General features: G+C 39.4%; 1 protein-coding gene across 1 annotated transcript; it reads left to right on the top strand.

The window, feature by feature from the left end:
• Positions 1 to 36,715: 36,715 nt before the first annotated feature.
• EEF1E1 (eukaryotic translation elongation factor 1 epsilon 1) lies at positions 36,716 to 57,313 on the top strand. The gene is made up of 4 exons (XM_069493294.1): positions 36,716 to 36,825; positions 40,931 to 41,131; positions 47,089 to 47,184; positions 56,107 to 57,313. Exons 1-4 carry the CDS (start codon positions 36,739 to 36,741, stop codon positions 56,245 to 56,247), a joined length of 525 nt encoding a protein of 174 aa, XP_069349395.1. The 5' UTR covers positions 36,716 to 36,738; the 3' UTR covers positions 56,248 to 57,313.
• Positions 57,314 to 64,985: the final 7,672 nt, after the last annotated feature.

Genomic DNA, 64,985 nt, shown 5'->3' on the forward strand with positions numbered 1-64,985 from the left:
CTTTATCACAAGGGAATGTAGCAGTAAAATATGTCAGGTAGGACAAAAGAGAAATTGCAGAATAAAAATAAATTGTAACAAGCTTCTGATGACCTCCTCCAAGTTAGAGGACTATTAAAAGAGAACAGAAAAAATAAATGCAAGAAAGTTAAGTTTTGTCAATAGATGTTTGAAACTTGAGATTTCTAAGGAGATGCTGAAGGCAAAGATGCCATCCAGTGACAGTGCTCAGTCTGAAAAGGCAGGTTTAGGTCACCTGTTCCCATCAGATGGGTCAGAGCTGATTGAATATGACAGGTAGCTCTGAATAATTGCTCTAATCACTCCAGGGAGCCCTCTACCTTGTCCTAGCAAAGGAGTAATGCCCTAGCCAGCTTCAGAGACCAGACACTCTAAACCTGACATCTCTAACAAAGACGCATGTATTTTTTGGAGGCACTGTTTGATGTTCTTGTTCATTGGAGGAAAAGATGAGAGAGGGTCAATAGAGGCCTCAAAGTTGGCCGTAGATAAGGGTCTCATTAAATGGCTCAGGAGTTTGTATTTGCAGGTCGACTTGATGTGATGACTAGTTAGTGGAGACTGATAATATCAAGAAGGGCAAAAATATGTCACCCAGAATTGGGTTGTGGATTCAGCTCTTCCTGAGAGTAGGGGATAATTAGGGCGGTGTGTCATCAAAACTTTTCATGTCAGCTAAGGAACACTCTCTCCCTAAATAAGAAACTGTCAGATCGGCTTAAAATGAGAAGAGACAGGGACCTCTTTTCAACCTATACCTTCTCGTTGGAGATGCCAACTTATTTTAGAGGGCTAAGTGGTGAGATCCTTCATTTGTGTCTTAGTCTTTTATGCATTTGTGGGTTTTGGTGCAAAATAAAACACAAATGCTAAAACTTCTTAACCCTTGAGGAAGTGTCTGTGACTTTCCCTAATACTCAAGCATTTTGCCTCACTACTCAGATAATTTTTACAGAAGCCAAAATCAGTTAGTCTGAGTCTGAGCAAGAAATTGTCCAAACTGTCCATACAAGGCCAAGGAATTTTCATAGGGAAAAACATTGCGTAAAAAAATCTCTGTAATGTGCTAGAGACTATTGGAGCTCATGACACTAAATCTAAGTAATCCTTCTAGTACAACAACATGGCCCACATGCAGCCTTTTCTCTATTACAGGATTTAGCTTATTGCATTAGAGACACTGATTTCTGTGCCTGTTTCCCAACATGAACTTGAGTTCCTAGAGGGCTAGAACCCATCTGCTCACCTTTTAATCCTTAGTGCCTATACCTGGCTCTTGGTAGGTGCTGAATAAATGTTACACAACCAATTTTTCTTTAAAGCTTTAATTAATTACTTTAGTTAACACGATACCAAATGATCATTTTAACTAAGGTTCTGCTTCTGAACTAATTTTCATATTATGTTGATACCATTCCTTCATTCTTTTTTCTTCTCTTTTTTTCACTTTCTCCCTTCCATATTTCACCCTTCATTCATTCTATCTCATGGACAATTAGGCTAATGTAAGATTTTCCTTAAGGAAAGAGTATGTCATAGAAGAAATGAAAGGGAATGGATACTGAGTGACTACTATATGTTTGATGTGATGCTATATTTTTTTCATTTAACCCTCATTCAACCCTCATAAAAATACTGCAAGGGATCTCATATTATCTCAGTTGAGGAACTGGGCCTCAAAGAAATAGAGAATTTTCCCTATATTTATTCTAACACCAAATTGCATAAGCTTTTCCCCATATCAAACTGCAAGGAAAAAAAAACAGTGAACTTGCTAACTGGAGTAAGGTAGAACATGCTCTAAAAAAGGCTCAAAGGATTCCTTCATTATTCAAATAATAGAATCAGCCACATTTTTCTATACCTTTCTTCTAAGAAAAGAAACTAACTGTCTTCATACTTGTCTTCAGCCTCACTGACTGCATAAACATGGCAGTTCACACAGACTGCTATGAGAAAGAATATTTTGGAAAACACACACATACCCAGACAGAGTCTCTGCCCTCTTCTCCAGGAAACATATGAAGATTCTATTAATATTTGCTTTTATGGGGGTGGAGGGACAAATGCTAGAGGAAGGGTCCATCTACAAAATAGTTTACATAATACTTTTAATTGTAGAAATAACTTATGTTAGGACAACCCTAAATTTTTGTTAAAGCTGCTTTTACAACTAACACACAGTAGGAAAATCAATTTTATTTTAGTAATGAAAAAATATATATATTATTTTCCAAAGGAAACACAATTGTACACCAGAGCTTGAGCCTGTGATTTAAAAGGTCTTCCAATGCCACGTCTGCTTGGACAGGGACTGTGCACTCACTGAGGCCAACTTGACAGGATTGCTTCCTGGTTTAATAGGGCTGGGCTCCAAATCCTATCTGACAAAGTGACCTCAGGAAGGGGAGATTGAAAAACATTAACTTGAATGCAGTAACTGCATTTTCTCTTCAGCACAGAAATACTCCCCTGGGGCCACCCACAGCTGGCCACACACAACACAACTTTGTGCCTCTACATAAACCAAAATTCTTCATGGGCATTTTACCCCAATCGGTCCCCAGCCCCCCAACGCTGATGCTATAGCACAAAGAGAAGGTACAAAATCTTAAGCCACTCCAACTGGAACTGGAATGAATCCCTTGTAAGACATCCTGCCTTTTGAAGATAGCAGTTAGCTTTCTTCATTTGTGGATGATAACCCTAGACAAATTCTACTGATATTAATAAAAGATATTAATGTATCCCTGTACATACATCGAGTGGCAACAGCTCAGTGGGTTAGGCAAGAATCTGGAAAGTTAGAACCTTCGATAATAATTCTTATTACATGACCATGTAGGTTTGTTTTTTTTTTTTTAATCTTAAAAGCCAAATATTTATAAACTGCTTCAGATAGTTTGGGCACGATAAATAAATAAACAAATAAATAAAATATCTACAAATGTGGAAAATAGAAAGCAGATTTCTAGGAGGAAACATGCCTCCCTGTGTTTTAGGAGAGGTAATTCATGGAGGGCCATGTTTCCATTTCATAAACTTAACTGCAGACTTTTCTCCAAAGAATCTAAAGAAACCATCCAATCCCCCCCTTATAAGTCTGCGTAATCACAAGTAACATGTGGCAGCAAACTTCATTCCTTTCATTTACTATTTCAATAAATGTCACTGGTCGCCCACAATGTCAGTAACTAGTGATATTTGCAGAAAAGGCAACTAAAGCCTTCCTCCTTAGGTTAAAGACCCATGATCTCAAATCTTCTTTTCTTATCCTTTCAGCAACAAATGTTTTTGGCCTTTTTTGTGTCTGTCTTCTCTCTTTGCTCAAGGCGCCAGTTGTTCAGACCTTGCTTTATAAACTTACAATTGCTGCTGTCATAAGAACTAGAGCCACACAAAAAGATCAGAGCTTGTTTTTTAGCTCCCGCCTCCTCCAGTAACTATTTTATTGGCATTTTAGAGATAAAACCACGTAACACATGGATACAGGAAAAGGAATAAGAGAGCACAAAATAAGGATGAAACATTTTATAATCACTACCAAGAACTAAATCACACAAGATAGTAATGAATCCCATGCAGGGAATTCTAACAAACAGGCATCCAGAGTGTTCTGACATAGTGAGAAACCAGAATCTAAATGTTATAACTACTTAAATAGCACAAAAATACTGATGCGGTACTATCCCCCCCAAAAGATGCATATTGGTGGCATAGTTTTCCACGCTTTCACTGAAATTTCTGCTCACAGCTGTGTCATTTGAGCGCCTATAGATTGGTTCTCGCATATTCCTGTGCACGGTGCTCAGAACCGGGAGGCTCAAGCTGATAAGCGTCTTAGCACAAATGGCCCAGGTGCTAAATCCAGTTAGTCCATTCATTGGAAAGTAACAAGTTCATACTTCGTCAAGGGGAATTCTTCCAACATGCCTCCCGCTGAGCTTAGTAAGACTGGGATGGGGAGCCGGATTAGAGAGATGGGCAGGGTGATGGGGGTCAGACCCAAGACACGCTCCCTGAGGGACGTTCCTGGCCAGGTCTGAAGAAAGTCTTCTCTTTTTTCTCCTTAGCTTCCCCATCATCCTTAGCTTCCTTATCACCAGCACACCTAGCAGCCTGGGAAGCTTTAATTTTCACCAAGAAGCCATCTGGGTGTCAGCAAGATCAAATTAACCACTGTTTTCAGATTTTTCCACTTTCATAAGAGATTGAGATACTTTAAAATCCCATGTTTGGGCTATTATTTTATAGAGTTTATTATCCAAAATAGACCCAGTTATGCTAGGGTAGCAACCATCCCCCAAATTTCAGTGTCTTACAGTATCACATGTCTCTTCCAATCGTTTTTATTGTCCATGAACATGGGGGCATCATGATTCCAGTCCGGGAAGGGCAGTGCACATGTGTGAACCATACTACGAGCTTCTACAGCAATGGACCAGTTGTCAAGATTTCAAATGTATGTATTTTAATCTTTAAGTTACTGTTTATTGAGGTTTTTGTATCATAATTTAGTTTTCAATAATTTCATAATTTATTTTCAATGGAGTATAGCAGGGAAAGAAACCATGGAATACAGAATATGTTATATTCTGTAGAATATGGAATTTTCCATACATCAAAATAGAATAATTTTCTGATAAAATTTTGGTGTATGTTGGTTACTTCTATTTCTCCAGGAAAAATGAAAGGAATTCTCTCTAATGATCTTGAATGCCAACCCATGCCATAAAAATGGGATTTTGTTGAACTAATCATATCTTTCTTCTAACAAATCCCTAGACTCGTGCAACAGACCCGCTGATCCATCCTCTATAATACAGCCCCGTCATCTTCTCACAAAGAAAATCTGCTCATGTCATCCTCTGCTCTCAAGCCTTTCTTGGCTCCCCATCGCTCTTAGCAGTGACTGCCTATGGGGACCGCAGTTGCTATGGATACCACAGCCCTTCTTGACTTGGTCCCAGCTTCCTCCTCCAGCCTCATCTCTTGATGCTTCCAGCTCCACCCATACACGCCATACCCCACCTTTCCACTTCTCAAAACCAAGCCTGCCTTTGGGCCCTCTCGCATGCTAAAGTCTGCCTGGCACATGTGCTCCCCTTTCCTTCCCTGGCTCTCAGAAACCTGGCCGCCGCCCTTGGCCTGGCCAGCTGCCTCCGTACATCCTTCAGGAACCCTTTCTCAGGAACCAAACTCTGGGTTCAGCACCCTTGATTTATACATGGTTGACTGGAAGCATCAGTTTTCACCTAGAAGTCACCTAGTGCCAGCAAAAGCACATTAATTACAGTTTTCAGATTTTCCATTTTCATAGCAATGGTGCATTGCCTCCGCCATAGCACTTCTCACGCGCTATGCTCGCTGCTTAACCATCTGCTCCCGCAACAGACTCTGAGATGAAAGTACTGAGGGAACCAATGGCCTGAGGAAGTCTGGGGTCAGTCCAAAGAGACCTTAGAGCCCAGGGGCGATGGAATTCCCCAGCAGGCACTGGGAGGATCCCCAAGGCCCATGCAGGACCCCCATACTTCAGCAGGTCCCCATGCAGGGTGCAAAGTGACCAGGAAAGAGAAGACATCTCAGCTCCCAAAAGATTCATGAGTTTCTCCTTTCACTTAGATGACATTATGGAAAGGATGAGTGGGAGGAGAGAAAGACTCTGATAGGGAATTTAAAGTTTTTTAATTGACCCAGTGTATCTGGAAGCACCTATTTTAAGAAGAAAGAGACCATTATCTTTCCTTGTCAAATTTAAGTCTTTTTCAAGCATCAGTGAGAGTGGAGGCCCAAGAGTAATGCATGTTTGAGTTATTAATAACAATATGGAACACTGTAATTTTCACACCTTTACCTTACAGTGCATTAAATTTGACCCTGCTTTATTAATGGGGTGAACTATTAACTCAACACCTCTGCACAAATTATTATGCATGAATATCATAGAGGTGTGGAGATAATTAAATAATACTCAAAGAAAATATTCAACATCCTTAACAGAAAATTCCTTCATGTGATCAATTCATGTGATGTATTTAGAATTATCCAAAGGATAACATCTGTTGAGTGCCTACAATTTCTCAGCAGAAGCATTCTCATGTTATAAATGAAGAGTTTGATGTGGAGGGGGCATATGTACATCACACAAAGTCACAGCACTGGCAGCGGGCCTCAAGCCCAGCTGTGCTCAACGGCGAAGCCTATTCATGTTCCACTTTTCCCGATGTTTGTAACAGGAGCTTCTGCCATTACGGTGAGTAGCTAAAGAAAAAAATCTATAATACAAGATCTAAAGTTCTATAAACATGGAGTGTGATCTATACAAATAAGCAGCATGGTTTTCTAAAACAAAATAAAAACAAAAGTCATAATTTTAAAAAGCAAAAGCTTAGCTCTTCTGTTCATATCTATGTGACCTTGAACAAGCGATTTAACCACTTTGAGCCCAGTGTTTCCTTGGTTGTAAAGCGAGAAGAATGATACTGACATCAAAGGAAGCACTTGAGGCACAGTAAACATTGAATGAATCTGAAGTCCCTTCACTCTCTGTTTCCCCATGGAAGTCAAGAAGAAAAAGAAATTACTTTGAAGAGAAAGGAGGTGGATTGTAATCTGTTCATGCAATGGCTCCTGCCACCTGGATTGCATTGCTCGGGTGGTTAAAAATGGTTGGTGTTTCTCTGGATTCTCTTCTCCCTTCTCTCATCCCTCCTCAACTGCAGGATCAGCAAAGATGGACAATAATAAAGACCAACCACAGGTTTTTATTAAAGCCCATAAAGCAAGGGCAGAACCTGGCTACATAGAATCAGAACTAAAAAGGAAACCCTTATACATGTGCCTGTAAGTCATCCAATAGGAAAAATTTCCACACACGGCTTCTATCCCATAAGTAACAGAATGCAGGACCAGAAAGAGGACAACGAACCGCACTGCAACACAGGGAAATGCAGCAAACTTAATGCTGATGTTTTATTGATTAAACCTTGGTTAGCAGTAAAGTGATTTTATTTGGTCGTTGTTCTGTTCTTTCCCAAAACTTCACATCACATTAGGCTGACTTGATGATAAAAACCTAGTTGCACAGATAGCATTAAGCAAGGCTGGGCTATAACAAATACCCATCACTGTTCAGGACGGCAGGCACTGCTTGTTGACTAGAAGCCTGTCAGATGGTGTTAACAGCAAAGAGAGAGAAAAAAAGTCTTTTAAACTTAAAAAAAGAAAAGTCATTCTTACAGTTACATCAAGAAATCACAAGTTTTTTCTTTAAATAAAATGAATCATCAGACATGAATTAGGAGTGTGTATGAAATGTGTTATTTTATATTTATATTACTTTTAGGGTTTTTTAAATGCAAGTCATATTCTGACACGTAGATAACACCTTGCCATCTAACACATGTTTTCACATTAAAATTAGAGGCATTCAAAGAAATTAAATATAACACTCTGGGGTTAGAGTTAGGGCCTTTTCCATTAAGAATTAAGGAGCAAGTTTTCCCTGAAAATGTATTTGGGTTTCAGAGACATTTGATAAATAATTACAATAAGAAATAAACAGAACAATACCAGCAACAAAATTTCCTCATAAGGAGAAACAGCCTTACTGGAAAGCAAAGTAAGTGACCATAACTGTGATGGTTGAAGTTTTTCTTCATGGCCCTTTAGTGGGGAGGGGGGAGGAGAGTGGGGAAACAGCATATAAAAGCTAAGGAAATTGGGGGACACGTTTCAGTCAGATAATCAGCATCTGGACTGGTCAACTGGAGTCCAGACCAGTGAAGGGTCTAGAATGGGGGTTACAGGCTTAACTGGGTTCCCCCAAAATTCATATGTTAAAGCCCTAACCCCAGGTACCTCAGAACGAGACTGTATTTGAAGAGAGGGCCTTTAAAGAGATTATTAAGTTAAAACGAATCTATTAGGATGGCCCCAATCCAATCTAGCTGGTGTCTTTGTAAGAGGAGATTTTTGTTTTTTCTTCCAAAATCTCTTCTGGAAGTAAGAGGAGATTTCGACATGAAAGGGACAGGAGGGATGGGAGTGCGGAGGAAGACCCTGAGAGAACAGAGCCCAGGAGAGAGGCCTCAGGAGGAACCAACCTGCCTGCACCTTGATCTTGGGCTTGCAGCCTCTAGAACTGTGAGGAAATACGCAGGACTCTTAACAGAACTTCAGACTTGGAAAGGTGTTGTATCTGATCCCCTGTAGCCCATGAAAGACTGTGCACGACTTGCAGTTGACAGGAAATGGAGGCAGAAATGCCTTCTACCCACAGTTAATTCCAGAACACCTCTCAGCTCTCACTCTCAAGCTTCTCCCACACCAAACCTCCAAAAGGTGCTAAAACTTTGTGACCAGGAGACTGATTTGAAATCAGGGACTCCCTGATGGCCCAAATAGATGAAGAGCAGGCAGCAGAAAGGACAGAAGAAACGAGAAGCCTGGAAAAATACAGCACTTGATTAATCAGCCCCTTTAGAGATCGTCGCGTTGGTCGTACCTAACAAGATGGAAATGAAAGCTTACTGCGCAGGAAAAAGAAACTGACGGATGAGTAGCCTGACACTCTCCGTTTGCTAAACCTGGAGAATAGATTCATTACCTCACCGCCCCCCCCCCCCTTAACAGTATGGGTTTGATTGCCCTCTTGCCTACAGGTAATTCTCCATCAAAATTAAATCCGTCAGCTAGTTCTCAATTTTACAAACTATGCAGGCAGGGGGAGAGAGGAGGTCGGGCGGGGGCTGGCGCTGGGTGGGAGGGAGGTTATCTTTCCCAGGGCTACGACGCCGAAGGAAAATTTTCCTGGTCCAAGGGCCCCGAGTATGCCTGCATTCGCGGTCCCATAGTGACACCAGCTGGTCAGATCCCAAACCACAGCCTCGGTGGGGCGGAGGCGGCTCCGTGCGTGCACGGGGAGCGCAGTGGCCCGCCCTGCTGACTCCGCCTGTGCTCACCGAGGCAATGTGCGCTGCCTGAGGCGTACGAACGCAGGTGGTTACATAATAGATACAGAAATGCACAGATACTTGGGCTTTTACAGGCTCCTCTTCTGCAAAAGATCAATAACGTTGTAATGCTTCATTGTCAACCTCCGTTTTCCTCCCTCGCAGTTATGCACCCAGATCTGTCAGCTGGCGCGATGGAATCAGAGGTCTTGGCCAGTTAAGCAACGCAGGGAAGGTACGGCGGTGGGAGAGAGAGTGAGGCCTGGAACTTTGGTCTGTAGGTGACAGATGAAGAAGATGGGCTGAGAAGACCAAAACACCTATAGATTTGTCAATGAATTTCAGGGCTGCTAGAGCTCTGGAGTCCCTCACTTTCTCAGGCTTCTTCCCCAAAAGGGGGCCCTTAGGGAGGCATTGGCATAAACATTCACTTTGGCTTCCAATTCTGTATCCATAATCTTGTAGTCTTTTCCTTAATGAGGGTCCCTCAAATTGTGTAAGCTTCAGACCTTGAACAGCTGGGACCCACACCTGCAGCATGGCATGTACTGGTCCAGCCACTGGACGCCGGCTCTCCGCTCAGCACCGCACTAGGTGCCATGGCATGCCAAGGACGGGACAGGACGCCTTCCAGGAACTTCCTGTGTAATTAAGGAACCACATCAGAGCACGAAACAACTATCCAGCACCACAGTACAGTGTTTAATTAAAGATTAAATTGTATAATCCAAGATTAGGTGCACAGTAGCCTGGAAATTCAGGAGGAAAAAAAATAGTATTAGGGAATATGGAGCAATCCTGGAATGCCTCGTTAGAGAAGTGAGTTTTAAGTAGACCAAGAAAATCATGGGCAGAAGGTAAAAAGAAGTATCTAACAAAGGGGGAGAATATGAGAGCATCAAGGTGAGAGTTTTACCAGAATTTTACACCTACACGTAAGCTACATTCTCAAAGTGTCTTTTATAATGACCACTCCAAATATGTAATATTAGTAGCTGATGGTCAATGCAAATAGAAGAAAGCTTTCGGAAATGGGAATTTAAAACTTTTCAGTGAAGGCCAGGCACGGTGGCTCACACCAGTAATCCAAGCACTATAGGAGGCTGAGGCAAGAGAATCTTTTGAGCTCAGGAGTTCGAGACCAACCTGAGCAAAAGCGAGACCCCCATCTCTACTAAAAATAGAAAAAATTAGCTGGGTGTGGTGACACGTTCCTGTAGCCCAAGCTACTCAGGAGGCTGAGGCAGGAGGATAGGTTGAGCCCAGGACTTTGAGGTTGCTGTGAGCTATGTCATGATGCCACTGCACTTTACCCAGGGCAACAGAGCAAAACCCTGTCTCAAGAAAAAAAAAAACTTTGCAGTGACAAGTATGATCATAAGCCCAAATAAAGTGCATGACGTTTATAGCTCATGAGTGAATTTTAATTGTAAAATACAGGCTAGAAACTACAGCACAATGTGAGATGAATTCTCACACAATATTAACACACAAAGGAACTCTTTCAGAGAGGCACACAACTATGCCAATTAGCCCAGGCGCAGTGTCAAATACAAGAAAATTAACAATTCAGTGGTGTGGTCATAAGAAAATATAACTGAGTCTTAGTCCAGACCTCCTTTATTGGGTTAAGAGATGAGGGCCTTTTGGTGGGAATTTTGGCCAGGTGCTGATAGTTTCTTAGGCCTGTGGTTTGCATTTTCTTTACAGGAGATTCTGTGGTCGAAGCAGGAGAATGCAGGAGCAGAGGGTCGAGAGGTGGGGAAAGAAGAATGAAGAAGATCAGTCTCATTCCCTGTGGTGGTCGGGGGAGGCAGGGGGGTGGAGGGGGGAATTCAGATAAATTCTCGGGATCCAAGGAGCACAGTTTGAAAACCACTGTCAAAAACCTACTAATATTCTGAGGGGAAGAAATCAGCTGACCAAGTATTAGATAAGTTAACCTGGGCACTCAGGAAGTGTTGTATTTCTAAATCAAAGGAAAACTCATTTTTAAAGGTAAAGGAAATATATTGGTAAAGAAAGAAATGGGGGAGGTGATTGATTAAAACTGAAAAAGCCATAAAAATTTAGGGTGCATTAGAAATGTCATATTAGTATAAAAGCACAACTAATTATCAATAACTTAGGAATTAATTTTCTCACATGTGAAGTAGCCAAGCTCTCATTTGTAACTACGGCCTACAACCAAAACGTCTTGTTCACGCTCCACATCAGCCGTGGGTGAGCAGCGGTTTTGTTTCATGCGCTTTCGTTGAGATTCAGCCTGAAGAGCCCCAACCCTCTCTGGGACGTATGATCTTGTGGTAGAGGAAAAAGAGCTAAGGCCAAACCACTCCATGGCTCTTCAAACATCTTCTCACATTCCGTTGGCCAAAGTCAGTCAAATGCACACCCCTGACATAGGTAGGGCGGGAAAGCATAATCCTCACATGAGGAGCTCTGCGAGCCACGTGGCTACAGACAGGGATGTAAAATCCTCTTACAGGGAGGGCAGAAAACAAGTAGAAAAAATAATGCAGTCTGTCATTTCATTATGCTCAATGTCTAGCACAATATCTCATACAAAATAGATGCTCAATAAATGCTGTGAATTTATGTTGACCATGACATCACACTAAATGGAGATAGAGTCATCTTTTCTGGTGCAGAGTTTTATCCCCTGCAGTGTTACATAGTAACTTTTCCCTTTCCTATCGTAAATGTCCTACTAAGACTGAAACTCACAAGCAAAAGAAATCATATGCCAAAAAGTACTTAATACAGGTGAGTGGGTAAAGAAATTGTGTTATGTCCAAACAATGGACTAGTACTCAGCAATAAAAGGAATGAACACACAACATGGGTGCATCTCAAAATAATTATTGGGAGTGAAAGACCAAACATAGTACATTTTATATGATTCCAGTTATATCAAATTCTAGGAAATGCAAAGTAATGTAGAGTGGCAGAAAGCAGATCAGTGGTGGCCTGGGGAGAGGAGAGTTGGTAGTGTGGGGGGGAGGGTAGATAAGGAAACTCGAGGGTAATGGATATGTTCATTATCTTGATTGTAGTAGTGGTTTCATGGGTGTATTCATATGTCAAAATTCATCAAATTGTGTCCTCTAAATATGTGCAATTTATTGTATGTCACTGACTGAATAAAGCTTTAAAAATAAATGCTTTTAAAGGGTACATACCATATGATTGTGCTTATATAAAGCTTCAGCAACAGGCAAAAGTGGTGTTTGAAGTCAAGGCGGTGGTTACTTTCAGAAGCAGTAACTGGGAGGATTAAAAAGGAGTGCAGGGGATGTTGCCTCTTGATCTAGGTGCTGGTGACGCAGGTGTGTTCTGTTTGTGAAATTTCATCGAGCTATATGTTACAATTGGCACATTTTTCTGCATGCTAGTTTTGCAGCAATAAAAAGTTTTTAAATATGCTATTCTTTCTTAAAAATATCAACTGTAGTAAAAACATCAAAAACCATCCTCATGAATGATTTACTTATGATAGAAAAATAATAGTTTTGTGATTTGCGTTCATTTATTGTCTACTTTAAAAAATCGAGGGCTGTGAGCAGATTTTTTTCCTGCAAGTGTCTGTGACGGAGGACAGACCACAGGGCTTGTCGGTTGTCAACACTGGATATGAGCAGTCGCAGGGACCGGTGCCAGCGCCTGCCTCCAGGTGTGTGCAAATTCTGCTGCTGTTCTCTCTTCTGCTCTTCATCTGAGTTAATTACTGTTATCTGCACTCTTCTTCACAGGGGCATAGAGGAAATCACATATATGCAAAATGACACATGCCCACATAGAAAAAACTGAACAAGCAGACACGGTATAGGATTACACTGTTGTAGACAGCTGACTTAAGATAATTAAAAATTCCTAGGAACTTTCATAAACCCATCATTTTTACCATTTAATATATTAAAAAAAGAAAAGCCTATTCCCACTGATTGATTATTTTAATGAATAAATGTTCAGTCGATGATTTGGTGATTGGATTGGATTAAATTTTCCTCGCTGGCAAGAATGGTCCTAAATCAAAATGAATGAAAAGTTTATCTTTCCCAAAAATGCCCCCCTACCCCCACCAAAAAAGATAGAGAATCAGTCTGAATTTCAAATGACTTTGCTCTCTGTGTTTATTTTATAGACTATTACCAGATCCCATGAATGCCCCTGTGGAGTAAAAACAAATTAGAGTGTCTCAAATTGTGTCCTCAAGTAATTTTAAAAGAAAATTTTTCAAAATGTTGTTGATCTGTTGTAAAAATGCTACTCTCTTCTCATGCATAAAGCTTTAAAATTCCCCGCTAGACTCCATCTGATAAGAAAAAAAAATGAAAATAACCATAACTACATAGGCCTATCATTTAAAATGTGAAAAAGACAAAAATAAAGAACTGAAAATCCAATTACACATCATCTGTCCACTATCTGCCAGGCACCGTGCTATGGACTAGATAAAGAAAATCTTACTGGATCTGGGTACCCGGAAGAAGGGTGCTGCTCTACTGAAATCCTAGAACGTATACAGTAGCTTCAGGATCGGGTGGTTGGTAGAATCCCAAGGACCTTGAAGAGACTGTTAGCAGAATCCTGATAACAACCTCTGGAAGGCTGTTGGTGATGGCTCAGAGGAAAGTGAAGAAATGTTACCAGAAGGTGGAGGAGAGGGGATCTTTGTTATGTAGTAGCAAAAAAAACTTAGTAACATTGCTGCCTGTGTGTCTTAGTCTGGTTCTGTGTTGCTATAAAGGAATCCCTCAGGCTGGTTAATTGATAAAGAAAAGAGGTTTATTTGGCTCACAGTTTTATAGGCTGTACGAAAAAGCATGGCACTTGCATCTGGTGAGGGTCTCAGGCTACTTCCACTCATGGCAGAAGGTGACGGGGAGCTGGCGTGTGCTGATATCAGAGAGAGAGAGGGAGAGAAAGAGAGAAAAAAAGTGTGCGGGAGGGGAGAAATGGAGGGAGAAAGAGGGGTGGAGAGAAAGGAAGGGAGGGAGAGGGAGGGAGGGAAGGTTAGACAGTACAAATGAAATGAAGATGTTGAACCCTCAAATTTCTATAGGTAGGAAGCAGCTGAGAAAATTACTTAGGTGTAAACAGGGACCATGTTTTACAAAAGGAAGTATTTCAGAGGATGGAACCAAGTGAGTGCCACAGTGAGTCATTCCTAGGCATTAGGAATAAGCCCTAATCACGGAACAGACAACCCATGCTGGATTTCAGAACCGTTGTGCACCTGAAACTGCTGTGTGCCTTGACCCTTGTTTTTAGATTTTAAAAAACAGTTCTACTGGTACAACTGACATACAAAAACTACAGTACTTACATTGTACAATCAGATACATGGCAACTGTGAAATCTTCACCACAATCAAGATAATGAACATATCCGCACACAGTGTGTTTTTGATGAGTCTCTGCCACAAAGATGCTCGTTCCCATGACAGCCATCGTGCTTGTCTTTGGCACAAGCCCAAGGAAACCTCACAATCCTTCCTGTGGGAGCCTCACGGTGGTTTCCATCTATCTAACTAGATGAAGTCTCCTCACCATCCCGACTACAAAAGCTCACACCTGCCACTCACCTGTCAGAGAAGTGCTTTCAGGTGAATGAAAGAGGCATTGAAGTGAAGGGTTAAGAGTAAGATGAGGTAATACCTCATACCTTTGCATCCAGGTGGAAGGTGAGCTTCAGCCCAAAGGTTTTATAGCATCATCAATGCAAACAGCTCCATTTTCCAAAAATGGCTGCAACAATCATTTTAGTCCCATGTGCCCTTCCAGAACCTTGCCACTACTCCTTCGAGAGGTAGAGTCTATTTCCCCTACCTTTGAATCTGAACAGCCTCAATGAATAGAATGTTCTAGAAATGATACCATGAGAAATGATTCTTCTCATGTATAAAGCTTTAAAGAAGCCCCCAGAAATCCCACCAGAAGAGAGAAAAAATTAAAACTATAAAACTATGACCATCACTTGAAATGTGAAAAGGAGAAAAATAAAAAACTAAAAGTTCCAGTCAGCATTGGATACCTACCATTTATCTGGCACTGTGATAAAACTGAATATATACAGATAAATAACAATCTCTATCCTCACATAGTTCACTGACAGGCAAAAGAGACACAATGTAAGCCATTAATAAAACACCATATAGGAACTGCTAGAAAAGATGGCCGCATACAATGATTTAGATAAGAAATAGGAGAGCAAATAATTCTATTGTGGAAAATAAAAAATATATATAATTACAGAGAGGTTATATTATATTTGAGTTCAGCATTGACAGATAAATAAAAATTTGCCAGATAGGCAAAAGACATTCAAATAAAAGCCCTGAAATAATCAGGACTAGGATTGGCTGTATCTATGACAGGAAAACATACAATCAAACACAGAAAAATTAATGGCTTAAACAACAAAATTTTGTTTCCCTATTACTTACAGGCATCTGGAGCTGATGTGGCAACCCTATTGATCATCAGTGAGTCAGGCTTCTTCTCTCTCGTTTTTCTGTCACACTCATGCGCGGCTCCCTCCTCATGGTCCAAGATGGCTCAAGCCATCATATCTGCATTCCAGTCAGCAGAAGGAAGAAGGCCTGAGAAGAAGGCGCCTCTTCACTTTAGCCTAATGCTACTAACAGAATCTAGCCACCCAGCCTCACCTAGATGCATGGGAGACTGGGAAATGCAGTCTTTGTTCTGGACAGTCATGAGTCTGTGCAAGAATCATAAGTTCTGTTGCTAAAGAAGAAGAAGAGAACAGGAAGAGGCAGCTGTGTCGAGAACCCAGTCTGATCTGGATCTCCACGGAGCCGAGGTGACGGAGCTTTAGCATCTGGTCTCGATCCTCACAGGGGCCGAGTGGCATGGTGGGAGGAAATTCTGTTTTCTACAAATAACCCTAGTTAATACAATATTCTCCTGATGAAAGGGGCAAACTCAGCTGGCATGTGCCTTTTTCCTTTTGCCATTATTCAAACTTGGAATGCAGACGCAGTGAAGAGGCAGCAGCCATCTTTCAACCATGCAGTCAAGAGCGACATGTTGGAATGACAGAGTGGGAAAGCAGAAAGAGTCTGGGTCCTTGAAGGCACAGTGGAGTGGCTGTGGACCGCCATGGACTGCCCATTAACAGACTGGTTATTATGTGAGAGACCCTTTTTGGGAAGCCAGTGTCTTTGGGTTTCTGACATAATCAGTCAAACACAATCCTACGTGATAGACCAAGCTGCCATCATCCCACACCTGAACCACATGGATAGCTGAGTAGCTTCCAAACTCATTTCCCTGCAGTGGTTCATTCCGCCCTACTAGCCTGTCTTCGTATGGCTGCCAGAATGATCTTTAAAAGTGTACAGCAAATCACATCACACCCCTGCGTGAAGCCTCTGAAGGCTCCCCGGTGTATTTGAAATAAAACCCACAAGCCCTGTCGTGGTCTCTGACATCCTGGTCCTTACACACCTCTCCAACTTCATCTCCTGTCTCTCTTCTCTATTCACTAAGTTCTCTTCAAGCTCTATTCAATCAAGATCTGTTGTACTTCAGTATGTTGTTCTTTTTGTGCCATAGAAACTTTCTCAGAGCTGGCTCTATCATTTAGGTCTCATTTCCAATGCCACCCTCTTACAGAGGCCTTTCCTGAAACCACTTCCTAACATAAATCTCTGTTTTATTTTCCTAACAGCACTCATAGCTATTGAAATCATTTAAATTATTTGCTGTTCGTTTGTTTATTGCCTCTGTCCAGAACACAAAGCCATGTTCCACGTGGACAAACTCATCCTTTCAAGAATGAAATTAAATGAAAATCATAGTTTGCTCTATTTCAGAGACCCTGGCAGCAACCCATTCATGGGTAGAGGTGTTCTAATGGATAATCAAGGTTTTGAATCACATATTACTGAAAAACAAAATCACTCCTTTCTACCTACTCTCTTTCCCCCAAATGGTGGGGCTGAGAATGTACCTTACCTAAGAAACTCATGAAGTCATTTCAAAGCTTGTCATTCATTCAAGGATTTACAGAGATAGGTCATAAAGAGATGTTTGCTCCGTAACGAGCCTTTTGAAAAAATTCCTGCAGAATTGGGGAAGACAAATGTGAATGCATGGGGAGTGGTGTAAATAAAAACCAATACTTCTCTGTGAAATAAACAAACAGCCACACTGGGGTGTTAACAGGACAGTCAGGAGAATATTGCTCTTTGTTATGGGTTTAAAACGGGTCACAAATTCAAATGCCTACGGGGACCAGGTAAGAAAGAGAAATGGGCTGGTTCACAATACCAAATTATAACTTGTTCAATGCCTTAATCTGAGGGGATGTTAGGGAGAAGATGAAGTCTAGGTGGAACCAAAGAAAGAACTGCCTTCAAAGGATGCAGGAGCTACTCCACTCCAGACACTTGTTCCTAAACAGGAATGAATGCTCAGCATTTTTGGATTTTCCTATTCCTTAAGAAAAGCCAGAAATCTGGATTTTTATGTAAAAATCCCACGATTTTAAGGGTTGCCAACTAATTCCAGTTTGTAAACCTGTGTATCCCAGCATCATGCTGGATAAACAAAATACATTTGCAGACTGAGTCAGACTTACTGGCTACAAAGGTTGTGACCTTCAGTTTCAACTATACAGCTTAAACTAAAAACTGAAGTTTATCCTTATAAAATGGGTAAGTGTATTTGCTTTAACAGTTACTTACCGAATGAAATAGAGAGTAAAGGAAGATAGTGGCCGCATGGGTAAGGATTAGACTTGGAACGTTCATATCTTCCTTGAACTACTCCATGGCATTAGCAATCCAAGGCCACAATGGGCTGTCACCCTGGAACCCCTCTCCTGGAGTGGTATTCTAAAGAGAGTAACACCCAGGAGTGGAAAAACAAACCCCACATATTCTCACTAATAAGTGGGAACTAAATGATGGGTACACATGGGCGCAAAGAACATTGGAAACTAAGAAGGGCGGAGCCTGGGAGGGGGTGAGGGATAAAAACTTACCTGTCAGGTACAGTGGACACCATCCAGGTGACAGGCACACTGAAAGCCCTGACTTCAGCATTATACAGTGTATCCATGTAGCAAAAATATTTGTACCTCCTTATTTTAAATTTAAAAAAAGAACATGAAAAAAAAATTTTTTAATAAACTGAGTAACTCAGACTTGGGGAAACGTAACTGATTGAAAGAGAGGGCTCAATCCTAGTGAGTATAGTATGAGGCTTTCTGAAAGGTTAATAGACAGCCACATAGTGGAAGTCAGCAAAGAGTAGCACCTTTGTGAAATTGTGTCAATCTGTGGACAGTAGAAATGAGATTAGGGTCTGTGAATGTCCACGGGGGGGGGGGGGGGGGGGCCGTTCAGGACAGGTATAACTTCTGGATAGGGACCAGTTCTTGATCTAAAGGGACAATCAAGTTTGGAACGAAATTTTAGGTGTCATCCTTTTGCTGTCATTCCCTGTTGTTGCTTTGACCCTTCAGTAAGGGCTGGTGATATGGAAGAAAACAAAGGAAGAAAGGAGAAAAGGGGTGTGAGCCTGCCTCTTCTTCACCCTCCATGGGCACCGTAGGGCAGGAGCTGTATTTACCCAGGATTGTATCTCAGACTTACAGATGCTAACCAGAGGAAAACGAGGAGTTGTCCATGGCAAAGCTAGGACTGGACATGAAAACCAGTGACCAAGAGGACAGCTCCGGGCTGGGGGAAAGTCAAAATCTCTTTCAATTTATGCTAAGAAAATGGCCCTCAAGACAGGAAAGCTGACCCTTATGTTGCCTGTAAAATAGAATTGCAAGGACTTCAGGCATCATCCAATCCAGCAGTTTCTAAATTTATTTTTAGCAGTAGTACCACTTTTCAAAAGAAATTTGTTAATTGTTGAAATTGGGTGCTCACTGTCATCTGGAGAGGGGTCCATAAGCTGGCATCACCGAGCATCTCCTCTTCATCCTCATCGTCCTCTTCTTCCTCACCCTCTTCCTCTCATGGGGGTGGGAAGGTCTCTGGTGTTCTCTCTACTTGTGTGGATGTTTGAAATTTTCCATAAGTATTTTTAAAGAAAAATTACATTGAAATTTAATATATAAAACAGGTTGAATGTATATAGTTTAAAAACTGCCAAGTATTCTTCCAATATTCTGCAAACTTGCTAAGAATCATTTCCAAGGAATCTTGGCAGATGATCTGCAATTACTTAAATATGTACAGTGACAAGGAGCACACTAATTTTGAGGCAGTCATAGTTGGATGGCTCTGCTGATGAGGAAATAATGTTTGTATTGATCCAAAATATGCCCCCTTATAACATCAAGTTCGAATCATACTATTTCTCCACCATGAAAGTATTTTTATCCTTTTTATTTTATCCCGTGCCTTTTTAAGTAATGCCAAATTACTGGCAACGTTTGGCATTCTGTATCACACTAACATATGCTACAAAGTCTGCTAGAGAGATGCTAAGGGCTGTGTTTCCATCCTCTGGGTTAAAAAGATGTGAGCAAAATATTTAAGTAAAATTAAGATACCTACAGGCAAAACCTGACAAAGTGTTGCACATTGTGCTACATAATAGATTGAGATTTTTTTTTTTAATATCATGGTACTCTCCATTTTCACCTACCTGTCAACTCCACATCATTTGTTATTAATTTAATACCAGAGAGCCTGGCAAGAGCTGCAAGCTAGTGAGCACACACAAATCAAGCACAGAGATGGCAAAAGCTCCTTGGAGATTCTTGTTCACAAACTTTAAGGGAATTTGAAAAATGCCCCTCAATTTGGAGGATGTGATATGAAATCAAACAAAGTATAGAATTACAAGTTTCAGCTGCCTAATTTAAATGCAGACGCTGACAGTAAGACAGGGTAACCAGGCCATCTGTGGAATTCCGAGCAGCACTGCAGGAACACTTACCTCTCTTTCTGACTTTCTTTAGCATTTCCCTCCTTAATTATAATACAGGGGACCCATCCCCAGCAGCAGCTGATTCTAAGACACATGTATCTATGTGCATCACGGCACGACGAATTGGAGGGGCAAATGTGTCTAGTTTGCAGACTGATTTTTACAGCAGGATTTCTTCACTAAGAATCCCTTTGGGCCCTACAGTGAAGAATTACATTAAGCATATTTGTCCCCAATTAGCCAAAGCCCAGTCTCAGATAAGTAATCTTCATCCCAATACATATTCAATTGCCATTCTAATCTCAAAGCGTTTTTTTTTCTTTTTTTTTCTTTTTTCTTTTTCTTTTTTCTTTTGAGATAGAGTCTTGCTCTGTTGCCTGGGCTAGAGTGCCGTGGCGTCAGCCTAGCTCACAGCAACCTCAAACTCCTGGATTGCTTAAGCAATCCTCCTGCCTCAGCCTCCCAAGTAGCTAGGACTGCCATGCCCGGCTAATTTTTTCTATGCATATTTTTAGTTGTCCAGATAATTTCTTTCTATTTTTAGTAGAGACGGGGTCTCGCTCTTGCTCAGGCTGGTCTCGAACTCCTGACCCCGAGTGATCCTCCCGCTTCGGCCTCCCAGAGTGCTAGGATTACAGGTGTGAGCCACTGTGGCTGGCCTCAGAGTGTTTTAAAAAAATTTTTTTCAATAATATGATAAAGACCCTCCCTCCTCTACTAAATTTTCTCATAAAATTCCATCTACTGGCTGGGCACGGTGGCTCACGCCTGTAATCCTAGCACTCTGGGAGGCTGAAGCGGGAGGATCACTCGAGGTCAGGAGTTGGAGACCAGCCTGAGCAAGAGCAAGACCCCGTCTCTACTAAAAATAGAAAGAAATTATCTGGACAACTAAAAATATATATAGAAAACATTAGCTGGGCATGGTGGCACATGCCTATAGTCCCAGCTACTCGGGAGGCTGAGGCAGTAGGATTGCTTGAGCCCAGGAGTTTGAGGTTGCTGTGAGCTAGGCTGATGCCATGGCACTCACTCTAGCCCAGGCAACAAAGCGAGACTCTGTCTCAAAAAAAAAAAAAAAAAAAATTCCATCTACTTTAATCAGTATAACATATTATATATATTTTAGTATGCGTGTGCATGTGTATATATATATATAAATGGTGTTGAACAAATATATCCTTATCTGCTGAAAGCCAACAATAAACTTTAAAAGTTAGCACTGACCGTAACGCGACAGCAACTGACTAAATGCTCACCAAATCGGTTTCCTCTTTTTCCTGTATCCATCAGAATTACTGCAGGAAACAGAATCTGCCTCTGATGACTCAAGAGACTTCAGTCTTTTGACTAAATACAGAGGTCTATATACAGAGGCATGGAAAGGATGAAGAAAACCAATAAGGGAAATTGAGGCACCCAGGGACTAGCAGGAACAGAAAGCCATCACCAGCCCTGGGTTGCCAACTGCTCTCAGAGAACACAGCCTGTTTTGTGGTCATTCCACAGATGGGAGATGTAAACTCCCTCCCAATCAATGGGTTGAATGTCAAGGCTGATGACACTCCTTCATGCACCAAGAAAGTATGAAAGAAAGTTTATTACTCGTACACAAGGGACTTCTGGGGGGAGAAGTGCAGAGGCAAGTCAATTTGAAGCCATGAGGTTCAAACTTTGTGCCGTGTCAAGAGCTCAGAAGCTGGGCGTGTGCTTCCTTTACATGAAGTGCCAGATGTGTGGTGCTGGGCAGGGCAAGGATGCATGGAGGCCTAAGTGCCAGGAACTGTCAAACATCTCAAATGGAGCCAGACTCTATTAAACAGTCAAATGCAGGAAGGGAGCAAGGTATAAACACCCTAAACTCCAGCTCTCCAGTCTCCTGCCTTTGCCTCCCGCACTGAACCAATCTGGAAGCCAGAAGGTCAGAGATCTTGAGTAATGTTGTCCACAGGATCAGTCTTCTGTGGCACAGCGGGGCAGAACCAAAGAGAAAGGAGAATGGAACCAGGGGGCAGACGTAGAATAACCAGCAGACAGGTGGATCACATTGCTCAGGTTCCCTTTAGGCAGGTGTGGTTCCTGGCTAAATTCTGGCCAATAGGATAAGGACAGAGTGATGTGCAACATTTTCAGACCTAGCCCATAACATTTGGTGTGGCCCTCAATGCTCTCCCTCTTTTCTCATCTAAAGTTTAGAGGACAAGTGTCTAGAGGGGGACTTTGAGGCTTTAGAGGATGATGAAGCCACTGGACTAGAAGAGCCTGGGTTCCTAAATGACTGTCAATCAGAGACCCACATTGAATGGCACCATGAGTGAGAAGTTAACCCTTATGGGCTCCTTCTGAGATCTACTTGCTATAGAGACAACTGCAACTGATATACACATGAGTATTATGGAGAAAGAAAAAGTATGAAATGAGCTGAAGTTTGCGGGAGATTCTAAGAGTAATTTTTTAAATGTAGAGAAGGACCATGAAATAATATGTTACCTACTTGGGACCAAAGTTATTAAACCTTTGTTTCACACGCATTGCCCTGTGAAATAATTCCTGGCATTGTTATGGAAGCTGTGCTCTATTGTATGGTAAAAAGGAGAAGAAAATAGCTTTTGGGTAGGAAACCCACGGTACCTGCCACAGATGGGACAGGTGGGTCCCTTCAACACTAGCATGTGGATTGCTGGTCCTCGTGCCTGTGTATAACTTTGGGCCACTATAAAGCCCATCCTCTTTCAACATAATGGTCTCTCCCTAATAGTTCACCCCTATGGTTATTCATGTAATCTTCATTCACTCATTCTAGAAACATTATTGAATGCCTACCGTGGGTCAGTGGTGTCTCAAGTGACTTAGAGTCTAGTTGGAAGAGTCCAAAATGTGAATAAATAAGCACAATGAAGTGCGACAAGTGCTTTGTTGGAAATACATATGGGGTTCAGCGGGACCCAAAAAGAGGAGTGCCCAGCTCTGGCTGGGTTGGGAGCAAGGGTGGGAATGGATTAGAAATGTCTTCAGAGAGAAGATGACCCCGAGCAGAGTCTGAAAGGAGGTAGCTATACTGTCTCTCCAGTAGCTTGTGCTGTTCTCGAGTAGAATAAGCCTGTCGCCAGTGCTGGATCTGTAAGTGTATTCTGGCCACAGGCTGGCTCTTCCCCAGAAGAGGGGGCACCAAGGACATACTTTGCCCTTAAGCCTTCCTCCTGAGAGCATGGGGAGATGTTCTGCTGCTAAAACTCCTGTGATTATCTGCCACTGTCCCCAGGGCTGTGGTAGAAACTGTGCCAACAACTCCTTCCTAACACATCCTTTGCTCGGCAGCTATCTCGGCGCCAGCAGCAGCTGTTGGCGGGTGAGCCACCACTGCACAGCAGTGACCCCTGGATGGCTCTCAGGCCAATCTCTACCCAAGCCCCGATGAACGGATGTCCCCCAGGAAGAGCCGAGAGCTCCCAATCCAGTCACCACTGAGTCAGAGAATTATGCGGCTGCAGAGATCATGTCAGGGCAGGCCTCAAAAGCTGGGGGATATTTCATTCTTTCAAGGTACTTTTCTGTCTGCAATGCTCTGAAAATTCATTTTCTTATCCTCCTTTAAGCCTCAATTTCCTCATCGATAAAATAGGGGCGGCCGGGCGCGGTGGCTCACGCCTGTAATCCTAGCACTCTGGGAGGCCGAGGCGGGTGGATCACTCAAGGTAAGGAGTTCAAGATAAAATAGGGGTAATAGTAGTATTTGCTTCAAAGGCATGTGTAAGGGTGTGAGAATTCGTGAGTTAATACAGTCTGTTTATTTATTTATTTATTTATTTTTAAGGAGACAGAATCTCACTCAGTTGCCCAGGGTGGAATGCAGGGATGGGATCAGAGCTCACTGCAGCTTCAAACTCTTGGGCTCAAGCGATCCTCCTGCCTCAGCCTCCCAAGTAGCTGGGACTACAGGTATGCGCCACCATCCTGGCTAATTTTCTTTTTTGTAGAGTCGGAGTCTCACTATGTTGCCCAGGCTGGTCTTGAACTTCTGGCTTCAAGGGGTCCTCCTGCCTCGGCCTCCCAAAGTGCTGGGATTACAGGCATGAGCCACTGCACTGGCCAAGTTAATGCAGAGGAAGGGGAGGGTGATGATGAAGATGGTGATAAGATGATAAGTGGCTACCACTTCCTGAGCCCAAAAACGTGGTTCAGGACATCAATGAATGGGTGACTGGGAGATTGGTGAGAGGAAATGATTTTTCTTTCAATAAATTGGTTGCCAACTCCTGATTAGTAGTTTTTGAGTTATTTTCATTTGTACTGGTCAATCCACCAGATAAGCGTTTTATTTTATTTTTGGTTTTTCATGTTTACTTAAAGTCAGGGCTCTGCAATATCCTCACAGTTTGCATGTTAGTTGTTTTGACCCATTGACCTAGGTTTCAACATCATTTGTACTTTTGCGTGATCATTTATTCATTCAGCAAATGGATTGATCCAGTGCCCACCCTGTTCCAAGCCTATGCCAGGTGCACTAGACTCAGTAATGAACAGGATGCAGTCTGTGTGCTCAGCGGGCTTGCCAGCCAGAGACAGAGAGACATTAGGGCCAGCCAGAGACAGAGAGACATTAGGAAGGCAGCTTCGATGGCATGTGTCCTGTGTGAGGAGCATTCCCAAGGCTGTCATGAGAGCTCAGAGACTGAGCCCTAAGAAAGGAAGGGGGTAGCATTCTTGGTGGCATTCCATAGATGCAGAGGCCCAAAAGTAAGCGAGCACATGGGGCTTCTGGGAGCTGCGAGGAGACAGCAGGGCTGGGGTGGAGAATGCCAGGCAGGAATTGTCAAGAGGTGAGTGTGAAGAAGTTGACAGAGGTCAGGTTATAAAGGACCTTAGTCACTAGGCGAAGGAGTCTGGACTAAACTCTAAGTGCTATGAGGAGGCACAGCATGTTTTTGGCAGGGGAGTGACAAAATCAACTGGCAGCCAAGAAAGATCTTTCGAGCCGCAGGGTGGAGGACAGATGGGAGATGTGCAAGATAGGTATTGAGACCCCGATGGGAGACCACTGAAGAATTTCAGATGGCCCATGATAGGACATGTGCTAAGGCGTGAGCATGGGGATGGGAGACGTGGCCGTAAAGGGAAGCTCTCAAGGGGTCAGCAGTGACCAGAAGGCAGTGTGACCCAAACACACACCCAGTGTAAAGACTTTGAGCCAGTCCTCCTGCACTGGGACAGCAGGAGAGGGAAGATTTCTTCATCGTGAAGCTTGAATCTACTTGCTGGTACCTGCGTAGGGGACATGAAGGAGAGGACAGAGTCAAGGATGGCACCTAGACTTCTGATGCGGCAACTGGTGGAATGTCAGGCAGTGAGATGGGGCTTTGTGCAGAAGGAGCAGATTGGGGGAAAGGACAAAGGAGAGAATGCAATAGTGCAGGTCAGACATGAGTCTGAGAGGCCCCAGAGACTTAAGGGTAACACATGAGTTAGGGTCCTCCAAAGAAACAGAACCAATAGAAGATTCAGATATCTATCTATCTGTCTATTTTTATATATATGTATAAAATGAGATTTTTTATAAGAATTGGCTCACACGACTATGGAGTCTGAGAAGTCCCACGATCTGACATGTGTAAGCTGGAGACCCAGGAAAGCTGGTGGTACCTACCGTTCAAAAGCCTGAGAGCCAAAGAGCTAGTGGTTTAGATCCCAATCTGACTCTGAAGACCAGGAGCACCAAGGGCAGACGAAGATCAATGTTTCAGCTCAGCAGTCAGGCAGAGGGCAAATTCAACTTCCGTAATATTTTTGTTCTGGTCATGTGCTTACAGATCAGATGAGGCTCATCCATATTGGTGACCGTGATCTTTATTCAATCTACCACTTCAAATGCTGATCTCGTCCAGAAACGCTCTCATAGACACACCCAGAAAGGATGTTTAACCAGGTACCTGGGCATCCTTCAGCCCAGTCAAGTTGACACATAAAATTAACCATCACAAGTAAAGATTTTTAAATACAGCTTTCAAGGACCCTACGATCCACCATCTGCTCACCTGGCCAGTCCAAACTTTCCTGCAGAAAATCATGTTCTCTCCCACTTTACAGTCTCTGCACATACAATTCCCATCATATGGAACTTTCCCCCAACTCTCCATCCCACTTCTAACCTGACCATCTCTTTTTTATCCTTCATGTCTCAAGTTGGACACCACGACCCCCTGGAAACCTTCTCTGATGTCCCCCTGTCCCAGATTAGGTGCCCTCTCTGCATCTTTATCATCCCCTCTAATTCTTGATCATTGCTTTGTATACTATCTAATTGTGTTGTCTGGTGTCTTCACTCAAGATACTCTAAGTTTGATGGAGGACTGTTCATTAGTGTGTCCCCAGCGCTTAGTACAGTGCCTGGTGCATAGTAATGACTCAATAAGCAAGTGGATAAATGCAAGACATGCATGGATATGAGAGGTGTCTATGACAGAGAAATAAAAGCACGCATAGCACCTGCATCACCTTATTTACTACACATTTACCTACCATCCACACCTGAGTTTAAAACCCTTCTATATTCTGAAGTAGAAAGTTATACTCTCCTAAAACTGAAAATTTCCAGATGATGGCATTGCTAAGAGCAATCTGATACAGTAACAGTTTCTGGCATATGCAGCTCATTTTAACAGATGCCAGTATGACATACAGAAAGCTGTCAGGCGTGCTCCGAAAAGAAAAGCCATCCAGTTCTTGTTCCACTTTCCAAATTAATTTCATTTGACGTTTAATTTATATCCTAAGGTACTGTGGATTTAAAACTTGACTATGATAACAGCAGATCAGAGAAGTTTTCCAATGACAAAATCAATTCATCAAGTTATTTTTATTATGAGTAAGGCTGTCTTGATACAGATATCTCCAAATCAAATATGCAGATCATCTAAAAATATATTTATTGATTCTTTTAAAGAAAATATAAGCTTTCTTCTCTTTCTTATGTCTACTATTGAGTGAAGCAGAGCATGTATCAGCTCACCATGATAACAGAGAAAGGAGACAGTAGGAAGTCAGAACTCTCTGGGTTTGAGAAACAGAAAGCTGACTTGAAATTCTGGATGCTCCATCTATCAGACAGTCTCAGTCCTGGCTACACATTAGATTCAGCCGGGGATTTTTTGTTTTTAAATACCAATGGCTGGTCCCACCCCAGACAAAATAAAGCACAATCTCCAGTGTGGCATGGCATCTGCATTTTTAAAAACCCCAGGTGATTAATGCACAGATCTATTAGCTATGTGAATTTGGGCCTGTAATTTAATATCCTTGGTATATAAAACAGTGTAGTAAACATTAGTTGGAATCAGGCTTGAAAAGAGAGCCATACATTGCAACTGGTTGATACTTCCCTTATGGTTAATAATTCTTTAAACTTGTAATTCCACCTCCCTCTGCCTTTTCTTTTTTCTTTGCAATTTATTATACTTGTTGAAACAACTAGGTCATCTGTACTATAGTTTTTCATGGTCTAGAATTTGTTCACTGCATCTCCACGGTATCATTTAACCAGTTCCTCTTTTCCACTATTATTTCCTATAAATTGATTGTTAGATCAAAAGGCTTGATCAAGAAAAAAGTAAAATAAAAAAAAGATTTGTTACCCAGGCATGGTGGCATGCCTGCTGTCCCAGCTACTCGGGAGGCTGGGGTAGGAGGATCACTTGAGCCCAAAAGTTTGAGGTTGCTGTGAGCTACGACGATGCCACTGCTCTCATGCTCAGGCAATAAAGCAAGACCCTGTCGCTAAAAAAAAAAAAAAAAACAGGTTTGATCAAATTCCCATTTAATTGGTAAGACTATTTCACGGGTGACATTGTGCACCTTTCTGAGAAGCACTTTATGTCTGTCTGTCTTTATTTTTATGGTGTGAATAGCTATTGGTAATCTTTGCCTGGGTTCATTATTTCATTGGAGGATGAAAAATTATGATATTCTATTGTTCTGTCTTTATTTTTTTAGCTGGAATACTTCTGTCAATGGAAAAAAAGCCAAACTCTGTAAAATAATTTTAAAGAGATTTATTCTGAGCCAAATTTGAGGACCATGACCCAGAGCCATGCCCAAGAAGCCTTGAGCAAGTGGACTTGCTGTGGTTGGATTAGAGTTTGGTTTTATACATTTCAGGGAGACAGAGGTTACAGGTAAAGTCAAAAATCAAAACGTGGGAGACATACATTGGTTTGGCCAGAAAAGGTGGGCCATCTTGAAGGGGAGGCGGGGCTTACAGGTTATAGGTGGGTTTAAAGCTTCTTTGACTTGTAATTGGTTAAAGACATGAAGCTTTGTCTAAAGGCTTGGAATGTTTTAACATAAGGCGCTGTTTATCAGAGACAAGCCACAGGGACCTACATTTGTTGTGTAAACTGAGAACCTGCAGGTTTATCTTGCATACCCTTAGGCCTGTTAATGGGTTATAAAGGATGTCTCCAAGAAGAGAAGGGGCATGATGAGACATCTCTGACCTCCCTCCTCCTGGCAGGCAATTTATTTTTAGGATATTTCTTTGGCCAAGAGGGGGTCCATTCGGTCAGCCTGTGGGGGGGGTGAGCCTTAAGATTCTACTTTAGTTCACACTTCTATAAAGAGAAATCTTTCCTCATCAGTATTTAGTTTCTCTGAGATACAGTTTGTATAGGATAATCAAGGAAAATTACGTTGGTTTCTTTATTTGGTCTAAATGAATTTGATCTCTAGTATCCTCCAAAGGTGACCAATGAGGGTTGTTTTGATTTTGTTCTTGTTTTTGTTTTTCAGTATCATTATGAACTCATATATTTAAAATGAACTCATGAATTTAAAATGTTTTAATCCATTGCAATTATTATTAACAACCATCAGATAATCTTATCCGATCGTTTGACACCGCTCATTACTCTTAGGTAACTTCTGTGCTTTCTGCTGTGACAAGATAGCCCAGGCTCACCTCCTGCCTGGGACATTCCTGCCTGGGTCTCCAAAGTGCCCTCATTCCTGTTTGTGAGAGTTAATATTTGACACCAAAATCTGGGTGCTAGAAGTGCTCATTGCTACCGATTGTCCTTGTTTCTAGGCCTTTTAAGTAAACAGAACTAGGCAGAAAATACTTTTTATTTTCCTAAAGATAAAATCACCATGAGTTCATACAGATATTAAATCTCAAATTCAGGACTAAAGAGTCTTGACTTAACTGTCTAGAGACACCTATCTTACATCTGCTTCTCTTCCTGCAATATCAAAACCCCGAGTTTCCAGCAATAGGACAGGATTTCTCCTTCGCTTTGTCCCACAGCACACGTGCATCCACATTAGGATAACAGTGCCAACAGAAACACTGCCCACACGCTAACCAACCAACCCAACCAAAACACCCAGAAACATTTTTTCATAAATTTTTGTCTTTAGGGTCTATCTCACTAAGAATATACAATTAAATGATTGTGTTATGAAGTCACTTAAGAGTTCCACACTGTGTGATCATGTCACCAATTTGACGTATCTTATGTTCTGTTTTGCTTTCCGTTTTTTAGGGATTTCTTAATTTAATATTTTTATAATTCTGTAAAAATACATACCAGGTTCTAATGTCAAATCTATGACCAAAGGTATAGTTAACAAAGTCTAGTTTCTATTCCTGTTCCCTATATACTGTCCCCTCCCTCATAGGTAACTTTTGTTTTAAGTTTTTGACCCAAGCAAAGTGGCGCATTCCTATAGTCCCAGCTACTTGGACGCTGAGGTGGGAGGAGGCCTTGTGCCTAGGAGTTCATGTCCAGCCTGAGCAACAGAGTGAGTGCCATTCTCTAAAAAAAAAGAAAAAAAAGAAAAGAAAAGTTTTTGGTAGATAACTTATTTTTAAAATAAAAGCAAAAATGTATATGTATTTGTACCACCTCCAACTTTATTAGATGAATGGTACCATGCCATAAACGCTTTCTCTGCCTTGCTTTTTCCCCTTAACAACATATCCTGGAGATCATTCTATAGCATTATACAGAGATGTTCCTCATTCCTTTTTAGAACTGCAGAGTATTTCATGATGTGGATTCACCAAGGTTTTTTCAGCCAGTGCCATGCTTAGGAACATTTGAGTGTTTACGCTTTGCTATCATAAATAGGATGGCATTCAATAGCCTTGTCATATATCTTTTTTTTATTTTTGCCAACATTCCATGGAATAGATTCCCAGAAGTGGGATTTCTGGGCCAAAGGGTAAACATGTATGTAATATTGCTAGACAAAACCCAATTCCTTTCATAGCAATTGTATTATTTTGCTCTCAGCTGAATTGTGTGATAGGATTTGTTTTTTCACAGCAGCCAACCTGAATGTGTTGTCACACCTTTGAATTTTTGCCAATCTGATAGATGAGAATGTGTACAGATGTGGTTACAATTTGCAATCTTATTATTATGAGTAAATTTGAGGCATCTTTTTATACCTTCAAGAGACATTTGTAGAGCTTCTTTGTATTAATAACATTTATATTTCTGCCTATTTTTCTATAAGGTTGGTTTGGTCATGTTTTTTTTTTTTTAGGAGTTCTTTTGTACACTAAGGATATTAAACGTTTATAGTGTTTATAAGTTGCAAATGTTTCTCAGTTTTTCATCTGTCCTTTTTACTTTGTGGCTGACTTTTTCTTTACTGTTGTATAGTAAAGTGTGTCAACCATCTCCCTTATTGTATTGGGATTTGGAGTAATGATTAGCAAAGTTTTCCCCACTCCCAGGTTATAGAGTATTGTCTTCTTCTGGTACTTGTAGGCTTTTATTTTTTACATGTAAATCTCTAATATATTTGGAATTTATTGGTGTATATGGTAGAAGCTATTGGACCATTTATTAAAAAGTCCATTCTTTCCCAATGATTTAAGATGCTGCCTTGATTGCATCCTGTCAAATGCAACTGGGTACACATCTGGATTTTCTATTCTGTGCCATTGATCTGCCTATCCATGTGTTAATATCAGTCTGTTCTGATTATAGAGGATTTGTAATAATGTTTAAATATCTGAAAGGGCTTTACCAGCCATACCCTCCTTTGCTCTTTTTATCCATAGGATTTCTCTGGTTTTTCTTGCCTGTCTGTTCTTCCAAATGAACTTTTTACTGGAACTTTCAAGCTCCAGATTGTAAAAAAGAATGCTGCTATTTTTTTATCAGAATTTCCTAATTTATAAGTTAACTTAAGGAAGATTGACATTTATATGATATGTCTGCCCATTTGTTCAAATTTACTTTTGCAACCATATGTTAAATCCTGTTATTCACATAAATATTTAACACTTCTTACTAAGTTTGCATCTAGATTTTTAAATCTTTAATATAAATGAGGTCTTCTCTTTCATCATAACTTCTATTGACTTTTAAATGTTGAGATTATAACCTACTACTTTGCTAAATTCTCTTGTATTTTATAATTTTTCCATTGATTCTCTTGAGTTTTCAAGATGTAAATCATATTATCTACCAACAGATAATTTGACTCTTTGTTTCAGTTCATATGCTTCTAATTACTTTCTCTTACCTAACTAAGTGTGTTGGCTAAAACCTCTAACTTAAACTTTACAAAGTAGGGGAGATGATGAGCATTCTTGCCATGTTCTTGACTTTAACAGAAAAGCCTCTAATATTTTCTCATTAAATAAAAAATAAGCTACTACCTTTGGGGCTTTGAGACACACACAAGCATGCATGCACGCATATATATGTATATATGAATTGCTATTTCATTGAATGTTGCTAACACGAATGAGTATTACATAATGTCAAATGACTTTACTGAGCTTATAGAAATGATTACAATGTTTTCTCCTTAGCTCCATCAATATGATGAATTATATGAGTAGATTTCCTAATATTGGACCCCCTTGCATTCTTGGAATAAATTACAAGCACTGGGATAATTTGATCTTTGATGTTTTGACAGATTGCCCCATGACAACATCTGTATTTGGTACTTTGCTGTGGGGAAGCTCTTTTGCTACTTCCTATATTTCCTCCATAGTAATTAGTCTGTTTTGAATTTCCGTCCCCCTGGTGTCCATTTTAGTATATTGCATTTTTCTAGAAAATTATTCTGAAATTTTTTTCTAGAAAACTTCATCAGAGTTTACACATTTATTTGCATAGACTTGTACAACATTAGTCTTTTGTGATTTTTAAAATTTTCTCTGTTATGATGATATTTTCCCCTTGTCACTTCTAATTTTGTATATTTATGATTTCTCCCTTTTAAATTTCTTCACTATGTTACCAAGTGGTTTGTTAATTTTGCTAATTTTTTGACTTTTATACTTTGAATTTATTTATAACTTCTCTTTTGTTGTTTTCTTACACATTTCTTGTCTCTTTATTACTTCTTTCCTTCTGTTCTTTTTTGGCTTATTTTTAAATTCTTTAGATTTTTATTTTATTTTCATTTATTTTTTATTTTTATTAATATAAATATTTTATAATTTCCTCTTTGACCCAAGAGTTGCTTCATAGAATGTTTTAACATTTCCAGGTAAAAAAACCTTTTTAAATTTTTATTTTGTTAGTTTCTGATTTTATTGCATTGTGGTCAAAGAATTATATTTTTATTCTTAGAATTTATTTATGCCTTCATTTCCAGTGCCCATGTAACATTCGTGAAAATTAATTATTAATATATCCTAGGCCACAACTGTATCTAATCCCTATAACCTGTAAATGTTACCTTATAAGAAAAAAAGATCTTTGCAGATGTGATTAAGGATTTGTAGATGGGGAGAGTCGTGGATTATCCTAAATGCAATCACAAGTTTCTTTATAAGAGAGAGGCAGAAAGAGATTTGATGCACACAGAGGAGAAGGCTATGTGACGATGAAACAGAAAGGTTTGAAGATGTTGGCTCTGAGTACGGTGGGATGCAGCCTGGCCAACACCTTGATTTTGGCGCACTGAAACCGATTTCAGACTTCTAGCCTCCAGAAAGTGGAAGAATAGATTCCTGTTGCTTTAAACCACTGAGACTGTGGGAATTTGTCATAGCTGCCCTAAGATATTTTCTCTATATATCAGGTTTTGAAGATTTATATATATGTATATGATCTACCTTACGAATTATCCTTTCTAGACATTCTATGTTCTTCCAGTGAAGAAGTCAAAATTCAATTTCCTGGCTTACCTTACAATCAGGACACAAGCAAGTGGCCAGGTTCTGTCAATCAGACGCATATCACAAGGGATTTTGTGATTCAGAAGTGAGCGATGTTAGGGAGCAGGCTGTGCATGCAACTGCCATTTTTGCTGGAATACGTGATAGTCAGGGCATCCAGATTCCAGATGCAAGGGTGGCAGGGGGAGCAGTTTTCCGGTGATTGGAAGGCCATGCCCCTGATGAAGAAGTGGCATGGGTGTTTGTAGCAGCAGTGGTTGCAGAAAATTCCAAGAACTTCTAGTGTTTATGTGTTGCAGCAGTGACATCAGCGGTAGAGGTGTTCTAATCGTGCCAATCCACAGCTTGGTTTTAGATAATTTTATGGAATCAGCTTTGAGACTGTTCTCCAGACTTCTTAACTTTATTGTGAACTTTGTAATATCTTGTAATATATTCTTCCTCTACTTAAATTAATCAAAGTAGATATTGTCATTGGCATCCAAAAGCCCTGATGGATACCTGGAGCCACACATTTCCCGTTATTGGTGTGAAGACTGAATGATGTAGTTTATACATAAGGACCTAACACATAATAGTGTTCAAAAAGTATTAATTTCCTTTTGAGTTCTTTGGGGAGGTGGATAATGGGTACAGAGGCAGTCAAGCTAGATCTTATTGAAGCTTCTAAAATAAATCTGCATTCATTAAAGATATATTCAATTCCCTTTGTTGGGACACTGTCAAAGCCTCAAATGCTTTTTGGTGTTTTTTTTTTTTGAGACAGAGTCCCACTCTATCACCCTGGCTACAGTGCCTTGGCATAAGCCTAGCTCACAGCAACCTCAAACTCCTGGGCTCAAGCAATCCTTCTGCCTCAGCCTCCCAAGTAGCTGGGACTACAGGCATGTGCCACCATGCCTGGCTAATTTTTTTTATATATATATTTTTATTTGTCCAGCTAATTTCTTTCTATTTTTTCGTAGAGCCGGGGTCTCGCTCTTGCTCAGGCCAGTCTCGAACTCCTGAGCTCAAACGATCCATCCGCCTTAGCCTCCTAGAGTGTTAGGATTACAGGTGAGTCACCACGCCTGGCCTCAAATGCTTTTATAGAATCTTTTTATTCTATAAGACTAGCAAAGGTAATAAACTTTCTGTGGTGGGACTGGCTATGTAATCTGTGGGGCCCAGTGCAAAATGAAGACACAGGATCTCTTTTTTAAAAAACTATTAAGAATGTCAAGATGGAGTGGGCACAGTGGCTCACACCTGCAATCACAACACTTTGGGAGGCTGTGGTGGGAGGATCACTTGAGCCCAGGAGTTGAAGACCAGCCTGGGCAATATAGCAAGACCCTGTCACTTCAAAAAAAATTTTTTAAAATATCAGCAGAGCATGGTGGCATGTATCTGTGGTCCCAGCTACTCATGAGGCTAAGGAGGGATGATCACTTGAGTCCAAGAATTGGAGGTTTGCAATGAGCTATGATGGTGCCACTGCACTCCAGCCTGGGCAACAGAATGAGACCCTGTCTCAAAAACAAAAACAACAATAACAAAAAAGAATTTCAAGATGGTGACATCAGAGCCTCAAACCAAGCACAGGGCTCTTCTAAGTGTGGGCCCTGGGTGGCTGTGGAGGTCACATATCCATGAAGCCAGCCCTATCTACAGGAAGCACTTCTAATCCTCTTTCTCATCTCCTGAAATTAAGACTAGATTAAGAGTATGACAGGAATATCTAGGCTCCTCTCTATGGTCCCACCTAAATTCTGTTCAAAACAAGCAAGCCATTACATTTATACGATGTGGCTGGCCACATCAAAAGGTCCTTTTAGCCAATGATACAGTTATATTAGTAGTACAAAAATGCATGTTTACTTTAAGGCAAAATCATCAAAATAGAAAAAGATAGAATATCAAAGCCAACAGGGACCAGAGAGGATATCTAATCCAAGCCCATTGTGTTAAACTTGAGGAAACTGAGACCAAGTGGGGTTAACTGTCTGGCTGGAGTGATACACTAGTTAGGGCTGAATAGAGACTAGAACTTCTGGCTCCTGAAATCCAGTTTAAATTTGTCTCATTTTATGTGGCACCAGCACCCTTGCTTTCCATGTCAGAAGTAGTAAGGCAGTGGTCAACCAGTTTCTTCTTCAGTCATGCACATCCACAATAAAAGGGAGAATACCAAGGAAAAAAACGAAATTTAGGGTTAAAAACCTTCAGGATTCAAAGGAAAGAAAGAAGCTTATAACTACATTAAAATAACTCTATTTTATTACAAAATCTATCACCAACAATTCAAATCAAAATGCATAAATTAAACAGTGATTTTCCACCCATTCATCCAATATTACTCCCTGAAAGTTATCACTTTTATCATTTGGTGACTGTCCTTTCAGATATTTTATATTGGAATTCAAATCTCAGTTCTATCATTTAGGTCAAGCCTTACTTTATATATACACCCAATGGAATTAGGTGTGTGAATTTTTAAAAAAATGCTTTATTGAAGCAAAAAGTATACCTAAACACTGAAAATCGATATGTGAATTTTCTCAGAGGACTGGCCTTTTTAGAAGTAGTAAAATGATCATTCAATTATCAGTATATGTAAAGTAAAACAGATAATGCACCACAATCTACTTATACTGGAATTTCTTTTGTTCTTTGTTATGTTGATTTGGCAAAAAATTTTTTCCTTATATTTACTTCTACTGCCAGAGTTAATTCATTAAATATTCTGGGGTAGGAAAGGTGTAATATAGTAGCAACATTCCCTACTAAATTTCTATATTTCTGATTCCTTGATGAATTACCTTGTAGTGTTTCTTTTCTATTTCTCTCAAATACATACTTTGTTTATTTATTCTTCAATGTCAAAAATATTTATTTTCAGAAATCTTTTGGAAATATTCAAGGGCTCAACATACAGTACTAATTTTCTATTTTGAAGATACAAGAATATAGCAACTTCGTGGGGGAGGGGAGTCACGTGCATTGTTTATTTACATACCAGAATCTACATAAATTATATCACTATCTTTCTAGTATTGCAAATAAAGATCGTCAATACCATTACTGGCTGATTTTCTTGTGCTATCATTATTTAACCACTACCTAACATATCCAGTGTTGTATGAATAATCTTTAAATTTATAATTCTGCTAGTATTGAGCTGTGGATTGACAGTGGAAAAATTGGTTTTTTCAATTCACCATGACAAAACAATTAAAACCTTCATGAATTACGCTGCATGTTAGAAACTATTCATGGATTGTGAACTCTTTGCTATTCAATTTGATTGTTCAAATTAACAAATTCCTGAGCCAAACTAACGTAAATTTCAGCTCCACTTATGTATAAATTCTCTTTGCCTGCCAATTGACTAAACGAGTTAACTCTGGCAGCCAGGTAACAGCTTGCGGTTTAGAGACCTAGTCTACTGCACCGCCTAAGTCTGGCTCACTCTACCACTAAGTACCCCAGGGCTCAAGTGTGGCAATTTGCGTCACCTCTCGACCTGTCCCACACCCCGCCCTCGGCCCCGCCCCTTCCTTTGGCCCCGCCTCCTGCTCGCAGGCCCGCCTTCCACGCCCCCTCCGTTCAGCCAATCGCCGGTGACGCTTGCGGGGGTGGGACTTCCCTGCCCGCCAACGCAGGAGGTCTTTGCTGCCCCGGTCCTGCCCCTGCCAGGAGCTACAGCCGGAAGATGGCGGCGGCTGCGGAGTTAACCCTGCTGGAAAAATCGCTGGGGCTGAGTAAAGGGAATAAATATAGTGCTCACGGCGACCGCCAGGTGAGAAGTTGGGGCGGCATGGAGGGGAAAAGACGGACGGGAGCGGGGCCTGCTGAGCCCAAGCAGGACCGGGCCTGCAGGATGCAGTGAGGATGCGGCTTTTCCCAGCTCTCCACGTGTCTGCGCCGCGGAGCCAGATGGCGCCTCTGGGCCTCCGCCCCTGTAGCCCTAGCTCCTGGGGGGAGGAGGGGGCATCTGCTCAGGTCGGGCTCGGCCTGAACTTTACCTGCTGGGAAATTGTCATCATCCTATTGTGGGAAAACGAGTTGCGGTAGAGCCCTCAAAGACCTCCTAAATAGACTGACCTGGAGGCCCTGCATTTGCGTTCAGTGACTGTATTTACAATAATTGCACCTTTCATTCAGTTATTACGAAGCGACTCTGAGAGTTAATAGGGTGCCAGGTAGCACTGTACTAGGCCTAGGTAATACAGTGGTGGTTAAGGTGAGCACCCTGCCTCCCCTCAGGAAGCTTGCTTTTTGGCCGGGTGGACAGACGTTGCAGCTATTTAAATTATAGTAGTGAAGAATGCCACGTCAGAGAGTAGATGGCCGAGAGAACACATAAGTGGCCTTAACGCAATCTGTTGGACTCAGGGAAGGTTTTTCTGAGGCCTTGGGATATCAAATTAAGTGTGCGACGCTCAGAGAATGAGGGAAAGTTACACGGTATGAGATTGACTTGGTGAGGTATAAGAACTCAGATTTCCCAGGGCATTGAAAAATGTTTGTTTTATAAGGATCGTTGTTTGCAATGGAGAGAATGTATTAGAGGAAGAAAATAGTTGTAGGAAGACTACTTTGGACATACACTTTTTTGCCCCTTTGAGATTTTTTCCAGACGACTTTTTTTGTTTGTTTTGGTTTTTTTGAGACGGAGCCTCCCTCTGTCACCTGGGCTAGAGTGCCGTGGCATCAGCCTAAGCTCACAGCAACCTCAAACTCCTGAGCTCAAGCGATTCTCCTGCTTCAGCCTCCCTAGTAGCCGGGACTAGAGGTGTGCGCCACCAAGCCCGGCTAATTTTTCTATTTTTAGTAGAGGCGGGGTCTCCAACTCCTGACCCCAAGCGATCCTCCATTCTCGGCCTCCCACTGTGCTAGGATTACAGGCGTGAGCCACCACGCCCAGCCAAAGTTTGGTTTTTGTCTTTAATTTTTTCTGTTCTTCATTTGGTCCATGTTAAAATCTTGTCTTGAAAGTAGTAGTATTGTAGTTTTTAACATAAGTTATTCTGAAGCCTAGAAGGGAAAAGCGACTTGCCTAAGATCAGCCATGTGATTAGTGGCAGAATAGGCATTGTAGCCAAAGTGGCCTGCTTTTGGTTTTTCCTCTGCCCCCACATGCTGATTTTGTCCCTCCAGCTGGTACTCTTTAGTTTGGTTTCTATTTTTTAGGAAACACTGCCAAGATACAAGTATTATCTAGTGTAAGAAACAGCCATCAACAATTTAAAGCCCAACAGAATATGTACTAATGGAGGAAAATAATTGTTGAGGAGTGTGGAAGAGGAATTTAATTCTGACTTTTGAAATGGACTTATAAGCTTCACAGAAAAGCTGGTATTTAAGGGATTAGGCTTTCAAAGATGTATAAAACCAATAAAATTATGAAAGACTGGGAAGTCTGGGGCAATAAGGAAACCAGTATGTGGAGTGATGCAACGCAAGGTCAACCCGGAATTATAGTTTGAGGCCCAACTGTGAGGCCTTTGGAGTTCAGAGGATAGTTTTAAATTTTTTTTCATTAAAACATTTTAGTAATGGGCAGCTATTTTTCAAAAGTTTCTGTTTATGTGTATGGGGAAAGGGATGAAGTTATGTGATAGGATCAGCCATTTGGGAGGAAGACAACTGACAGCAGGGAGCCAGCAATAAGGCATCATGTGCAACATTACCAATAATAATAATTTTTTTTTTTTTTTTTTTTTTTTTGAGACAGAGTCTTGCTTTGTTGCCCAGGCTAGAGTGAGTGCCGTGGCATCAGCCTAGCTCACAGCAACCTCAAACTCCTGAGCTCAAGGGATCCTCCTGTCTCAGCCTCCCTAGTAGCTGGGACTACAGGCATGCGCCACCATGCCCGGCTAATTTTTTTCTATATATATTTTAGTTGGCCAAATAATTTCTTTCTATTTTTTTTTTTAGTGGAGACGGGGTCTCGCTCTTGCTCAGGCTGGTCTCGAACTCCTGACCTTGAGCGATCCACCCGCCTCGGCCTCCCAGAGTGCTAGGATTACAGGCGTGAGCCACCGCGCCCGGCCAACATTACCAATAATAATTAAAAATTGAAAGTAGCTCGGAAATCCATCTCTAGGAGAAAGGTTCATTAAATTATAGTACATTGGCACACTGAAACACAATCATGTGTCACTTAATGACAGGGATATGTTCTGAGAAATGCATTGTCAGCAATTTTGTCCTTATGCAAACATTATAGAATGTACTTAACACAGGCCTCAGTGATGCAGCCTGCTAGGTCTGTAGTAGGCTATATGATAGTCTTGTTCCTAGCCTATAAACTTGTACAGCATATTGCTATACTGAATACTTTAGGCAATTGTAACACAATAGTATTTGTGTATGTAAACATAGAAAAGGTAAGGTAAAAATACAATATTATAATCTTATGGGACCACTGCCTTATATGCAGTCAGTCAGTCATTGACGGCACATGACTGTATTACTTATGCAGCCAGTAAAGGTGATTACTTTGAAGACTATGGAACCCTAAGATGAATGCAAAAATAGTGTGTCCCATGTTTGCAACTACATAAGATTTATATATAATACTTTAGGGTGTGTAGAGGAAAGGGAATGGACTTTCAAGCCAATGGTACTTTATTCAAACTCTGACTCTATTACTAACCAAGTGACTTGGTTTCTTTGTCTGTCAAATGAGGATGATATTGCTTACCATTTCTTAGAAGATGTAATGATTAGATGAGAAGGTAACTGGGAATTTTTTTAGTTAGTATGGTGGGGTTGTGGATAATTTATTTTTACAGATAATTCTCTTTAGAGTTAATTGTCTCACGCACACACACATACACAGTAATCGTGAGACATTTTTATTTCTTTTTTTTTCTTTACAAATATAACATCCATTCAGAAAAGTACACAAATCTTGATGTTACCACAAAGTGAACACACCCAGGTAACTACCCAGTCAAGGAATAGGAACATTATCAGCACTCCCAGAGAGTTTCATATTATTTTCTTTTGATACGTTTTTTTAAAAGGAAGTTATTGGTGACCTTAGAGGTTGGTGGTTTCATTTGAGTGTGAAGACAAAAATGAGAATTCAGGGAGCTAAATGGTGAATGGGAAGTGGAAAGTGCCTTTAGTTACCTTCTTTACCTTTTAGAAAGTAACCTTTGAATCTGTCTGTAGAAAGTTAATCTCCCTATATACTTGACTGAGTCCTGTTGATATAGAAGTGAGTATGAAAGTGCCCTGCAAAGTATAAATCAGTGTAAGAGTACAAGATACTATTTCATGGCTGAAAAGAGCAGCAGTCTTTTGAAGAAAATGATTTTTTTGTTTCCTTAGGTCATTTAGATTGTGTACTTGTTATTTATATTTGGACAGTCTTCCCATTGAACAACACGTTCGATTTTCTTTTAAATTTCTTATGCTTTCTGCTTAATTTTGTATCAAGAAAGTTTAAATTAATTGGCAATTTCTTATAAGCAAGTAAATCTGACCTGTATTGCTGTAGTAATAGGGGAAACATAAAAAGTCATGTTTATTCAAGTATGTTCACTTTACTAAAATAAAGTATAGGTGATCTTGATTGATTGAAATTAATACAGTATAATTAGGGTTTCCATTTTCTCATATTGTACATACACAATTATAAATTATTATAGTAACATCATACTCATTTTTACAATGTTATTACCAGTTTCATCAAGTATCTGTTAATCAAATTGTACATTATATAACTCCTATTTTCTTGACTTTCATTTGTATGTGATTTCGTATCTTTGTGTAAAATCCTAGAGTATTTGAAAAAATAGTTGAGGGATTTAGCGATTACTTAGAAATTACAGTCATGATATGGTCTTTGTTTTTTAAATTTATCTGAAGAACTTTTTTTTCTTTTTAAGATTCCAGTTCTCCAAACAAACAATGGTCCAAGTCTAACAGGATTGATTACTATAGCAGCCCATCTAGTCAAGCAAGCCAACAAAGAATATTTGCTGGGGAGTACTGCAGAAGAAAAAGCAATAGTTCAGCAATGGTTAGAATACAGGGTCACCCAAGTAGACAGACACTCCAATAAAGATGATCTCCGCACTCTGTTGAAGGTATTGTGACTTCTCTTTGTATTAATATATATAGGCTGAAATGCTGAAATACGCTAAGCAGAAATCTCTTTCCCCTGAGATTCAAAAGCTGTTGGTCTTCTTTACCTCTTTCCTTCTGCCTCAGTAGTTTGTACCTGTTATTACTTCCACCTGGAACTGACTATACTGCCTCCTAATGCTTCCCCTTCAGATCTCAGTTCAGATACCGTTGCCTTGGAAATTTCTTGACTACTGCTCTCTCAGCTAGCTGAGGTTCCTAGTCCTATGTGCAGTCCCAGCACCCTGTGCTTTTCTTTCATAACACTTGCCATAGTCAGTAATTATAGTTTTGTATGACTTCTTTAATGTGATAGCTGCTTTTCCTTCATAACACTTGTCAGTCAGCGATTAGAGTTTTGTATGACGTTTTTTTAATGTCATGCCCTACTTAGCAGCCCTGATTCTCTAAGGGATAAAGTATTTTCTCAGGCAAGAGGGAATGAGAATCTTTGAGGGTTATAGTTTGAAAAATCTGTCCAGTTGATCTGAGAAAGCCCAACTTTCTCTCCCTCAAGAACCATTGCTTTAAGATTTGCATTTTCTTTCCAAAGGTGTCAAATTAGAATAAAAGAATCTATTGATATAAAATATAAACTGAATATGGCTCCAGAGTCACCACAAATGAAAACATTCCAAATTACTTTTGTTAATTTATTTATATAAAAATAGATTTTGAAAAATTTTATAAAAGCATTAAATGTGAAGGGGAACATAGAGATCATTCAGACAACCACATCATTGCAGGGGTCCCTTCTGTTTCTTAATTTTATTTCCATTTTTATATAATGAAATAAATAATTTATAATTATTAAATTATATACTTTTTTTATAACTCCTCAAGTTGTGTAAAGAAGTTTTTCCTTTATCACTTTGGGGAAAATGGTTTAAACTGTACTTTTGGTAGATTTCATCAAGAGAACTGGTAGAAAGTCAGTTTCAGGCCTTGATCCTTTATAGGTCTGTCGCGATAAACCGTTCATTCTCAATATCTGCACAGATTACTTGTAGGGACCCCTCTGTTGTGCCCCTACCATGCTCCACAGCATTTCCAGAGGGAACCAGGCATATCTTCCTCAAAGTGAATGTGAGATTTTAGGCAAATAAAAAGTGAATATAACCATCTTTTATAATTTTCCAAAGGAAAGGATAGTAATAAAGTACTTAATTCTGAAAGATATGAACAGGATTTCAATGAATTGGGTTTATAGTTTCAAAAGTTATATTAATAAATTTGGTTTTGGAAGCGTGGAAGTAATTCCCAAAGCATTATATCTGAGATATTAGATATTTAATTGAGAGACTCTGACTTAAGATTTTTCCTGTTTTTGAAATGTAGTGTATGTGCAGCTGGGTGATTTGGGTTTTCTTCCTTGCTCTATAGCAGTTTGCTCATTTGCACCTGCAACGTGCCAAGGGCTAGTGATGCATTAGATGGTTTCTGCCCTTACAGAGCTCAGACTAGTCGGGGAGACAAATGTATGTAGAATGGACTGCAGTGTGATTTTTGGCCTTATGAGTGCAAATGAGAAAAGGGTGGTTTTCTGTTTTGTTTTGCAATTTTGCTATTTCAAGACAGCATTGTTAATTTATTTTAAAGGCAGTAAATATTATAGAAATTTAGGAAGTACAAATAGGCAAATAGAATACACTTGAAACATCCATAGTCCCACCAACAAGAGAGAACTGTTAAGCATGCTTATGTTCAGTCATCAGATATTTATTAAACCCATTTTTTGTTCTTTCCATGTTTTTTTTCTTTTCATATATATGTTTGTATTTTATTTTAAAAATGGGCATCTACTGGACACAGTAACCTGTTTTTTTGCTCAATGAAAATGTGTTGTGAACATCTTTTTATGTCAATAAGTATTTACCTACACTCTCCTTGTAATAAACTGCTCGTGTTCTCTCTTATGCAGTTGACCCCTGAACAATGTGGGGTTAGGGGCACTAACCCCCTGAGCAGTTAAAAATCCACATATAACTTTTGACTCCCCCAAAACTTCATTGCTAATAGCCTACTATTGACTGCAAGCCTTACCAATAATATAAACAGTCAATCAATACATTTTATATGTTATGTGTTATATACTGTATTGTTACAAATAAAGTAAGCTAGAGAAAGAATGTTATTAAAAAATCTTAAGGAAGAGAAAATAAATTTACAGTTTATTAAGTGGAAATGGATCATCATAAAGATCTTCATCCTTATAGTCTTCACATTGCGTAGGCTGAGGAGGAGGAAGAGGAGGGATTGGTCTTGCTGTCTCAGGGGTGGCAGAGGCAGAAGAATATTCGTGTGTAACTGGACCTGCACAGTTGAAACCTGAGTTGTTCGAGGATCAACTGTAATTGTACCACAACTTAAATTGTCTATCCCTGGGTAGTTACTAGATTGTTGCTAAGTATTTGAACATATTCCCACTTATTTCCTCAGGCTAAATTCCTACAAGGGAAATTGCTAGGCTAAAAGTTATGTAATTTTAAGGCTCTGTTGCTCATTTGCCCTCCAGAAAAGTACACTATTAGAGTACATCAAAGTGGCCACTTCCACAAAACTAACATGGGTATTACCTTTTTCTCCTTCACTACCCCATTTCATTACCAAAATAATTTCCTTGTTTACAGTTTTTTTCTACAGAATTATTAGTGGTATGGCATTTTTCATAGCACTTATTAGCCTATTTATATTTTTGAGACAGGTTTCCTCTCTGTCACCCAGGCTGGAGTGCAGTGGCACAGTCATAGCTCACTGCAACCTTGAACTCCCAAGTTCAAATGATCCTCCTGCCTCAGCCACCTGAGTAGCTGGGACTATAGATGCACACCACCACACCTGGTTAATTTTTTTTTTAAATTTTTTGTAGTGTTGCAGTCTGACTGTGTTGCCCAGGCTGATCTCAAACTCCTGGCCTGCCAAAGTGCTGGGATTACAGGCGTGAGCCACCACCACTCCTGGTCCATTTTTACTATTTTTAAAAATTTACTTGTATGTATTCTTTGCCCAGGTTTGTACGGAGCTGTGTATCTTTTTTATTATTTTAAAACTTTTGCTCTTAGGATTTTATGAAAAGGTTTAATTCTTATTTGGCAAAGTTACATTTCAGTGCTAAAACCAAAATTCTAAATTTTAATGCCTCATAAATAAGGTAGCATATCATTTCAAAAAGCAGACAGTGCAAAATACGTTTGATGAATCTAGATGGAGGGTATATAGTTGCTTCCTGTACTGTTTTTTTCAACTTTTCTATATTATTAGAAAGTTTAATAATAGTTGGGAGAAAAAAGAAAATTAGGTGGAACTATAGGGAAAATATTTTTTAACAAGTTTGGCAATAGCATCAAAAAGACTTGTAAAACAAAAAAAAAAAAGGAAATGTGAACAACACACATTAATTAGTTTCCTGCTCTGAATAGTTAGTTAGAATGTGTGAAATTCTGTTTTTTGGTAGGAAAAATTTTATTTACGTCAGTAATCAGGAAAATACCGAATCATAGTTTATTAAAACTACATTTTTAAGAGTGTTTATAACTAAAACATGGATATAGATTCTATTTTTAGAAAATATACAAAACAATGTTAAATTGTTTCAGCTCTTTCTTTAAATGCTTTTTAAAATTACATGAAGATGTATTTATTTTTTATATTCTGTCAAAGTTCATTCCTTTGAAGATATTTGGAGAGAAACCATCTCCAATCAACAGATTACCATAAAATTTAAGTGGTATTCCATAATATACCAATATATTCTACCCTCCCACCCAAATTTTGATTTCTTCCACACCTGTCTCCTCATTTGTGTCCACATTCCTTTATTTTGTCATCTGGAATGTGACCTCTAGGAGTCTGTATTCATATACCATTTTGAAAATGACTGTTTTTCAATGAAAATCATAAGGAAGAGAAAATACATTTACTGTTCATTAAGTATAAGTGGATCACCATAAAGGTCTTTATCCTCATAGTGTTCACGTTCAGCATATATCATGTTGAGTCTGTGGACAAACTCAAAGCAATTAAATTCGATTCAGCAAACATTTATTGATTACTGTGCCAGACGCTGTGGGATGTTGCTATGGTCTGAATGTTTGTGTCCTCCCAAAATTCATATGTTAAAATTCTAACCCTGCAAGGTGATGGTTTGGGGAGGTGATTAGGTCCCAGACATGGAGCCTTCATGAACGAAATTAGTGCTTTTATAAAAGAGGCCTGAGAGAGACCTCACCCCTTCCACCAAGTGAAAAGACAGTTGACTGTGAACCAGGAAGTGAGCCCTCACCAGACACTGCATCTGCCAGAGCCTTGGTCTTGGACTTCCAGTCTCCAGACCTGTGAGAAATAAATTTCTGTTGTTTATAAGCCACCCAGTCTATATATTCTGTTATAGTAGCCCAAAGAGACTATGACAGATATGATTTGAGAATCAGAACACAATGCTTTCCCTATAGTTTAAGGAATTCTTCCAGAATAAATGCTGTTGGCCACTGAGCTGTCTTTCATATCTTTAGAGAAGCCTCTGAGAATATCTAATAATAGCTCATATAACTTATTTATAAAACCTTCCTCTGAAGGTTATATCAATCTGTTGTCTCATTTAATTGAATATAAATTAATGTAAATTCCTGTTCTGCTAAATTAGGTGTTAATTTTAAGAGGGCAAAACTTTTTCCTGTCAGAAAACTGCTGTATTCATGTAGGTCTGTCAGACAGTACCTCTAACAAAAGTAAAAATAGATAAATTGGACTACAAACTACATCAAAATTTAAAATTTCTGTATATCAAAAGAAATGATCAACAGAGTGAAAAGGCAACCCACAGAGTGGGAGAAAATGTTTGCAACTCATATACCTAATAGGGGGTTAATATTCAGAATATATAAAGAACTCCTACAACTCAAAAAGAAAACTAATAACCTGATTAAAAAATGGGCAAAAGACTTGAGTAAACATTTCTCCAAAGAAGATATGTAAATGGCCAAGAAACATATGAATCATTAGGGAAATGCAAATCAAACTCACAGTTGAGATGTCACTTCACACCTGTTAAGATGGCTACTACTGGAAAAAAAAAAAAAAAAAAAAGCCAGAAAATAACAAATGTTGGAGAGGATATAGAGAAATTGTAACCCTTGTGTGTTATTGGTGGGAGTGTAAAATGTGCAAGTGCTATGGAAAACAGAATCGCAGTTCCTCAAAAAAGTAATAGAATTACCATATGATTCAGCAGTTTCACTTCTGGGTATATACCCAAAAGAATTCAAAGCATGGTTTTGAAGAGGTATTTGTACATTCATTTTCATAGCAGAATTATTCACAATAGCCAAGAGGTGGAAACAACCCAAGTGTCTATGGACAGATTTATGGATAAAGAAAATGTGGTCCGTACATACAATGGGATATCATTCAGCCTTATAAAGAAAGGAGATTCTGACACGCTACAACATGGATGAACCTTATGCTCAGTGAATTCACAGAAACAAAGTAGAAGAGTGGTTGCCAGGATGGGAAGGAAGGGAAAATGGGGAAATGTTTCACGGTTATAGAATTTCTTAGAATTCTCTGAAGAGATAGAAATTTTCCATTAATATTTTAATGGAAAAAATAAATGTAATGTGCATGATTTGCAAAATGTTTCCCAGAACAAAAAACTGGACGCTGAAATGACCATAGATAGCACTTTGAATATCATTTTCTAATGTTTTCTTCTTTAAAATAAGACTAATAATGTTCATCCTATTTTTTAAAAATGAGATGATTGGTGTATGCTTTGTAATTTTGAATCCGTTTTTATTAATATCAAGGATTAAATTTATTAAATGTCAGTATTTTGTTTTCTAGTAGCGTACCATATGATATGGTAGTTAGCTTTATTATTACTGTTTTTTAAATTAATGTTTTATTTATTTGTTTTTTCTAGGATCTTAATTCATATCTTGAAGATAAAGTCTACCTTACAGGATATAACTTTACTTTAGCAGATATCCTATTGTACTATGGACTTCATCGCTTTATAGTGAGTATTTGAATAGTCATTGGCTTTTTTTCTGTAATCTTTAGGATGATTTTTTTTTAATTTGTCTTAAATTTAAATCAAATTTACATTTTCAACGTATCAAATAAAAATGAAAGGAATTCTTGTTAGACAAGGTATCTTATACTGAAATGCCTTTTCTGTACCCATTTATCATAGTTGCTTCCTGCTTTTTGGAGGGGCCAAAACTTTTTTTGACCTGCTTGATTTTCGGCCTTTGCTACTGCTTTTTTCCAACAGTGACTTCTCTGGCCACCTTCTGGATTTTATCATCGTGCCCTAGACCCCACATTCATACCATTCTACCTCTAGACCTTAATTCTAGACCTAGTGCCCCATCTTCTGTGCAGCCTCTTATTTGCACTCTTTTAGTCTCTTAATCCCTCATCCCTATCTGACGTAATATGACTCCCCTCGTTCCAAATCTGTATACTGTCTTCCCCACCCAATCAAGACCCCCTTTTGCGTAACCTCAGCTATGTCCTCTTGTTAGCATCTGCAGCTCCTTTGCTCTGTTCTACAGTCACCACCCTTTCCCTGTAGGTCTTGGCCAGTCCAAATGAGCGTCTTCATTCCTGTAGCCAAGCTGAGCTCTATCAGAGAAATCACAAAACTACAGATTGCTGCCACTAAAAGTTCTTACTATCCAATTGCAGCTGGCCTCTAGTACTGATCAGCCCTCTCCGTTCTCCGAGGGATTCTTCCAGACTTTTACCATTTTTCATCAAGCTCCGTCCCTCTCTCTGGTCCTTTGTCTTCCGTCATTGTCACAGAGCCTTCCTCCTTCCTTCTTTCAGCTAGAAAGTGGAGGCTGTTTGAATCTCTTCATCTTCCAGCCCACCTGCGTCCACCATCTTGTCTCCTTTTTCTGGCTCAGAAAGGATCACCTTGCTTTTTTCCTGGGTTAATCTATTCATCCAGCCTCTTACTTCAACTCCCTTCTACACCTCCTACCCTATTTCTGGATCTTGTACCAAATTTTATTTCCTTTCTTCTATCTTCAATATTTTCCACTATCTATCTGGTCAGTCTCTTTATTTTAAATTATATCCCATGTTAAATTTATTTACAGACATTTATATAGCACTCATTGTGTTCTTGGCACTGGTCCTTATGCTGTATAAATGTTGACTCATTTAATCCTAGTAACAGCCCTATGAGGTGGGCACTATTCTTATCATAGCCCCCTTTTACAGATGAGATAACTGAGGAATAGGGAGGCCAAATGTCTTCTTTGAGATCAAGTAAGTGGTGGAACCAGGTCTAGAAACCAGGTGGTTTGGCTGCAGAGTTCATGCTTTCTTACATCTGTTTCTCCGTCTAAAACTCCGCTCACCTCCCCATCACCCCCACACCCATCTATCCCCTGTGGAAAAAAAGAGCTCATACGTCTTTCTGTATTCAGCACCTCATGCATCCAGTCAACTGGGTCCTGATTGCCACTTCCTGGATGCCTCTCACATGTGTCTCTGCCTGCGATCCTGGATGACACAGCCCTAATCCAGAATTCATAATCTGTTCATCTAAAGAAGATGGACTGTAAGAGATGAGACTAGTGGCCACTGGAGCAGTCTTCTCATGGCCATGTCTTTTTCTTTCTCAAGATAGTTAAGTAGCTCCTCATTCCCTACAGAGTAAAATTTGTCAGCCTGGGAGACCCTTCGTCTGACTCCTGCCACGGTTGCTAGCCTCTTTCTTGTTCTCTCCCAGCTGTAACATACCCCTAGAGCCTCCTGGATGCCATGCTCTTTCTACTCAGTGTCCTTGTGTTGCCGATTTTCTTGCTACCTGGTCCCAGCCCTTATCTTCCTCCCAAATTCATTTGCATTTCATCAAGTGTCGCTCAGTTCCAGCACTGATCCCTGGGGTGAAGCCCTGGTGGGCTCCTAAAGCATATTGAAGTGCTCCTTCCTCTGTTTCTGCTTGTACCTCATAGATGACCTCAGTTCCAGCTTATTTCACTTTGTACTGTAATTCTTTTTTGAAAATCTCTCTTTCTAAATTATAATCCACTTGAGATTGTAGTAATTCGTATTTGTAATACCACTGTTCTACATAATTCCTGGCACATCTATATAGTTGGCCCTCGGTAAACACTAAATAAATTTTTTAACATATTTCTGTATACTTTTCAAGGAGTTTCTTACATATTTTCTCATTATACCTCATAATTGTGAAGGAGAAAGGACTAGTGTTATTATCCTCCTTTTACTGAGAAGGAAACTGATGCTAAGGAAGGTTGAGTGATTTACATGAAGGCACAGTGTTCAGTTTTTGGAAGGGCCACACTAGATCTTCTGACTGAAGTGTCTTAATGTGTGAAGCCCTTTGTAAACTATAAAATACCGTAATAGTTGAGGCCTGCGCAGGCCCCGACCTGTCTGTGGTTTGGGGCTGCTATCTGCCTCATAAAGCAAGGTGGAGGGTTTGTCTTTTGGGAAGACAAAGTCGTTTTCTCCTCTGAAAAAACCTCCTACATGATCAGCTTTGCCATTTGGCAGGAACAGGCGAATAGGGATTGAGGCCTCATGAGCCTGGGTTTTTCACTTGAGGTCAAGAGAGAGAAGACTGAGATTCAAACCAGAAAATGCAGAGTGGGATGTAGTTACCTCCAGAACTTGTTGCTGTTAACTCAGCCTGGACGTGACAATTATAGAAGTGGATTCCTTAGTAATTAAAAACATGTAGCTTCCTTCCCCCAAAATGCTATGATAATGTATGATGATAATGTATGATACAGTTATTCTTAGTCCTCCCCTCAAGCTATAATCCTTCAATTTGGATTTACTTAACTTTATTAAGAATTATTCCTCAAAGATCCCTCAGTGATTGTGTTAAGTTCTATAACATTATTATTGTAATGACCTAGTATGATCCTTAGGTTAGTGTAAAACTTGATTATCATAAATTTTAAATTACATATTGAAAGCCTACTATACTAGTAGGCTTATGTGCCCACTGTACAATAATTGAGAGGGACGCAAAAGATGTCTAAAACTATTTTCAAGGAACTGTTAATATCTTTGAAGAAATAAAACTGTTTTACATGAAAACAATGAATTAGAGAAAATGGAATCCAGTGCTAATCTCTGGTCAGAGTATTCTGTTACCAATTAATGAGGCAGATAAAGTAGGATGTAGAATCATGAAATTGTCAGAAAAATATCTGCAGATTTTTATGGCCTTGGCTATATCCAAGGCAATTTTCATTGTTTTAGAAAGCTTATAAGTTTGACTACAAATGTTGCTTATAAATAGGAAGACCTTATGATTGATTTTTCATCCAAAACAACACTTTTGACTGTGAAAGGAGGCCCATTAATAATTATGCAGGTACAATAGGAGTGAAGTGGAACTAATGTTCCCTGTACTTACAAGGAATATGACTCAATTAAATAAAATAAGGGGACCAGAGAGGATCATGTCCTGTTTCTCTTTTGTCCCCTCCCGGCTCTTAGCACAGTGCCTTGTACAGCTAAATGCTTATGAAAATTAGTAATATTTATCAATCTATACCTATCTATAGTTCCTATTTTAGGTTGTATATCTTTATAGTGAAAATATAATTTTTTTAAACTTTTCTGCCAGCTGCAAAAGAATGCAGAGGACTCTCTATGGGCCCAGTCACATGGGTACCATAAAGTCCGGAAAGTGACCTAGAACCCACATGTGTAGTTAGGGTTTAGGTCATGTGACTCCAGCTGTCCAAAGTGATGCCATGGTGACCTGAAGCACAAGGGAGGTCCCTATCCAGACATTATAAAATAAAACTGCAGAGCATAGCCAAGCTCTCTTTGCCCTTCCTTTTGCCTGCCTGGCTGTGACAATGGGTCCAGTCATCATCTGTGACATATGTACCATGTTCTGTAAACCTATATCTTGCTCTCACCCTGTAATCCTATCTTTCCTCAATAAACCTTATTTTTGTGCTTGCCTAAAAAAAAAAAAGAAACAAAATACAATTTTTAATTATCTACTGCAATATAATTAAATCAAAGTAATTTTATTTAAGTGTGAAGAAAGTTTAATTAGAGCTGAAATACATTGATCACACCAGCCTCTTTTTATTCCATTCTAGGTTCAGTATATTTTAGTAGCTTTTTGAATTTAGAATGATGACTCGGCACAACTTACCTCATTTCAAAATGAAAAAAGCCTCCAAGGTAAAGAGGATTTGCTGTTAGGTATCTAAGCATCTCTCTCCTGGTGGCAAACTACGGTTCTTTTGACTTGGGGCGTCCATGCTTGATTTGAGTGGGCCTGTGCCGCTGCGAGCATGGCTGCCTTACAGAGGGTGCAGGAACAACTCTCACTGAAAACAGTCACAAACGTGTTGGCATTTTTTAAACACATTTAAATGTGACTTATGTTTTGACATTATTTAACTTTTTAAAGCTTCATACTAGGAGAAATGTCATATGTCATCTTCTATGTGATGACTACCAGCAGGCTAGCAAATGTCTGTCAAGACTCACAAGATCTGGCTTCCTGTGGCTTCAAGCTGTCATTAAGAAGGAGAGCATTTCTCCCATCTAATTTTTCAAAAAGGGCAATAATGAAATGTAACTCTTGCAAACTAGCGTATATTTACATTTTCCTCTCTTCTGGCTTATGCAGGTCACACAGTAGGGAAGGAAAATACCCTGAAAGGAAAAGGAGACAGCTTTTGTGGGATTTCTTCATAGGCTGAGTGAACAACATCATAATTCTATAATGCAAAATATTCACAGCAGCAGCTGCAAAGTTATTTAATTATGAGTCTAGGTGCCCTGGGGAGGGCATTTGGTTTTTAGGCAGGTTAGAAATGTTTCATTCAATTCTGCATGTTAAAACTATGATTGCATTGATAGTATTTAATAGTCTGTAACTATTTATATTTCCTATTTTGGACTGTATATCCACTTTATAGTGACTAGGATATAATGATTAAAGATATTATGCTTGTCTTTTTCAAAACAAAATGAGTTGAATAATATGTAAATCACTCTGACCTTCCCTTTGGGTTCATACCATCAGTCAAAGCATCTCTCCCACTCTAGTGCAAGTGCAGGCAAAGTAATCAGAAATAAACACCTTCTCAAGGAACAGTTCTCACAGACTAAGACCTACACAATGACAGAATTACACTGTGGTTTTAAATGACATCCCTGTTAAGCTGGGTGTAAATATACACAGGTGAGGAAAAAATGATTGCGAGGTATTAAATTCGAGGAGGGTAGATGTGAAGTCCATATTGGCTACCTGCTCATATTCATCAGGTTCTTGTGCTTGGTTCGCTTTGGCAATATATTTATTTTTGCCTTCATGCATTCCTTATTTTTTTTGTTCATGTTATTCAATACTTAATTTGTAATCAGCTCAGTGTACAAAACAGCAGTCAAGGAACCTTCTAGTCATCAAATAATCCAACTGTATTTTGTTTCATTGTGAGCCCAGTTTTGGTTGTGGCTGAGTTGTTCTAAGATCTGGTCTATCTTAATTCCCTTTGAGGAATATTTTGTCACACTTCCTTTGTTAAACTGACCCTTAGTGTGGCTGTTTATTATAACACCAGTGACTCACTGCTTTCTTAAAGTGATTTCACTAGTAGATAGTAGTCCCTGTGAACAGACTGTTACTCAAGATTATTAAAATCCTTTGTAATGTTATGTGCTGCTTGACTATAAGATTGTTATCAGCTGGAATACATTTGTTCTGAAGTTTGAAGTACCAGTGGAGGTACGTGATTCTTTTATAAGGAAAGGAAAAGTAAAAGAAATAGCTGCAAAACAGTCCAAGAACATTGGCCATAAAGAATGTCCCAAAGGCAGCATGGTGCCAGTTGGAAAGGTAACAAGACAGCATTTCACCCTGATCTGGAATGGGTCACTTAAAGTGTTTCTCACATGACTTCATGGAAAATTAGTGATTCAGAATATTATCTGTTTGGCTTTAAAGTTCAAAGTAATTATAGAGTGCCAGTATAAATAAAAGGGAAGGATTAGGCCATAAAGGGCCAAGCACCACTGTAGACACACTGGCATGTAGACCAATATGAAGCAGGAAATGGGAACTAGAACAATTGCATTGTGTTTCCTGTCTAAGAGAGGTAAAAGAACTTTAGCTAGAAAAGGGTGATGGAAACAAATGTTATAAGTGAAATAGCCCAGGGGATCTCATCAAAAATGTTCTGAAAAACTGTGAATTTGGTGAGAGGGAAAGTCTGTTCTTTTGTTTGTTAAGAGTAAGTTTATATATAGAATGGCTACCACAGAAGTAGCAGAGGTAACAAATCTAGATCTGTCATAATTATCTCAGACTCTAAGGAATAAGTTCCAAAGTTTGAACTGTAAAAAGAGGTGAAAGTGGTAACCTGACTCTTTTGGAAAAACTTTGTGTATTTCTGGCAGAAAATTTCTGAGGGCAAATGAATAAATTGACATTCTCTAAAATAGAGCATCCGAAAATATTGCAAAATAGATCATCTAGTTAAAAATTGTTAGAATAAATTAGGAAATGTTAGAAGCTTTCTAAAGAGCTTCTAAGCTCTTAGAATAAAAATTATTTTGTACTGTAGGTCTGTTCATAATCCTTATACTAGAGACTCCAAATGTGAAGTTTTTAAGTTGGATAATGTTTATTTTCCCATGTGCTATATGTTATTATATTATTGGTTTAAATAATAGACCTGGTAAAAACATACTAGTCCTCGGTGACAGCATATGCTATTCTGGAATATAAATATTAAATATCCGTTGCCCTTTCTACCTGGTTCAAAATATGGTTGAACAACTTGAACATGAATCAAACAGGCATTAGTACTTTGTTTAGAAATCTTTTAGTTCATTCTGAAAAATAGCATTATACAAAGTGGCTGAATGGAGGCATTTTAAAAAGAGCTCTGAAAAGATTAAAATTGTAAGAAAGAGATCAGATTTGAATCATATATTTCAGCAGCTGACATGAAACCAAATTGGAGTAAAACTTGTTACTTCTATTTGCTGTAACTATCAGTAAAGAGGTTTGCTCAAGTTGATTTTGAATTTATTCTTTCAGTCATTCATTCTTGGTAAGAAAACTCACTAGCATTTCCTGTTAGGTGTGCAGCTATGTTTATTACTGGTTGAGCTTTTAAAAAATCTTAGTGATTTCTGAAGTCATTGTTGAAGTTTACGTATGGTAAAGATTTAGAAAAAGAACCAAAAGCTCTTTTACAAAATATTTTGAAATATACACTGATACTCAGTTTATTCCCCCAAATGATTGCCTCCTGTGAAAACACACCAGACAGGTGCTCCTTTCAGTTGAACCTAACAGTTAGGAATAATGTAATACTTACATGTGAAACCATGAATTCTCTTTTACCAAAAATTAAAACTTTTACATTAAAAAAGACATTCTTGACCAGTTTTCTTGACTGATATATTATTTATCTCCATGAAGGACTGACTGTGTTGTGGGTGAAACTGTCGTAGTAACATCTTTCTGATAACCAGACACCACTTTATACACCCTTAAATGACATGAATGTATTTTTATAATTTGCTATAGCAGCTTGTGTGTAGGACTTCAGTGTGTATCATTAAACCCTGAAACTTAAATTTTTATGAAACAAAAGCAGTGAGACTGTCACTACTAACAATTTTAGCAAACTGAGCTAACAAATATGAGTTCAATTAAACATTTATTGAGAAAATTTTGTCTCCTTTTGAATTTTATTAATATTCTTTTACATTCTGTAATATTAAACAATTATTGCATACTAGAGTGATTTTTCCTTCATCTTCACTGATCTGGAAACTTAACAGAATATTTGCCTGCAGGACAAGTATTTGCTAAATTCAGAAAAGCCTAGGACATCCATCGCACTTAAAGTGCCTCCCAACAAGCAGACCCCGATGGCTTTGAACCACTCCTGGGGTGACTGAGTCTTTTTCTTGGTGTTAACAGTGCTGTCAGTGTTACGGAGATTTGTAATATCTGTTACATAAATGTGACTTAACAAAAGAAGGAACTACACTACCCACGCATGGGGTCATGGCTGCAAGCTACTGCCCAATGGCCTTCTCTTTACCTGATAAGTCCTTGAGTCACCTGCTTTGGAATTTGAGCACAGTGAAATGGTAAAGCCCTGTATTTTTTATTACATCTCTCTAACCAAATCTTTAGGCATTCTTAAAGCTTGACAGTAAATTATATGAATGCTGTCTCCACTCAACCATAGAATTCAGCTTTACTGCAAACAGAATTCAGAAGATCTTTGGTCTCATGTATTTACCCAGTCTCTTCATCTTGTGTGCCCCTGTAAATAGCCCCCCCTTCTTTTATTTAGCAATAATCACTTGAAATGGATCATTGTCTTCTTGAGTGAGGTTTGTCCTTAGAGTTGAGTAGAAAGGCAGCAGTAGTCTACATATGTATAACCAGCAGTTTTTACATATATTTATATATACACACACATAAATTTATATTTATATATTAATATAGATATATTTGAGTTTTACATGGTGGTGTTCCCTTGTTGACTGTGTGAGCTGCCAATGTCTCCCTTTTTTAGGTTTGCTAAAATATATCAGAGAAAGTACCATATCTTAGTCTTTCTTTCCAATGAAGTAAAAAGCAAACTCTTTGGGCCTCAAAATCCTTGTTAATGTAAATTTTGTGTTTGTTGAAAACTTGGTATTTCCCTAAGAAAGTAAGTACAGCTGGTTTTGAACTGAACATAAAAGCATTAAACAAATGGATTGCTTTTCCAAGGAGCTTAAACTCTTACTCCTATCTAAATATGTTGGCTTTTGAGAACAGCTAGGTGGGGTTTTTTTATGTTGTTTTTGTTTTTAATTTCAATCTCCTACTTAAGTGATATTAATAGTTGTGCTTATGTAATGTCTCTGTTGTATGTGTATGTTTTTAATCTCTACTTAGGTTGACCTGACAGTTCAAGAAAAGGAGAAATATCTTAATGTGTCTCGCTGGTTTTGTCACATTCAGCATTACCCAGGCATCAGGCAACATCTGTCCAGTGTTGTCTTCGTCAAGAACAGACTATATACTAATTCCCACTAGGAGCTATCCGTGCAGTACGGAAGAACAACTAAAAATGTTTTAAATGGAAAATGTATTGTGGACCACAGGACTGACATAAATTGATACATAGTCATTCTTTATTTGTTGAAGTTGAGAGAAATTTTAAAGTATAAACTTGTGTCTGAGTGTTTTATTTGTTCTTCAGTTGAAGTTTTACAATTTTTAATGTAAAAATTGAAGTGCTATCAAAAAAAACCAAGTTGAAATCAAGTTGTAAATTAACCTTATTTTTAAAGGTGAGATTTATTTTAATAAATATTGTAAATCAATGGCTTAATCTTAAAGAAAATAGGTAGTTCTTACAGTGGTTGACATGTTTGACTATTTATTAACCTCTCTTTAATGTTTTAAAATTCATTTTCCCCTTATAGATATTTATGGTAATTTGTTTATTAAGAACTAGGATAAATTGTGCCAAGGAAACAAAGGGAAGACAGATGGATTTGTTTTCAGATATTTATGTGAGCTAGTAAATGTGATTGAAAAAAATCTTTTTTGTTTGTTTCCTTCTTTCCTTGTAGTCAGTATTCACTGGGGTGAAACTAACTACTGAACTGCCCTAGAGGGAACTGGAATAAGACACATTCCTCTTGAGTTAATGATTCTTTTTCTTTACTGGGCTTATTGAAATATGCAGTGGCCTAAAAGACATGGGAGAGTCCAGCCCTCCCACTAATTTTGGATTTTTAATTACTAGATTTTCTAAACTGAAAGCCAACTCTTATAGAAAGGCTGTTGTTAACAACACCATGTGAAGAACAGAAATACTTTATTAACAGAGCTATGTATTTTACAACTCTTACTGGCTGAATAAGTGATCAGTTATTGAGAGCTAAAGAGCTTATCTTTCCCAGTAATTAAAATAGAGTCATTGGGCACTTTACTGTTTAATGCTATTTAATGTTTTGTGCTGCTGCTGGGTCTAGGCAGTATGCAGTTCAAAATTTGAGTGGAAAGAGCAGGTACTTGGGAAATATTTAGCACTTGGGTTGAGTCCTGTTTATATCACTTACTAGCTGTATAATCTTAAGACAGTTAACCATATTTTCTTTTTTTTGTTTTTTTTTTTTTTTTTGAGACAGAGTCTCACTCTGTTGCCCAGGCTAGAGTGAGTGCCGTGGCGTCAGCCCAGCTCACAGCAACCTCAAACTCCTGGGCTCAAGCGATCCTCCTGTCTCAGCCTCCCGAGTAGCTGGGACTACAGGCATGCACCACCATGCCCGGCTAATTTTTTCTATATATATTTTTAGCTGTCCATATAATTTCTTTCTATTTTTAGTAGAGATGGGGTCTCGCTCTTGCTCAGGCTGGTCTCGAACTCCTGAGCTCAAACGATCCGCCCACCTCGGCCTCCCAGAGTGCTAGGATTACAGGCGTGAGCCACCGCGCCCGGCCCTATTTTCTTAATCTAACTCTGTAAATGAGGATTAAAGGAGACACTATGAAGGGGAAAAGGCCTAATATATAGCTCATGGCCAGCAGTAAGGTTAGCTTCTTTTTAAATCATAATTTTTTGTTTGTGTGCTTATAAGGAAATGAGGATTGTAAGAGCCCCCCATTTTTGCCCTTCATGTTACTGAATCAGGAGATTTAATAGACCAAGTGCATAAGTATTGGCATACCTCATTTTATTGCATTTCGCTTTATGGTACTTCACAAATAATTGGATCTTTTACAAAGTGAAGGTTTTTAGCAACAAGCAAGTCTGTTGGCACCATTTTTCCATTAGCATGTGCTCACTTCATGTCTCTGTCACATTTGGATAATTCTCACAATATTTCAAACTTTTCCTCATTATGTCTGTTATGGTGGTCTGTAATCAGTGATCTTTGCTGTTGCTGTTGTCATTGTTTGGGGGAGCACCACAAACTGTGCCCATATAAGACTGAATAAATGTTGTATCTGTTCTGATCATCCTATCAACCAGCCATTCCTCCATTTCTTCCCCTCTCAGGCCTCCCCATTTCCTGAGACACAACAGGATTGAAATTAGGCCAATTAATAACTCTACAGTGGTGTCTAAGTGTTCTAGTGAAAGCAAGAGTCGCATATCTCTCCCTTTAATTTAAAAGCTAGAAATGATTAAGCTTAGTGAGAAAAGCATGTCAAAAGCTGAGATAGGCAGAAAGCTAGGCCTCTTGCAGCAGTTAGCCAAGTTGTGAATGTAAAAGAAAAGTTCTTGAAGGAAATTCAAAGTGCTACTCCAGTGAACACACAAAAGATAAGAAAGCCAAACAGCCTTGTTGCTGACTTGGAGAAAGTGGGTGGTCTGGATAGAGCCAACCAGCCACAACTTTCCCTTAAGCCAAAGCCTAATCCAGAGCAAGGCCCTAGCTCTGTTCAATTCTGTGAAGGGTGAGAGAGAACTTTTACTTGGGGCCACAGTGTTTTGTTACAAAAATAGAAACTGAGTGTAATTTAAAGGTAAATATAAATAGAAAAATGAAATTTATGAACTTCTATTCATTTAATCCACATTTTTAGAATTAAATTGTCAGTAATAATTGTAACAAGATTTTTATATATGCTTCACATGGCCCCGGGGTCAAAACTAGAGTGAGTTAAATACAACTCTCATGACAGTTAATATGTTAAGGAAAGAAGCTGTCTCCGTAACATAAAAGTACAAGGTGAAGCAGCAAGTGCTAATGTAGAAGCTGCAGCAAGTTATCCGGAAGCTCTAGCTAAGATCATTGATGAAGGTGGCTACACTATACAACAGATTTTCAATGTAAGTGAAACAGCCTTTTATTGGAAGAAGAGGCCATTTATAGCTAGAAAGGAGAAGACGAAGTTTGAAAGGACAGACTGAATCTCTTGTTCGGGGCTAATGTAGCTGGTGACTTTAAGTTGAAGCTAATACTCATTTACCATTCAAAAGATCCTAGAGCCCTGAAGAATTAAATCTACTCTGTCCTCTAAATGCCTAGATGACAGCACACCTGTTTACAGCATGGTTCACTGAACACTTTAAACCCAATGTTAAGACCTACTGCTCAGAAAAAAAGATTCCTTTCAAAATATTACTGTTCTTTGACAATGTACCTGGTCACCCAAGAGCTCTGATGGAAATGTGCAAGGAGATTCATGTTGTTTTCATGCTTGTTAACACATCCATTTTGCAGCCCATGGATCAAGGAATAATTTTAACTTCCAAGTCTTACTGTTTAAGAAATAACATTTTGTAAGGCTCTAGCTGCCATAGATAGTGATTCCTCTGATAGATCTGGGCAAAGTAGAATGAAAATCTTCTGGAAATGATTCACCACTCTAGATGACACTAAGAACATTCATGATTCATGGGAGAAGGTCAAAATATCAACATTAACAGGAACTTGGAAGAAGATTCCAACCCCCATAGATGACTTTGACGAGTTCAAGACTTCAGTGGAAGAAGTAACTATGGGTGTGGTAGAAATAGCAAGAGAACTAAAATTAGAGTGGAGCCCGAAATGTGACTGAATTGCTGCACTCTCATGATAAAACTTGAGCAGATGAGTTGCTTCATATGGATGAGCAAAGAAAGTGGCTTCTTGAGATGAAATCTGCTCCTGGTGAAGATGCTGTGAACATTTTTGAAATGACAACATAGGATTTAGAATATTACACAAACAGTTGATAAAGCAGTGGCCGGGTTTGAGAGGGTTGAGTACAATTTTGAAAGAAGTTCCATTATGGGTAAAATGCTATCAAACAGCATTGCATGTTACAGATAAATCTTTTGTAAAAGGACAAGTCAATCGATGTAGGAAACTTCATTGTCCTATTTTAGGAAATTGCCACAGCTACCCCAACCTTTAGGAATCACCGTGACCAGTCAGCAGCCATCAACATCAAGGCCAGACCCTCCACCAGCAGAAAGGTTGACTGCCTAAAGGCTCAGATGATGGTTAGCATTTTTTAACCATAACATTTTAGGTTTTTTGTTTGTTTGGTTGGTTTTTTGTTTGGGTTTTGGGTTTTGGGGGTTTTTTTTGGTTTTTTTTTTTTGAGATAGGATCTTGCTCTGTCACCTAGGCTGGGAGTACAGTGGCTCAATCATTGCTCACTGCAACCTTGAGCTCCTGGGCTCAAGTCATCCTCCTGCCTCCGCCTCCCAAGTAGCTGGGACTACAGGCACACACCACCACGCCTGGCTAACTTTGTTTTTTTGTAGAAACAGTCTTGCCGTGTTGTCCAGGCTGGTCTCAAATTCCTGGCCATAAGCAGTCCTCCCACCTCAACCACCATAAAGAATTTTTTAATTAAGTTCTTTTCATTGTATTTTTAGACATAATGCTATTGCACATTTGACAGACTACAGTAGAGTGTAAACATAACTTTTATATGCACTGGGAAACCAAAAAAAATGTGTGACTCCCTGTATTGTAGTATTTGCTTTATTGCAGTGATCTGAAACCAAACCCACAATACCTTCAAGGCATGCCTATATATTACAATAGATCAAGATAGTTTTTATAGGATTGGATTTCACAATTTATTGCCCTCAGAAACATTTTTGATTTTATAAATGTTCTTTAAATTAGAAACTGTAAACCTGTATTTGCATATTCAGAGACTGGAGAGTTCAGGTTAATTTGGGGAGTTACTATGCATACCATAGAGGCAGGCCCAGTCTATATACCTTTCACGCAAGCCACTGCCCCTGCTGGGTCTGCTGTAAGCATGCCACATTGTGTCTGCTGCAAATCGCCCCTTCCCCCGGCACTTCTCTTCTCCCCCTGGACAGCAGGAGGATTGAAGCAGGACAGATAGGGTTGACAGGAGATGGGCCACCCAGTCGTCCCATCCCAACTATTTTACTCTTTTCCTTCATTTTAGGTCAGCTATGAGGAAAGGGCAGGAGGACAGAGAAGGGAGACCACCTCTTCCCAACCTCTGCCTTGTGAGTCTTAATCCTCTGAATCCTTACATCTATTACTCAGTTCTGATTGTGCACAACATTGATTCAACAGATATTACCTGGCACTACTATATACCAGAGTTTCTCACCACTAATTTAGATTGAGAGGATGAGAGGATGGCAGAAAGATAAAGACCTGGCTCCTGCAGCCAGGGGTTAGATAATATTCTCAGTGTGCAGGATCAAAACAATTCATTTCCTTGTAGAATTGCTACTGTGCTTCTTGGGTCATTTCTGTCAGGTACTTCTCTGCCTGAAATGCCCTTTCCCTCTCACTTAATAACCTCTTCAACTTGGTTGCATCCTCCTGGAAGTCAAGTCTATCCTGATGATAAATCTCCCCTGCCCCCTGATCCTGGCACTGACACCACTGTACTGTTCTTGATTGTCTGTCTCTTTAGCCAACTTAATTCCTCGAGGGACTATTTTTCCTTGCATACTCAACCCTCAGAACAATGACTTACTCCATAGTAGGTGCTCAGTACATGTTTGTTGGAAGAATGTACCATTTTAAGCCCTTTTTGAGCTGACCAAGGAAAGTATAAGTGTAAATTACAATTAGATACAGGTGTATATAGCAGAAAGCCCAAATAACATGAAAGTGGGTGGTGGTTCTCTCATACAAAAGAAGTTGGGAGGTAGTCCATGTTTGGTATGAGGCATCAGCTTCTGTTTTTCTGCATCTCCACACTGAACAAGTGGTTTCCACCCTTAAGTTCAACTTATGGCCCAATATTGATATCAGAGCTCCAGACATCAAGTCTGATTAACATCCAAAGGAGGAGCAAGGGGGACAGCAAAAGGCTCCTCTTCCAGCTGAGTCGGTTCGCCTGAAGGGGCTTTTTTGGAAACCCTGTTCCCCTATATCTGTTTACATCTCTTTGGCCTCCCAGCTGGGAGGAGGCCAGAGATACAGTCCTTTAGTGGGCGCGTTGCCACCCAGAATAAAGCTGTGGTCGGTCAGTGAGGAAGAAGGAATAAAGCAATACTAGGTGGGCAACTAGCTATCCCTGTCACAGTGAGTAGTGCTTATCACATTAACTGCCACGTGGGTTGTATTTAACTCACACCAGTATTGAGTCCAGGGCTTCATGAAGCATATATAACTCACATGTCTCTACCTTGGGAATTGTGTGAAGTATTTTTCAAGTTGCATATAACTCATGCACAGAAAACAATAGAAAATAAATTTTTCATTAAATTAGAAAGGATCACTTTGTTTTCAAAGTTTTTATTCTATTTTTGTAATAAAACACTGTGGCCCCAAGGGAAAAAATTTTTTTTCTAGTGTGGCAGTCAATGTGTTAAATGGGAAAACACTTTCCAAATGTCAAATGGTCAATTGTAAAAGAACTGTTGTTAGTAAATTATTGACATTCCATGGATCATTAATTTGCAAAGAATTAGAATATAATAAAATAACTTTTCACTGACCATTTAACATTTCACTGACAATTTAATTTTCATGATTCATAAGCTAATTTTAGGATCCCGTAATATGCAGTTATCATGAGGATCTGTTAATGCACTTTTAATAATAGCTAACATTTATTGAGCATTTAGTATGTATCAGACACCATTCTAAGTGCTCTAAGTGAATTGGCTCCTTTATTATCTCCTTGGGAAATAAGAAAACTGAAGCACAGAGAGGTTATGGAACTAGCCCAAGGTCACACAACCAGTAACCAAGGTGCTGGGATTCAAGGTGTCCGGCTCAGTCTTCACTGTAAACCACATGACAGGTATGCCAGTAAAATTCTAGTTAATCAACTTGTGAAATCAGTTGTTGTCAACCTTAGAAAAAAGCTGCCCTAGGCATTACACAAAATAAATGTGTGCTTACTTTTAAGAATAAATGAGATGGTTGCACAACTTTGTGAATATACTAAAAACCTCTGACTTGTACACTTTAGTAAATGTTGCGATATGTGAATTATAGCTCAATAAAGCAATGGAAAAAGAAAGGAGTGGAGTCAAACACACCAGCCTCACCATGTATTAAGTATAAGACCTTGCATAGTCACTGCACATGAAATTCTTCATCTGAAATAGGGGTAAAGATCACTGATCTCATTTAACTTGCAGTGAGAATGTATAAAAAAATTACCCAGCACTGTGCCTAGCACAGAAAATGATCAATAAAGGACAAACTGTTCAGGAAGATTGTAAAAGCATAACCCACAATTTTCTAAAACCAAATTCTTTTTCCACCTACCATCCCTGAAGTGCCAGCCTGCTCAATACGTGAGCCTATTCGAGGTAAGACAAATGGTGGCAAAGCATCTTGAGATTTTGGTAAAACATGAATTCATATTTCTTGCCGGTTTAAAAGTCTCTGATTCTCATATCTTTCAAGCTGTTGGGAAAAGGACCATGCTATTTTTCTTATTTTGTTTCTAAAAGATCAATGAGACCCGTCTAAAAGAGAGTGCAGCCATCTTCATGCATGCTGTTCCTTCTGAAAAGTGAATGCCCCTTTCCAACCATTTTCTTTCTGTGATTCCCAGAAGCCTGCAGCACTGACCATTCAATTATTCTCCCAAATATTATTTAGTGCCTATTATGTGCCAGATACTCTGCTAGGCCCTGCAGATAACACAGTTATATTCCTACCCTCATAGAGTTTATAATCCAATGGTCTGTAAACAAATTCTTGAAACAGGGCCCATAGAGCATTCCTTGGGAGGCTATCAGCCACTCTGCATTCTTCGAAAGTAAATAAAAATAATTGGATATCATTTACTGATATCTACTAGGTTCTGTGCTCCATACTGGGGCCTCTACAACAATAACATCTCGTGTTAATTTAGGAGCTAGGGAGGAAGCAGAGACTAAGCCACATGGTAACTAACACCTCAATTAGACCATGGCTGGAATGAATGGGAATTGTGTGATTTCAGAGTTAGAAGACACTTTGTCACCACATTGATCAATCACTGGATTTGATTGAATTGCCCCGATCAGATATATGTTCCTATTCCACATGTTACTTTCAAGAACAGATGGAAAATTCCAAAGAGGGAGGGATCACTCTTCAGTCAAGGATTCATGAACTTTTTCGTTCGTTAGAATAAATACCAGCTTTACAACAAACGGAAATTTGTTTCCACTGGTTTCCAAGTGGCTGCTGTCACAACATGGTAGAAAAAGGTGACATAACTTCAAGAATTACACAATCATCCATCCATGACCTGACTTCCCAATTAAACACCCCATCCCCGTCCAGTTAAGCAATAAGATTATTCACTAAAGTTAATAGATGTCTGGGAATTCTCATTTTTACCCTCTATTAAACCGTGATCTTCCATTGACTCCACCCAATTATACCTGAAGCCACAGTTGACCACAGTCAGTAATGGGCACATTAGGATTCCCACAGGGATGAAGGCAGGAAGGTAGGACCAGAATGAATGGGAAGGATCACCCACTGCCAGTGCCTCGTGTCCTCAGTGCCCCCTGAAAAGCATATCTGATTCATGAGAGCGCCACTGAAAGTCTGTCCAGAATAGCTTCAAGATATGTTGATAAAAATTTAAGCATATATACTGTTAGAAAAGAATAGGACTTTACTATAATCAGGTACATGTACAGGACACCAAAAGATAAAATACACAACTATTTGACAAGTAGTCAAATTGGAATTATTGTGAACTATAGCTTTTTCATTTATATTTTTTTCTTAACATTTGACTTCATTCCTTTAAAGAAAAAGTCAGACATTACATGAACTTTAATATTAATCCAGCTTTGGCAGAGATGTGGTAGTTTAATGGATTAGAGCATTTAGCTTTGTATCCCAGAGAGCAATATTTCT

Source organism: Eulemur rufifrons, chromosome 18, assembly GCF_041146395.1.
Source record: "Eulemur rufifrons isolate Redbay chromosome 18, OSU_ERuf_1, whole genome shotgun sequence".
NCBI classification, from domain to species: Eukaryota; Metazoa; Chordata; class Mammalia; order Primates; family Lemuridae; genus Eulemur; species Eulemur rufifrons.

Coding starts and splice junctions, on each gene's coding strand:
- EEF1E1 (XM_069493294.1), top strand. CDS start 36,739: ATGGCGGCGGCTGCGGAGTTAACCCTGCTGGAAAAATCGCTGGGGCTG. Junction 41,132..47,088: donor ATCTCCGCACTCTGTTGAAG/GTATTGTGACTT, acceptor TGTTTTTTCTAG/GATCTTAATTCATATCTTGA. Junction 47,185..56,106: donor ATGGACTTCATCGCTTTATA/GTGAGTATTTGA, acceptor ATCTCTACTTAG/GTTGACCTGACAGTTCAAGA.